Below are 59,940 nucleotides of genomic sequence, written 5' to 3'. Positions count from 1 at the left end.
AACAGTTCGTGGTAACGAACTGCAGTAAGGAGCGACCCTTCTCAATAGTAACCGAAACTCTAAAAAATGGAATTTTGATACCAATAGTTAAATAAAAAGAATCACATTTTAATTCTGATTTTAAATATACAAGTTTCATCAAGATCAGTTATACCCATCAAAAGCTACGAGCCTGAGAAAATTTGCCTCAGTTTAGAAAATAGGGGGAAACACCCCCTAAAAGTCATACAATCTTAACGAAAATCACACCATCAGATTCAGCGTATCAGAGAACCTTATTGTAGAAGTTTCAAGCTCCTATCTACAAAAATATGGAATTTCGCATTTTTTGCCAGAAGACAGATCACGGATGCGTGTTTATTTGTTTTCTTGTTTTTGTTTTGTTTTGTTTTTTTTCCCCCAGGGGTGATCGTATCGACTGAGTGGTCCTAGAATCTTGCAAGAGGGCTCATTCTAACGGAAATTAAAAGTTCTAGTGCCCTTTTTAAGTGACCAAAACAATTGGAGGGCACCTAGGCCCCCTCCCACGTTCATTTTTTCCCCAAAGTCACCAGATCAAAATTCTGAGACAGCCATTTTATTCACCATAATCAAATAACCTATTAACTATGCCTTTAGGGACGACTTACTCCCCCTTGGTCCCCGTGGGAGGGGCTGCAAGTTGAAAACTTTGACCGGTGTTTACATATAGTAATGGTTACTGGGAAGTGTACAGACGTTTTCAGGGGGATTTTTTTGGTTTAGGGGGGGAGTTGAGGGGGGTGGGGTTACGTGGGAGGATATTTCCATGGAGAGACTTCTCGTGGTAAAAGAGAATTTTAATGAAGGGGGCGCAGGATTTTCTAGCTTTATTTGAGAAAAAAACAATTAAAAAAATAAATATGAAAAGTTTTTTCTACTGAAATTAAGTAGCAGCGTTAAAATTTAAAACGAACAAAAATTATTACGCATATGAGGGGTTTACCTCCTCGTTATACCTCGCTCTTTCCGCTAAAGCATTTTTAGTAATTTCAACTATTTATTCTACGGCCTTTGTGATTCAGAGGTTATTCTTAAGGAATTGGGACACAATCTAAGCTTTAGTGTAAAGAGCGAGGTATCGACGAGGGTTGAACTCCCTCATATACGTAATAAAAACATACGAATATAGGAGTTCGTTACGTAAGACGTAAGTTAATTCGTAAGTTACGTATATTTTTTACCAATGAAAGCGTTTGTAAAAAATTAAAAGTTCTAGTTGCTTTTTTAAGTAATCAAAAACTTGGAGGGCAACTAGGCCTCCTCCTTTGCTTCTTTTTTCTCAAAATCTTCCGATTAATTGCAATTAATTAATATGCAAATTCTGTTTTAATTATTTATGTGCGGAGAGCCAAGATCATAACCATGTATTAATTCAAAAACGTCCAGAAATTGAATTAAAAAACAAGTTTTTTTTTAGCTGAAAGTAAGGAGCGACATTAAAACTTAAAACGAACAGAAATTACTTCGTATATGAAAGGGGCTGCTTCCTCATCAACGCCCCGCTCTTTACGCTAAAGTTTTTTTTACTGTTTAAAAAAGCAGAGTTAAGAGAAAGAGTCAAACTTTAGCATAAAGAGCGATGAATTGATGAGGAAGCAGCCCCTTTCATATACGAAGTAATTTCTGTTCGTTTTAAGTTTTAATATCGCTCCTTACTTTCAGCTAAAAAAAACTTTAATCACAATAAGAATCAAGAACCAAATTTGAAGGGAGAAACACATTATCAATAAGAGTAGCAGAATGTTCAGTTATTCTAGGAGGAAGGCGAATCGTTGGAAAATAACCATGTGATAACATCAAGTTAAAAAACTCAAAACTATTGCTATTCAAACATAGCAAATCAAAATTAAAATCACCCTTGATTATGCATTCATTTTTTAAAGACAGAAGTTTACATAAATAATCATCAAATAAATAAAGGAGCTCAACCGAGGGAGGGCTAGGTGGTTTATAAACCAAACAAATTACTATCTTTTCATTCTCATAAAATACAATTTCCACAGAAAAAAATTCCACCTTACCTTCAATCCAAAGCATAAATCATCCCTTTCTTCAATTTTTTCTCCCTTTTCAAACATTTCGTGGTAACGAAGCGACCCGTAAGGAGCGACCCGGCTCAATAGTAACCGAAACTCTAAAAAATGGAATTTTGATACCAATAGCTACATCAAAAGAATCGCTAAATGCTGATTTTAAATATATATATTGTCATCAAGATCAGTTATACCCATCAAAAGTTACAAGCCTGAGAAAATTTGCCTCATTCTAGAAAATAGGGAGAAACACCCCCTAAAAGTCATACAATCATAACAAAAATCACACCATCAGATTCAGCGTATCAGAAAACCACATTGAAGAAGTTTCAAGCTCTTATCTACAAAAATGTAGAATTTCCCATTTTTGCCAGAAGACAGATCACGGATGCGTGTTTATTTTTGTTGTTGTTGTTGGGTTTTTTTTCCAGGGGTGATCGTACCGCCTGAGTTGTCCTAGAATGTCACAAGATGGCTCATTCTAACGGAAATTATAAGTTCTAGTGCTCTTTTCAAATTACCAAAAAATTGGAGGGCATCTAGGCCCCCTCCCACGCTCATTTTTTCCAAAAAGTCACCGAATCAAAATTCTGAGATAGCCATTTGATTCACCATAGTCGAAAAACCTAATAACTATGTCTTTAGGAACGACTTACTCCCCCGCAATCCCTGTGGGAGGGGCTACAAGTTACAAACTTTGACCCGTGTTTACATATAGTAAGGGTTACTCTGAAGTGTGCAGACGTTTTCAGGAGGATTTTTTTTTGGTTTAGGGGGGAGAGTTGGGGGGGGGGAGAGTTACGTGGGAGGATATTACCATGGGGAAACTTCTCATTTAGGAAGAGACTTTCAATAAAGGTGGCGCAGGATTTTCCAGCATTATTTGAAAAAACAATGCAAAATAAATATAAAAAGTTTTTTCTACTGAAATTAAGGAGCAGCATTAAAACTTAAAACGAACAAAAATTATTACGCATATGAGGAGTTTACCTCCTGGTTATACCCCACTCTTTACGCTAAAGTATTTTTAGCAATTTAGTTATTTTTTTAAGTAATCAAAAACTTGGAGGGCAACTAGGCCTCCTCCCTCGCTCCTTTTTTTCTCAAAATCTTCCGATTAATTGCAATTAATTAATATGCAAATTTCGTTTTAATTATTTATGTGCGGAGAGCCAAGATCAAAACATGCATTAATTCAAAAACGTCCAGAAATTAAATAAAAAAAACAAGTTTTTTTGAATGAAAGTTAGGAGCAGCATTAAAACTTAAAACGAACAGAAATTACTCCGTATATGAAAGGGGCTTTTCCTCTTAAACGCACCGCTCTTTATGCTAAAGTTTCTTACTGTTTTAAAAATAGAGTTAAGAGAAAGAGTCAATCGGAGAGCCAGATCATGAATATTAAATTTAGCCATTATCTGTAGCTCAAATTTATCAAAAGTAATTTACAAATCGCCGAAAAACTCGTAGCTGTTAGTGGGGCAGGCCCACGTCAGCAGTGACAATCACGTTTGACAGGTGGCCCAGTGAAACGCACCGCCTAATGGATTTCGTACTCTTAAAAAATATCCAAATATCCGAGCATCCAAAATACTCGAGCCAATAATCACGCGTCACTAATTATCAGAGCTAGCGAAATGCGCCTTCATTGAATGAATGCTAGATACGAACTACGTAGTCATTTAGTCATCATCTACGTAGCATCTAGCTAGATTCTAGATGCTAGCATACGTAGTGTATGCTATTGAGAAAGGTATGCATGCTTGAACTTTAACTTCCTAGAACACGAAAGGTACTCAGGCAAGCCTCTCAGAGGATATTTAGGGAAGTGATGAACTAAATCAAAACACTTTATGTGCATGCAGATTGTCAAAATGGTGTAAAACAGCAATAACTGAGTATTTTAATTCGGAAAATCCAGGAAATGATAAGGGAGATGATCAAAAAGGAAAAAGTGCATGCTGACTACCACCACTACTACTAGCACACATTATTGAAGTGAAATTTGAACTAAATCAAAAGACGCTACGTGCATGCATATTGTCAAAATAGTATACATCAAGAACTGTTGTGGGTATTAAGTTGGAACTTTTAGAGAATGCTTGAAGAGGAAGATCATCTGACCAAAGGCAATATGTACACGCTACTGCTAACACTAGTGTTACTGCTACATTTACTACTGCTACTTCTGCTACTACTTCTATTGCATATACTTGTAAGGCTAAGAGTTATTGAGATGAAAATTGCAGCAAGAATATGAACATAGAGGTTATCAAAAGGATATAAGTGATGTCACAGCAATGGCTATTTGCATTAAGCTGAAACTTCCAGGACTTGATGAGAGGGATGTCCTACTGACCAAAAGGCAATAGGTTAATGCTACTGCTGCTAGCAGTACTACAGCTATTCAATAACATTCCTAGTAATATCAATACTACCACTGTGACTACTATTACATCTATGCCTAAGGGTATGAAGGTGAAATTTTCAAGGAATTTTGAGGGGGGAAGGTGAACTGAATCACAACACACCGTCTGTACGCAAGTTTTCAAAAGGGTGTAAAAACAATATCTTAGGAACAGCTTGGAGTGTGTTGAAAAGAATAGGGCTTGTTGTGAGGGATGCTGAACTAACCGGAAAAAAATTCCATCCTAAAGCTACTGCTTCTGCTCATATTACTACCCCTGTTACTATTATCACTACTTCTATTACTACTGCTGTCACTAAAGCTTTTATTTCATCCCTGTGAAAAGCACAGCTTATGAATATATGAATATTAATGGCATAATCAAAAACATGTACAAAGTTAGATTAGTTATATGCTTCTTTGTTAGGACTCAAATCTCCAGTGAAGCCAAAAACAAATCTAGAACAATGCCGGATTTCTTTCCAAATGCATTTTTTCCAAAGCGAAGGCTTTCGATGCCTATAGAGTATTGCATTTCTAAAGGTCAAAAGTAGTACTCGGACGAACCAATTTGTTCAATGGTCATTTTTGATGAATTTTAAACTCGAGTCACCCTTTTGTCAACAAAAAAGAAAAGAATAATAAATACCATATGTCTCATATGAAAATAAAAGTCTTTTTGAGGGATAGGATAAGATGGCTAATGAACCTTCATGGGCTCAAAATTTCAACCGTGAATATCAGCTAAATTTCAATTTGTTTTTATTCTTCGACTTCTATATGACAATCAGTCAAATTTCTTTTTTTATAGTTTGGAACTCATGATTTTGGGCATTTTGAGCAGTAACATGCACATAGTGCTTTTTGGTTATTAATCAATCAACCTCAAGTTGTCCTGAAATATCTCTGGTACATGGCCGCAATATCTCAACATTGTATTTTAGGCCTATATGCAAGCTGGTATGGTATTTATCTTCTATCAAAGTGATACTCTCCTCAAGTAGATGGCAATTAGCATTCTTTATTGTTAGTTTAGTATTTATGTGCCAAGCTGTTCAAATATGGAGAAAAGAGCCTATTATAGAAAATAAAATAATAAAAACTTTCCAAAAAAGAAGGTTTTCAGAGAAAAGTAAAGGCTGAGGCAGCACAACAGCTCTATCTAAGTAAAGAACAATGTTAGCACGTTGCAATATTTATTCAAATTTTTCTTCTGACCAAAGTCCTTCGCACACAAGGAATTGTCGTAGAAAACTCAAAAAGGGCTCATTTGATTAGAAATCGACAATGCCATTGCCCTTTTAGAGTAAAAAATGATTGAAGGGCAACCAGTTCTCACCACACACCCAATACTACAACTACTATTAACATAGTACTGCTCCTAAACTACTACTTCAAATCTTCTCAAGTTTTTCTAAACCTTATGTTACAATCCTTAGTTTCGAAGTAGATAAGCTTATTTTTTTTTTATAGATATTCCTAATATTAACCAATAATACTACGATATCATTAAAAACAGACATTAATCAATACTAAAAGAGCATTAGAAAAAGTTGAAACTCCGTGTCCTCCCCAAACATCCCCTCAAAGCTTTAACTCGATTTCTCAAGCTGTTTTCAAGACACACAGGAGCGCAATTCTTATGGGCTGTCTGATTTGGATTATCTCTTTTGATTTACCTTACTGCTTGAGTTGTGAATTTTCTTCTTTAATATATCCTAAGTGTGAAATGAATTTCTATTATAGCTGAAAAATGAGCTCCTCTAAGAGATTAGGCAAAAATATCAAATCTCGTTTGAAGAATCTCTAGGAAAACTTAATAAGATACCTTAAAAGAACTCAGAAAGAAGAATGATGCTTAGAGAGAAGTCAAAAGTATGTAGTGATAGAAAATGGGAGAATGAGGAAAGAAATGGTGGAAGAAATCCATGTAACTATGAACATTCAAAAGAACTGACGATTATGCTGACGGTTACCTGTACAAGTAGACTCAGACCATTTTGAGGCAAGAGCTCATAGCCTCCATCCGTAGTTTATTTTATATTTTGAATGTTTTTCATATTCCTTTTCAAGTTTCAATCAGTTAACAAATTCACCAATTCGTTTAGTATCCTGTTTTATTGACATCCAGCCACATTTCACTCAACTGAAATGTTCGGCTTCCATTCTGAAAATATTAAATAAAAAAAAACTTTTAAAAAATATATCTTTTTTCAATATCACTTTAACCAACTCAAAGCAGTTTGAAAAATCTGAACAGAAAACAAGTAGTAGTTTTTTAGAGCTAGTAAACAACTAGAGTTAGTACATTTTTTACAAACTACTAATACTACAACAATAAATAGATTCACAGCAACAAATAGATTCATAGGACTAATAGTGACACTTTAATGTGGATCTGATACTCTCAATATTGCCCTCCCTCCATCCTTACCTCCAAATGCGAAATATGAAGTCCCCTAGACTCACATCAAACATTTCGTGGTAACAAACTGTAGTAAGGAGGGACCAGGCTCAATAGTAACCGAAACTCTAAAAAACGGAATTTTGTTACCAATAGTTACATCAAAAGGATCGCAATTTAATGTTGGTTTTAAATATATAAGTTTCATCAAGTTTAGTCTTACCCATCAAAATTTACAAGCGTGAGAAAATTTGCCTTATTTTAGAAAATAGGATGAAACACCCTCTAAAAGTCATAGAATCTTAACAAAAATCACACTATAAGATTCAGCGTATCAGGTAACCCTACTATATAAGTTCCAAGCTGCTATCTATAACAATGTGAAATTTTGTATTTTTTGCCAGAAGACAAATCACGGGTGCGTGTTAATTTTTTTTTCAGGGGTTATCGATCCATTGGTCCTAGAATGTTGCGAGAGGGCTCATTCTAACGGAAATTAAAATTTATAGTGCCCTTTTTAAGTAACAAAAAAAGTGGAAGGCACCTTGACCCCCTCCCATGCAAATTTTCCCCCAAAGTTATTGGATCAAAATTCAGAGATAGCCATTCTGTCCACCTTAGTCAAAAACCCATTAACTATGTCTTTGGGGACGACTTAATCCCGCACAGTCCCCACGGGAGGGGCTGCAAGTTACAAACTTTGACCGTTGTCAAACAGTTCGTGGTAACGAGCTGTAGTAAGGAGCGACCTGGCTCAATAGCAACGAAAACTCTAAAAAATGGGGTTCTGATATCAATAGCTACATCAAAAGAATTGCATTTTAATGCTGATTACAAATATATAAGTTTAATCAAGTTTAGTCTTACCCATCAAAAGTTACGAGCCTGAGAATTAAAAAATAATTAAAAATTAAAAAAAATTCCTTATTTTAAAAAATAGGGGAAAACAACCCCTAAAAGTCATGGAATCTTAACGAAAATCACATCTTCAGATTCAGCGTATCAGAGAACTCTATTGTAGAAGTTTCAAGCTCCTATCTACAAAAATGTGAAATTTCGTATTTTTTGCCAGAAGACAAATCACGGGTGCGTGTTTATTTGTTTGTTTGTTTTTTCCCCCTGGGGTCATTGTATCGACCAAGTGGTCCTAAAATGTCACAAGAGGGCTCGTTCTAACGGAAATAAAAAGTTCTAGTGCCCTTTTTTAGTGACCAACAAATTGGAGGGCACCTAGGCCCCCTCCCACGCTCATTTTTTCTCCAAAGTCAATGGATCAAAATTTTGAGATAGCCATTTTGTTCCGCATAGTCAAAAACCATAATAACTATGTCTTTAGGAATGAATTACTCCCCCACAGTCCCTGGGGGAGGGGCTACAAGTTACAAACTTCGGCCAGTGTTTACATAAATAATGGTTACTGGGAAGTGGACAGCGTTTTTGAGGGATTTTTTTTGGTTTTGGGGTGGGGTTGAGGGGAGGGAGCTATGTGGGAGGATCTTTCCTTGGAGAAGTATGTCACGGGGGAACAGAAATGCAATGAAGAGGGCGCAGTATTTTCTAAAATTACTATAAAAAAAAAAATGAAAAAATAAACATGGAAAAGTTTTTTCAATTGAAAGTAAGGAGTAGCATTGAAACTTAAAACAAACAGAGATTATTACGCATATGAGGGGTTCTAAAAATACTTTAGCATAAAGAGCGAGGTATTTAGGAGGAGATAAATACCTCGCTCTTTATACTATAGTATTTTTAGTAATTTCAACTATTCATTCTACGGCCTTTCGGATTCAGGGGTCATTCTTAAAGAATTGGGACAAAACTTACGATTTAGTGTAAAGAGCGAGATATTAACGAGGGTAAAAACCCCCTCACATACATAATAAAAATTTAAGAATATAAAAGTATGTTAAGTAAGCTAATTCTTAAGTTACGTATATTTTTTACTAATAAAAACATTCGTTAAAAATTAAAATTTGTAGTTGCCTTTTTATGTAACCGAAAAATTGCAGGGCAACTAGGCTTTCCCCACCCCTTATTTATCAAAATCGTCTAATCAAAACTAAGAGAAAGCTATTTAGCCAAAAAAGGAATTAATATGCAAATTTCATTTTAATAATTTATGTGTTGAGAGCCAAAATAAAACATGCATTAATTCAAAAACGTTCAGAAATTACATAAAAAAACTAGTTTTTTAACAGAAAGTAAGGAGTGACATTAAAACTTAAAACGATCAGAAATTACTCCGTATATGAAATGGGTTGTCCCCTCCGCAATCCCTCGCTCTTCACGCTAAAGTTTGACTCTTTGACACAATTCTGCTTTTTAGAACAATTAAAAACTTTAGCGTAAAGATTGAGGGATTGTGGAGGGGACAACCGATTTCATATACGGAGTAATTTCTGTTCGTTTTAAGTTTTAATGTCGCTCCTTACTTTCAGTTAAAAAAACTAGTTTTTTTAATGTAATTTTTACATATAGTAATGGTTATTATGAAGTGTACAGACGATTTCGGGGGGACTTTCTCGCGTTTGGGTGAGGGTGAGTCGGGAGGAGGGGGTTACGTGGGAGGATCTTTCCATTGAGAAATTTTTGATGAGGAAAGAGAACTTTCATGAAGGGGGCGAAGGATTTTCTAGCATTGTTTAAAAAAATGAGAAAATAAATATTTTTTTTCAACTGAAAGTAATGTGCAGCATTAAAACTTAAAACAAATAAAGAAGTATTACTTACGTAAGGGGTTTCGTCTCCTCCACAATAGCTTACTCTTTACGCTAAAGGATTTTGAGTAATTTCAACAGTTTATTCTATGGCCTTTGTGATTAAGGGGCCATCCTTAAAGATTTGGGACAAAATTCAAGCTTTAGTGTAAAGAGCGAAGTATTGACGAGGGGGCTAGCCCCCTCATATACTTAATAAAAATACACAAATATAGAAGTTATGTAAGTTAATTCGTAAGATACGTATGTTTATTACTAACAAAAATGGTCGTAAAAAATAAAACAAAATCTAGATGCATTTTTAAGTAACCGGAAATCGGGGGACAGCTAGGCTTCCACCCCTGCCCCTTTTTTTTATAAAAATCGTCCGATCAAAACTATGAGAAAATCATTTAGCAAAACAAAATTAATATGCAAATTTCGTTTTATTTATTCATGTGCGGTGAGTCAAAATACAAAAAATGCATTAATTCAGAAACATTCAGGAATTAAAGTAAAAAAAACAAGTTTTTTTTAACTGCAAGTAAGGAGCGACATTAAAGCTTAAAACAAACAGAAGTTATTCCTTATTTGAAAGGGGTTGTATCCTCCTCAGCGACTCGCTCTTAACGCTAAAGTTTTTTAATTGTTTTAATAAGTAGAGCTGTAACAAAAAGTCAAACTTTAGCGTAAAGAGTAGGGCGTTGAGGAGGGGACACCCCCTTTCATATACGGAATAATTTTTGTTCGTTTTAAGTTTCAATGTCACTCCTTACTTGCAGTTGAAAAAAAGACTTGTCTTTTGTTCGATTCCTAGATAGTAAGGGAGTTTCTGCTCAATCGCATTAGTCATTTCTGAGAAAGCTATTGCAGTCTAAGAAATTATGTGAGATATTTTCAAAACAAGAAATAAACAAAAATATACCCTTACAGACTTTCCAAAGATTAAACAAAAATACTACGATATCATTGAAAACAAACATAAATCAATTAAAAAAACAATACAAGAGCATCAACTTATCTTATCCACATTTTCAGTTTGAGTATCAATTCAGGTATATTTCCTAGTAGATAGAAAATTGCCCGAGTAATTCCGTTGAATAAACAAGGCGATAAATCTGATGGAAGTAATTATCGTCCAATTGCAATTTTATCGCCATTATCTAAAGTGTTTGAAAAAATTTTTAAAGAAAGGATTTCTAGCTATTTAGATAAAATAAATTTCTTTACCAAATATCAATTTGGATTTAAGGCAAACCGTTCGACAGAACAAGCAGTTGCAGCTCCTTTATTAGAAATAAATGATTGTTTAGATGATGATTTCCATGTGGCTACTGTTTTCTATGATATAAAAAAAGCATTTGACACTTTAAATCATGAAATTCTTCTTGATAAAATGGTAAATTCCGGCATAAGAGGGAAAGGATTGCAAATTATTAAATCATACCTATGCGGACGCAAAATCACAGTAAATGTCGATGAAAAAATGACTAATTTAAAAAGTCTTATTGATATTGGTGTCCACCAAGGCTCAGTATTAGGTCCACTTTTATTTTTTATCTGTATGAATGATCTTCCCCGAGGTTTGCATGAGAATATTAGCCATGCAGTTCTATTTGCAGATGATACAGCTATAACAGTTAAAGCTAGGGATTCATTGACATTGATCGAAAATCTGACTATAAGTGTTACCTCAGTTAATCGATGGTTTGTTTCTAATAAACTAGTACCGAATTTTAAGAAAACTAATTTTATGGTTTTTGGTCGTTCAGAACGTTCCACTCGAGAGATTTCTTGTGAGGAGCTACAGGTTGGTGATCAAAAAATTTGTAGGGTCCAATCATATCGTTATTTGGGAGTTTTTCTTGATCCCCTTTTGTCATTTCATAATCATATTGAGTATTTAAGATTAAAACTTGCTCAAAATATTGGGTCGATGTACCGTGTGAAGAATATTTTTCCTTTTACCGTTTTAAAAATAATTTATCACTCTCTAATTACTTCTTATTTGAATTATTGCTCAGTTGTATATCTTAATACATTTTGGAAGCATATAAAACCCTTACAGGTACTACAAAATAGGGCAATAAGAATACTTGGATATTTCTTACATCGACCTTCAAAACTTGAAAATGTTTCGGAAACTAAAACATTATTCCTCTTATTAAATTTGTTGGATTTAAATGATATACGAATATTAAATACTTCCATATGGCATTTTCAAATCCAAAATTCTAAAAATTATTTCTATGACAAATCTCTGTTAATCTTACTTCCTCGTTCGGATTCTCGGAGGTCTAGGATGTATCAAATTCCTTTTGTAAACTCTGAAAGGTCAAGGTTTTCGATTAGATACCAAATACCCTTCATTGCTAACAATCACAAGCTGAACGATAAAATTCTGTTTGATCCATCCCAAAAATCTCAGCAAAAATCTCGGCTAAATTTAAAAAGGCAAATATTAAAGATTGTTTGCTAAAATTTTGATTATTCACCATTGATGATGGAAATTTAAATTATTTGATCTTCTTATTTGTGTGTTTGTTTTTGTGTCCCTGTGTCTGGGAGGCCTCCCACGCCCCTCCTGCCCGATATTTATATATTTACTTATCTTCTGTGAGTTTTTTTTTTCTATTTTGTGTGTCTTCTACCGTATTATATTTTGAAATCATTATTACGATGAGATGTTGATGTTTTTTCTTATGTTTTTGCACTGTCCCAGCCTTACGAGCTCTGCTCTCTGTTGGGGCATAATAATGTTTGTGTACTTTTTGAGTTGAATAAAATAAAAAAAAGTTGAAATTTTAGACAACAAATAATTGTATATATGCTTATTTTTCTGTCTTTAAAAAAGTTTTTATTCGCAATTTTTTTTTCTAAGTATGAGCTACTAACATTTTTCCGATATGAGAAAAATGTATAAAATTGGACAAATCTAGTTCCCCTCCAAACACCATAAAATATTTTTATAAATTGTGTGGCACGACTGAAATTAGAGACCCAATCACCAGAATCGAACTGATTCTAGGCTTTACAAGAGCGAACAACATTCACGTCATTACTATTCTTATTTGTTCTGAGCTGGGTAAATTTTGTATAAATTTGTATGCAAGAGGATTCAAATCTAGAGATCGTTTTGAAGACCATTGTAACTTCAGAAAAGTTTATTTTCCAATGTGATAATGGGGTCTAGATAGATGATGACTGAGAAATATTGTTCAGAGCCTAATTCTAAAAAAAAAGCTTCGTACAAACAACAAAAATGCTTCAAATTGTAGGGCTAAAACGAAAACTCATTTACATCGTTTCTTTGATATTCAGCTTTCCTAACGAGGCTCATTTCTTTTGAAGAATGCTGCTAGAAAAAGAAACTTGCCCCCTTCATAGTAACGTCCCTTCCCCCATGAAAAATTCCTCCATGGAAAGATCCTCCCACGTAGCTCCCTACTTCAGCCCTCTCCCCCACTAACAGAAAAATCCCCCTGAAAACGTCTGTATAATTCCCAATAGCCATACTATGTGTAAACAGTGGGCAAAGCTCATAAATTGTAGCCCTTCTCCCGGGGACTGTAGGGGATTAAGACATAGGTATTATATTTTTGACAGTGCTGAACAAAATGGCTATCTCAAAATTCTTATCGGGTGACTTCGGGGAAAAATGAGTGTATGGGGGGGCCTAGTTGCTCTCCACTTTTTAGTCACTTAAAAAGGGCCCTTACTACCTACCACGCTTGGCTGGCCTCGAAAACCCTCTTCTGTTATATATGCTGGTTAAAGAATTTATGGACCCCATATCCCTGACCCCCCAACAGAGGTTTTAAAAGATATGGACTCCCTCTCTCTCTCTAAAAAAAATAGAAGACAAGTTCTTACTCCTCACTTGGGTTAAAATCTGAGAACCTATTTTGAAAATTTTCCTGACACCAAGAAATTAGTATTGCCTTTCATTTTTCCTAACAGAGGTTGAATGGCTCCGCAACTTCAGAAAGATAAAACTAGTGGATCAAATGATATTTCTGACTAATTGTGGTTGCCAAGTAACAAACCTTCTAGCTGTTGCTCTTATGAGTGAATTTAGGGACCCTCCTCCTTTCTTCTTGTATAGTGTGGGTCGAGTCCTGATCTCCGGAAGTTATAATAAGGACATTAGTTTCTGACTGAAGTTTGGTTGAGATCTGCCAACTTATTTTGGTAGGTGTTGCGATAACAATAATTCAGCTCTCCTCCACTAGTCAAACATTAACGAATCAATAATTGATTATCAAATAAAAATGAATAGAAGAAAATAAATTAAGAAAACTAAATCAATCAATCCTACATGCAAAAAAGAAAAAAAATCAGCTAAGAAGTGCGACATTTTTTTTTTTTTTTTTTTTTTTTTTTTTTTTTTTTTTTTTTTTTTTTTTTTTTTTTTTTTTAGTTCAACGAGTGGCACGTTTGATCGGATTCGGTTATCATTTTCCATATTATACAACTAGCCATTTCAGGACTGAAGTCAGAAGACCTTACAGAAGGAGTGAAGGAATTTGAATATGATTTTGTTTTGCGAAGATAACAATTAATTTGATCAGAGGTAAAAGACTATTGAATATTAAGGGGCTGAGGGGGTCATCATTAAGCCAAGAAAATGTGAAAAATCCACTCAAAAGAATGTACAGTCACTCAAAATCCCGTAAAATGATACCTCTTGGACGATTAGTTTCGTGGAGGAGGTGGCTAGCTTTATTGCAATACTTAGTAAGTGGTTTTAAAAAGAAGGGAAATTTTACATCTGTATTGTTGAACACTAAGAAGCATGTTATTGGATCCGTCCTGGTTAAGGGGTTGGCGTTCTGGTTTGAGAATTCTTTGTCGGTGGGGCACGGGTTCGATCCCAGGCGTAGCCGGTTATTTGGCTTAGGACGGAGGTCAGTGGCGTGAAACTGTGAGCTCAGCCAGAGTCGAACCAGCTCTAAATGGGGACCTGAAGAAATCTGGGGAAGGTAAGCAGGAAGGGTGAGTGATTGCACAAATTAATTCCCGGGGATGCCTGCACATGGAGAATTGGGATGTACCCAACCATTGACACCAGCACAGAGACAAGAGGCACTACTATCCTTCGGGGGAATAAGAATACATGGAAAATTATATTTGTAAGAAAGTGAGACATATTCTACCCCAAAATACCACCCCTTTTTCTGTATTTATCTTACATCCAAATAAATGGACGCCCAAATGAATACTTCCTACAATATTTTCTGGCTCGTCGTTGCTTGTTGAAGAAAAGTTTCGAGCTATAATGCTCAGTTTTCTGAAATGGTGTTTGTGGAATGGTAATATGAAGTGTTTGATTCTAACACTTTCCTGATTATTTATGCTGAAAACTTTTCTAGTTCCATATTCAAAGGAGCCACAATGCAGCAGCCTAAATTAAAGAAGAAAAGAGCTCCTGGTCTCATTCGTTGAATTCCTATCTTTATGTACCGTATCTATGACTCATATTGTTCACAGTTCGATTTTCTAAATTAAAACTTTTTATTAAAACTCAACTAGTTTTATTTTATCATGGTAGACATAGTACACTATTAGAATAGCCTTTTTGCATGAAAAGAGTTGAATTTATTTCAACTACTGCTTACTGCTTTTTCACTTTTATTTAATAGACATTTTACTATTTTCATATACCGGTGTAAACTAAATTTTCGGGTGCACGGATCTGGCATAAAATTTATCAATGAAACTTAATTCAGACTCTATAAACTACTGAATTCAATTCTGACTCGTCTATAATTAAGATCATTTCTGAATCCAAAGCTCTTATTTTAATTACCATTTTTTTACATTAAAAACTATGTTCTTCTTCTTCTATATTTTGGTTAACGGTATCAAATCTCTCCATGTAAAGACTTTGCCCAAGTGCTGGTTTGCGACCATATTTTGTAAACTAAAATTCTTCCTGTTTCGATGATGGCGTCAAGAGGCTCTGCAGTGTTGCCTAGAAAAGAAAAATCAGTTACTAACGAAATCTTTCTTTTTTTGTGTGTATCCTGTTTCCGGGTAATTATTAATTTCTCAAAAACTGCGGAGAAACAATGAAATCGGCGTCTTTTCGAGGTGCTCCTTTTTTAAATTTAACTTTAGACAAGATTTTCAGTGTCTTAATTTACTGTTTAGTACTCTTGGCCTCTTCAGAAAATAAATGACAAGAATGATCTAAAGCTTGCACCAAAGAATAACTCTTTCAGATGCGTAGCTAAAGTGGGAGCAAAGGTGAGCTTATTTCCTCAAAAAATTCAGCGTCTCCTCGGTAAAATTCTCCAAAACGAGTGAAAAGTTTAAGTTCTAACTGCACTCATTGAATTCGCTTTCTCTCCCTTTTAGGCCAATTTCCTTTCTCTCATAAGAAAAATTCCTAGTAGATACACAATACCAGGGGATTACTATTACATTTCTCTTAACATGTATTTATGCTCAAGATTATATTCGTCACGCCACTCTGGTACAAATTTTTATTCTAAAATTAATAAGAACTTAATTAATAAATATTAATGATTAATTAATTTAAATATTATTAATTAAATTAAATATTAATTAATATTAATTAATATTAAAATATTAATTAATATTAATTAATAAACATTAATTACATAAATTAATTAAATATTATTAATTAATTTAATTAATAAATATATAATTAATTAATATTAAATTAATTAATAAGAAAAAATGTATAGATTAATTGTCATCCAGGACAACGATGGGATTATTTAAGAATATAAAGGCCAAGTTTAGTCGGGGCTTGTTTTAGTTCCAATATTCAATTCAGCTTTACAATTGAATATTTGAAATCTTCACAGACTAAATTGGCCAATTTCATAAAGGTAGTTTAAAAAGAAGCTTAAAATGGGATTATTTGTTCGGAGAAATTGTCCAGAATTGTCTAGCACTTGCTTGTATACTCAAGTGTCAAGGCTGTTCTTAATTGCTTTCTACGATAGATATAGGTAAATTGGCTACAATTTAAATCATTTAGCATTCGGGGACATGAAAATATTTTTTTCCAAAGGTTTTTTTCTATCAATTACTATGCTAGAGAGCATCTTCGTATTGCTATTACAATTACTATTTTAGACAGCGTAAAGTTAAGAGGCATTTAAGTACTTTGATGTTTATCAAACAGTTCGTGGTAACGAACTGTAGTAAGGAGCGACCCGGCTCAATAGTAACCGAAACTCTTTAAAAAATGGAATTTTGATACCAATAGTTACTTCAAAAGAATCGCATTTTAATGCTAATTTTAAATATATAAGTTTCATCAAATTTAGTTATACCCATCGAAAGTTACGAGCCTGAGAAAATTTGCTTCATTTTAGAAAATAGGGGGATACACCCCCTAAAAGTCATAATCTTAACGAAAATCACACCATCAGATTCAGCGTACCAGAGAACCAGATTGTAGAAGTTTCAAGCTCCTATCTACAAAATGTGGAATTTTGCATTTTTTGCCAGAAGACAGATCACGGATGCGTGTTTATTTGTTTGTTTTTCAGGGGTGATCGTATCGACTGAGTGGTCCTAGAATGTCACGAGAGGGCTCATTCTAACGGAAATAAAAAGTTCTAGTGCCCTTTTCAAGTGACCGAAAAAATTGTAGGGCACCTAGGCCCCCTCTTTACTAGGCCCCCAGCTTTAGCGTAAAGAGTGGGGTGTTGAGGAGGAAAAGCCTCTTTCATATACGGAGTAATTTCTGTTCGTTTTAAGTTTTAATGTTGCTCCTTACTTTCATTTAAAAAAACTTGTTTTTTCTATTTAATCAAAATATAAAGTGAGGACTAAGCCGGAGTGTCTTGTCACATTCTAAATTCTCAGTTCTTTGTTTTAGAAGTATTAACTCTGTCTTCAGATTTTAGGAACAGAACCTTTAATATTTCATTGCTCTTCCGATTTTTTCCTTGCGTTTTTGCGTAGCTTTGTTTCAAGTAATTGATCATTGAGATCAAACAATTTGTGCTAACGAACTGTTAGTAAGGAGTGACTCGGTTCAATAGTAACCGAAACTCTAAAAAATGGAATTTTGATTTAAATAGACACATCAAAAGCTGACTTGATTTGACACATCAAAATCTTCATTATGCTGGCTTCAAATATTTAACACTCACCAAGTTTAGTATAACCCAACAAAACAACAAAAGCAAAAAAAAAAACACCCAAAAAGTGAAGAAATATCAATAAAAATCACACCATCATATTCAGAATACCAGAGAACCATACAATTTTAGGTCTCAAGCTCCCATCTGCAGAAATATATATTTTTTTTACCAGAAGGAAAATCAAAGATTCGTGTTATTTTATTTGTTATTATTTTTTTCCCGCGTATGATTGTATCGAACTGATGGTTCTGGAATATCGGGAGGAGGCTCGCTCAAATGGAAGATAAAGGTACTTGTGTCCTATTTAAGTGACCATAAAGGTTGAAGGGCAGCTAACCCCCATCTCACGCCCACCCACCCAAATTCGTCTGATATAACTGAATGGTCTAATAGCCATGCCTTTGGGTATAACATGACCCCCACAGCCCAGCTCCAGTATTTGCTATTGGGAAGTGTGCAGACATTTTGTATGAGGAGGGGGATGGTGGTTGAATTTTCTGCTGGGCAAAATTTCACGGGGAGAATTCTCCCTGGTGAGAGAGGTTTCGGGGGAGGGAACTTTCCAGTGGAAACTTTACTCTGAGGAATTTGCCAGAATTCCTATACGTACTTCTGTTTATTTCTCATAATTTCTCTTTGCTGACCCAATTTTAGATGTGAAGATGCTATGTGTGATTGTCTGGGATTTTTTATACGGGAGAAATTTTCCACAGGAAAATTTTTTGCGAGAGCAAAATTTTCCAAAATTCCGTTATTTGAAAAACAGGGGAGGAAATTTTCAACTGAGAGGGAGCCGGATATCCTGGAATTATATAAAAAACGAATAGAAAAAAAAACAACAAGTTTTTCTACTGAAAGTAAGGAGTAGCATTAACACTTGAAATGAACAAAAATTGTGACGAAAATGATTGGATTTGACCCCTCCTTAATAAATTGTTCTTCAAACTAAAGTTTGACTTCTTGTCCCAATCCCTTAAGAACAACTCCTGAAACACAAGAGCTCTTTAATTAGAACAATAAAAAACTCCTTTAAAAGTACCAAAAACTTTAACTTGAAGAGTGAGGTACTGAGGAAGGGTTGTTGCTCCTTACTTTCAGTTGAAAAAACTTTTTTACCATATTTAATAAAGTAAAAGCTTCAAAGCTGTTTGAAATGAAGCAAGGGATAACGATGCCATATGTTCTGTTCAAAATACCTCCAATACCTTCTATATTGGTTTGTAACGTTGGTGAAATTTCTATTTCACTCCTTTTTATTTATTCTTCTAGGAAATGCGATATTTGTCATCACTAGGTTACTTCACTAGTAATTACTTCACTAGGTTACTTCACTAGGTTACCCACTAGGTTACTTCACTAGGTTAAATCACTAGGTTACTAGTTACTAGCTTCAAAGTGTAGTTTCTGAAAATTTAGTATTTGCAAGGAATCTGTTTGAGTCTGGAGAGCCAGTATAAAAAAAAGTTCAATTTCAAAGACTTTTAGATAGGTCTTTGCAAACCTTCGCCACGCTTTGTGGAGCTCGTATGCTTTGACATTGGTTTACGAATACAGTGAAATTTCCCACGAAAAAAAAAAACGGTATAAAGGGTTGGTGCTTTTAAAATGTGGAAAGTTTAGTTTGTTGTCAGAAAAAAGTAATGAACAAATCAACATTTGAACAAACTTGCAAAAGTATTCAAGGCCGACCTGAAGTCTTATAACCCCCCCCCCTTTATTGAAAGGCCGTAACATAGAAAAGCGTCATGATTTTCTTATTATTACAAATGACATAGCACCTTTTCTAGCTAACAGTTCTTTGCAATACTTTGCCTCCCTTCCAGTACATTCGGGTAGCCCTATGCCTCCCACGGGAATACCTCCCACTGGTGTCATTGCTTAGGAATATATATCTGTAAGTAAAGTTCTCATGACCGCTGATGGTTCAGTTGAAAATAAAGATTGACCTTTAAACCATTGACATGTGTTTTTTTTTTGTCCCCAGTCAGACTACTTTCTATATTAAAAAGTTGTGAAAAATGAATAAACTTTTCATTTACCTTAATAGTTTTGTTCGTGTTTTCTAGTGATTCAATTTGGGATAAAAGCTCTCCTTCTTTAAGTTTAAACTTTTCTTCCATTTCTTCCTTCTCTCGTTCGAATTGAATGTGAAGAGATTTCAACTCAGTTTCCAGTCCTTGAATTTTGTTTTTTAAATCGTCTATATTATTCTTTACACCTTCCTCATCTTTTTGAAACTGAAATAATAATCTTGTTAAAATTTTTTTAAAATATGAATTTAGGAGCTGAAACGATTGCATTCAAAGCAGCCAGGCAAGGCTAGTTTTTTACCAATTCTGAATATGTTTTAGAATAATTGGCCCAATGAGTAAAACCTTATATGAAAATTTACTCAATTTAAAAAGTATTGGTTAAACTTTTTGGGATGTTACGTATAATTGAAGAAAAGCTGGGTGCAGTCGTTACATTGACTATATTATAAGCTTGCTGTTCCGTAAAAATTATTTACTAGACGTTCATAAGGTTTAAAGAGACGATTTTTTCGACGTTCAAAGGAAATATTTACACAATTCGTAAAAATACGACTAAAATGTGTCCAATATTTAGAGGCCATAATTTCGTGCAGCAGCGCATTTATTTCTATGAAAATATAAAAGTGCATTCAAAATAAATGGTTGCGTCATTTATTTATCAAATTCTGAGACTTTATTTATTTGATTATTTATTTGATACTTTATCAAATTCTGTACAGTAGTAAATAGCTACGCATCACACCAGAGAAGTACGCGGAGCGGAGAGCTTTGGGCCCCTGCCCCTCTAAATTCTAAATTTTTGTGAGATTCTGAGCATTTCTTATTCAAATTATAGAATTGAATTTTATTTCATTATTGTTCTCCCACTCCCTCCTAAGATTCATTACTGCTGGCCCTACCCCCCTCAAACAAATCCTGTGTTTCAAAAAAATAGACTATTGAGAAGAGGATTGATGGATTATTCTACCGGAAAGGGATGGCTGAAGCCTCAAAACAAGCCCTTCTAGGCCCAAATGTCCTAAGTGATATCCTGTCAGTGATATTTCATACAAATATGAAAGGAAAGAGGAAAGGGTTTGAGGATTCCCCCTTCTTCTAATTTCCCTTTATTTTGTGGAGTATTTTTTAGACTAAGCCTTTAGAATGGGTGGTGCAGGGTGACAGCTCCTCCCTTATTGAAAAAAATTCAAATGTTTTATAAAGGACTGTATCAATATGCATAGCTCCATAGAATGAGGAGAGTTGGGGAGGGGTATAGGGTTACCTTTCCATTTGATAACTTCGTATCACGAATTGAGGTTTGCGACAAGAGGCAAAGAAAAACAAATCAATAAATAGACAAACCCGAACAAGGGTGATTCTTAGCCAGTGAATAAAATGAAGAGACAACACAGACATTTTGACAAAGTTTTCCCCTACGTGTGTCCTTGATGTTAGTTTTCCACTATGTTTGTCCTTGAAGTTAGTTGTCCTTGATGTTGATGTCAAAGCTTGTCCTTGATGCTATTAAACAAGATAAGGAAAAAAGATCTACAATTTTGTCTTGTAAAATATCTTTTGTATATATTTAAAAGACATATAAGTATAACTGTGTTGTCCTTCCATCTAAAAAAATGAGGACGGTTTAGCGTAAGTCTTTGCAAAAATATCTGCTTTATCTTCTCATTTTCTTTTTTTTTCTCGTTAGAGCCACTGCAGTCTCAGAACTTCTGAGAATGAAGTTATCCTATTCCATTAGAAAACAAAATTTTAGAGATGTTATGTCATTTGGCACAATTTTTTGTGTCAGATGGTCTGCGCGGGGACTATGTAGAACCCTCTGTTTCCTAGCAATAGAAACTTCAGTTCTCTTCTAATTGTCACGTTAGCATTTCTCTTGACAGCCAAATTACCTTACGAGTGAAGCTTATTCTATCCTACTCTGTTTTCAATATTATTTACGGTCTATGACAGACTTAAGCTGATACAATTTTATTGACTGGAATATGTATGTTTCGAAAAGGAGCGCTCAAAACATTTAATCGCTTTTTTTCTCAGAATGAAATTCCGAGCAGTAGGACAGTTTTGCTCTCAGATCTTGGCTCATTTTAACAAAACCGTTTTTGTGTCGGGGCAGAATTGCTCAAAATTTAAAAACCCTACTTAATGGCATTATTCCACTCACGTTAAAGCAAAACTATCTTCTGCTTCTCATCTTAATTTTAGTCTCAATGTAAGAATCTCATAATATAAGGTAACTGGGGAGACCTGAAGAAAAACTAATAAAAGTTCTAAATGTACCTCAGCTTCATAACCTTGCATACCTTTAGATCTTTCGATACTGTGTAAGCCACGGCGCTTTCGTAAAGCTGGATTAGAGCGTTCATGCTTGTGCTTATTTCGTCACGTACTTCCACCAATAAAAGTCCAGATTCTGAACAGTTTATGCTTGTTTGTCGTATTAACTCATCTGCAAGGAAAAAGGGGAAACAGGCCATTCAAAAATAGCTTAGAAAGAATGCCTATATATCCAATGTAAAAAATAAAACAATAAAGATTTATGTTTTTTAGCTTCTTTATGGAAAAAAGTAAACTCTTTGAAACCAAAAATGAGAGCATGGAAAATCCTAATTGACTCTGCTATAGCAGCCTCACACTTTCTTTTTTAGTTTGTCATATTACAAATCTCACTTGTAGTAGGGTAGAAAACCAGTATTCAATTGAGCAAAATTATGCAAAACAAAAACCCTCACATCTTGTTGCCAAATAGGCATTGAGAAGAATTGTACATATCAACGAATAGCTAAAAACCTAAGCTATGCAACAATATGGTTATTGTTAAAATTATTCAAGATTAAACAAATGAAATCATTAGTTTATTGGCTTACCTATAAGGACCTTGTTTTGGAAATACCAGTTATCCTTTTTTGATGTATGTATCCTTTCAGTGTTTCAGTTTTATTCAAATACTAGCTGTTGGGGGCGCTTCATACCCCTCCAAGCCCCCCGCGTGTGTAAGTCGTTACGCGCCATATTAGTTACGCGCCATTGTAGTTGTGTCCCTGTGTCCCACCTGTGAATATATATATATATATATATATATATATATATATATATATATATATATATATATATATATATATATATATATATATATATATATATATATATATATATATATATATATATATATATATATATATATATATATATATATATATATATATATATATATATATATATATATATATATATATATATATATATGTTTTTAACTGCGTAAAACTTGCGAATATACAACATTCTTCGCTGTCCCATTGTCTGTACATATAAATAGATTGTCAGGTTCACCGACTCTTGAAAATGCAACATATAATTGTCCATGGGAAAAACAATCCGTATTCAGATCTATACCTCATTATTCTAATGATTGCCCTTGAACTTTGTTGATGGTGATTGCTAATCAAACATTACCTGTGTCCACATCGTCATTTATATATCCCCCTGTGCCCCCCGGCATCCCTGTTTTAGTTATGTCCCTGTGCCCCAGTCGTCATTTATAGTCAACAAACATGACGTCATTCAACACACACGTCCCAGTTGTCATTTGGGTCCCGGTGTCCCAGTCTGTAATTTCTCTTTGAGTTTCCCGGTCGTCATTTATATTCCCTGTGTCCCGGTCTGTATATACATTCGTTTTTGAATTGGTATATGATGAAATAAATTTTTTCTTTTTTTTTTTTTTTTCTTTTTAGTTTCTTTTTTGGTTATTTTTCAGTTTTTTTCCTTTTTTTTAGTTTTTTTCTTTTTCAGTTTTTAGTTTTATTAGTTTTTAGTTTTATTTCTTTTTAGTTTTTATTTCTTTTTTAGTTTTTAGTTTTTTACCTTTTTTTTAGTTTTTTTTAGTCTTTTAGCTTTTTTAGTTTTTTAGTATTATCTTTTCAGTTTTTTTTGTAGTTTTTACCTTTTTTAGCTTTTTTCATCTTTTGTATTAATGCTAAAGCCAAGGTTCGAACCTGGAACCTCTCGGACCTAGAACCTGGAACATAACGCTTTACCAACTCAGCTACTTCGGCTTGAATACATTCGTTTTTGAATTGGTATATGATGAAATAATTCAGACGTCATATGCAGACAGACGGACAGACACACAAACAAAATCTGATTTTTATATATATATTCAAATATTAACAGAAGCTTGATTTTCTTCTGATTCTAAAATGCAACTTTTATAACTTGATATTTATTCCATAAATCATAAATCACAAATTTTAAATATGATTTTTCTTTTCAATGGCTTGTCAAAAGAGAGACCGCATTTTCAATTTATGCTGACCGCCTATTTGTGAAAATTTCACCAAAAAGGAAGGGTGCTTGTTTCTACCCTCACATTGCATCACGCTGTAAACAGGAGTGGTCGAAAAACCCATTTCTATTTTTCCGAAATGCCAAAGAATAGTGGTCTTTCCCTAAAATAGGTCATTTACCCTATTTCATGCTGAGACCACAGATACTTTTATTGCAAACAACCATCAGCTAAAGTATTATTCATATATATTGAATATTTTAGTTTTCAACGTGTATGTGATTGATATTTCAAGATCTGGTCTTCTAAAAATAATGAATTAAATAAAAGCGTTTAAAATGAAGAAGTTGTAGTTGAACACAAAAGCCAAACAAAGTAGCAGGAATTGATTGAACAATAGATGATGTATGCTCAAATGTGCAAGTATGGAGTCAATGCTTGTTTCGAGTATTGACTCATCTTCAATTAAAATAAAGCAAAAAGATACAAATGTAAATTAAAGATACAAGTCAGATGTAACTATGGACTTCAGTGTAGGCCATAACTAGACTACATAAAACAAGACACACTGGCAAATCAAAGATACAAGTCAGACATGGTATAGCAACTGTGTATTCAACAACAAATAGTGCTTAGCGTACCAAATTGTACAAGTTCCAGCAATGAAATCAGCGCAGGGTAAAACTATACTACACTAAATCGATTTAAAAACCAGGGGAAAATAAGTCTATAAAATTAATTCCGATTGCGTCAGACCTAATATCAACTCGTTCTGCTCTTGTTGAGCATTTTTCAGCAAAAGCCTGTGGTAGCCACGGTGCCTTTGTTGTCAGGAAATTGCTGTTTCACTGTTCCCTAAAGTGACTTACGTCACTTTATAGAGGGGGAATTGCGTGTTTGATTTCTAAGTCGTTGACATGGCAAGTAAGAAACTAGACCTACGTTGCCCGGGCAACGTGAAGTGTTGCGGCAACCTTTGTCCGGCTTCGCCGGCTAAAGTGTTACGAGAGCAGCACTTTGGTTTTGTTTCTTCGCTATTGATCAATAATCATATGATCAAAGGCTATTCCTCAGCGTTGAAAGAACAACAACAAAGTAGTATCGAAAGAAGGGACTAAATTGACTTTGCAGCCAGTTGAACTTTATCCTGTTCAATTGTAGACATCGTGACGGATGAAAACTCGGAACATTATCTTATATAATCTAGTTTGTATTATAAAGCTATCCCTAACTTTTAAGGATCAAAATACCATATATGACATCCTATTAATTATTACGAAACTATCTCATTGTTTTACATTCTCGTTTGTGCTTGTTTCTTCAGTATCGGTTAAATGATGAAGTTGTCAACCTATTGAAGTTTTTAAAACGGTATGTTCTAACAAGAACACAATCAGTTATCACATGACCAAAGGCTATTCCACAGCATTGAAAAAACAACAACTACAAAATAATATCGAAAGAAGGGGCTAAATTGACTTTGCAGCCAGTTGAACTTTATCCTTTTCAATCGTAGACATCGTGACGGATGAAAAATTAGAACAATATCTTATATAATCTAGTTGGTAGTATAAAACTATCCGTAACTTTTCAGGATTAAAATACCATAGGTGACACTAATTAATACGAAGCTACCTTATTGTTTTACGTTATCGTTTGTACCCGTTGCGTAAACACTTAATTCTATCAGATTTAAAGAGATCGAGTATAATGTGCACAAATTAGCACAAATTTCTTGCCCAAAGTGAACAGATTCTTAGTTACAAGTCCCTCCCCCCGTGATAGACATCAAGTTCACCGGAAACAAATTAATGGGAACACCGATTAGCAAAAGTTACAAACCCCTCATCGCTGAAGATGATTGTAGCCCAACAGCCAATTATTACTTACAAGTCCCCTACATGTCTTACCACTGGAACCAAATTGGTTTAACCATCAAATACACCGAAAACAAATAATAGCTACACCAACTAGCAAAAGTGACAAACCCCTCATTGCCGAAGATGATTATGAGCTAACAGCCGTTTCTCGCCCAAAGTGAACCGATTCTTACTTATAAGTCCCTCTCCTGTGACATGCATCAAGTTCACTGGAAACAAATAAATCGGTACACCAACTAGTATAGTTGCAAACGCCTTATCGCTGAAGATGACTGTAGCCTAACAGCAGATTATTACTTACAAGTCCCCTACATGTCTTACCGCTGGAACCAAATTGGTTTTACCATCAAATACACTGGAAACAAATAATAGATACACCAACTAGAAAAAGTTACTAACCCCTCATTGCCTCAGCCTCAGGTGATTATTACCTAACAGCCAACAGTTGCTTACAAGTCCTCCATATGTCTCACAATTTGTATCGGCACAGATTTCGTTTCACCGTGTACCTTACTACTGAAGTTGTCAACCCCTTGAAACTTTCAAACTGGTTCACATCATGAAGGAATTTTTGTACCAAAAAATAGATGTCATATAATTTGATTAGCTCATCAAAAGCTATCGATTGCCGTCGAAAAAAAATTCTATCTGTCTTAGTTCAAAAGTGGATTTTTTTTGCCGTAGGCCAACTTTTCAACGTCGCCACTTAGAAAGGAGCAAAGGATAAGCTCCAATTTCCTTAGCAATGAGAGAACTTTTAAAGTTTATTAGACACAGCTGATACCATTTCTCTACCGCAATCCCAAGTCCGAAAAACCGAATGATAAACTCAGCTGAAATCACGAACAGAAATTGATAGAAACAATAGATGGCAGCACTTCCGGAACCGTGAGAAAATACCACATTTTTGCTTCTGTAAATTTTTCTATTTATCACTAAAAAAAGATATATTGGCTGTGCGGCCGGGTAACTGCCACGCATATTTAACACTTATAGATCTTAGTCCATCTTCAACTTGAAAGTGGTGCCTGCCTGCTTGCCTGCTAGAACGGAGCTTTCCACTCGAAAGCAGAAACATGCTTTGATGAAACGAAAGCTTGGCTGCAAAACTTCAGATGCTCCTCTCTGACATAGGCTATATAACTCCACTTCACTTTGCACGCCATAGGCTCTTGCTCGTGGACAAGCAAAAACCATCCTTTTGGGCCCCAGCCAAAAGTACTGTGGGCTTTTACTAGACCCTTACCAGTTTTCAGGAATAAGTTGAGATCGGTGACATAGGAAAAAAAAAACGAGACAAAACCAAAGTGTTGCTCTCGCAACACAATGATATTGATGTTTGGATAGAGGGTAAGTTTGAAAGTTTTAGTCGGGAATTAGATATGGGAAGTAGTAAATTTTTGATTAGTGTTGTGTATAGACCACCGAGTGCTAGCTTGGAAGAATTTGAACGTGGGCTGATCAACTTGCGTGTGTGGTGTCTCGGACAGGTTTAAATTTTATTTGTATGGGTGGATTTCAATTTTGATCTGCTTACATTGAATGGAGTGAATTTAGATTTTTTTAATTTGATGGTTGCTCGTGATCTTTTCCTCCAAGTGAATATTCCAACACGTGATACGGGTCATTCAGCCACTCTCATTGATAATATTTTGTTGGTTCTAAGTATCTGGACCGTAGTTATGCCGATGTGGTTTTATACCTTTGAACAGACCATTTCGAAATTGTTGAAGCGGTACCTTGTGGCCCAATAAAAAGAAATAAAATAAAAAAAGTGAAGACTAGGTCATTAAAAAAGGTGAATTTACAGAGGTTTGGCGAAGAGTTGAGTACCATTGATTTTCGTGAGATTATGGATATAAAAGATGACACTTCTGATGTATTTGATCGTATGATGGGGGTCGTACAACCAATTTATGATAAGACTTGCCCAGTGAAATTCACAAAACCACGTAAGCGTGAGCCCAGGAAACCCTGGATAACTATTGAAATTCTTAAAGCGTCAGATTTAAGAAATCAAGCGTACGTGGAATATTTAAATAGTGAATGTGCCAAGAAACTGGAAGAATTCAAAATAATACGCAATAAAGTAAACTCGATGAGAAGAAAAGCTAAAAAAGAATACCTTAAAAAAAGAAACTCAATTCAATTGAGTTTGAATAAGGATAATACTAATGGAATTTGGAAAGTTATTAATGACCAATTGGGAAAGAAGAAAGAAGCTCCGCCCAATTCACTACTGATTCAAGGAGAACTTGTTAATGATGAAATGAGTATCAAAAATAAATTGGCTGAGTTTTTTCAAGTGTTGGGCAAATTGTACAGGCGCAAGGGTTAGTGAATTTTAATAACGATTTATTGAAAGATGAATTTATGCATGATAGAGGAATTGGAAATGAAAATGACTTTCAGCCTTGTACTGGAGATGAAGTTCTGAAGGTTGTGAAAACAATCAAATCGAATTCAGGAGGGACAGATGGCATTAATCTGAAAACTTTTAAGTCAGTGATGTGTTACTTAATACCATGTCTAGTCCATGTAATCAATCTTTCCCTCCAAACCAGTGTATTCCCTGATGCGCTTAAAAGGGCAAAAGTAATCCTCTTTCACAGAGGTTCTAAGCTAGAAATTGAAAATTATAGACCCATATCAATCCTACCCTTACTTTCAAAAATATTTGAAAAAATTGTGCATAAGAGGCTTTGTGATCACCTTATGAAAACGGGGATGTTAAGTCAAAACCAGCTCAGCTTTAGGAAAGGTTACTCGACGTCGGACGTCGTGTATTTTCTTTACGATACTGTAAATCCCTTTGACTATTTTTATCGATTTTAGAAAAGCCTTCGATACAGTGGATTTTAATATTCTACTCAAACGTCTACAATCCCTTGGAGTTTGCGGTAACTATTTGAAATGGTTACAGGCACGGAGAGAGAGGCAAAAGGACACAGAGGGAAAAACACACACACACACATCCATACTGTCAGACAGACAGGGACACAAACAGTCAGACACACAGGCACGGAGAAAGAGAGAGAAAAACAAATAGAGGGAAACACACACACACACAGTCACAGAAATAGGCACGGAGAGAGACAAAAACACACAGAGGGATAACACACACACACGTAGGCACAGAAAGCCAGACACACAGGCACAGAGAGAGAAACAAAAACACACAGAGGAAGAAACACCCACACAAATACACACACACACAACCATACAAAGTAAGACACACAGTCACACACATTTAGACACACAGGCACGGAGAGAGAGACGAAAACACAGAGAGGAAGAAACAAACACACACACCTACTCACACACACACACAACCACATAATGATGACCTGTGCCGCAGGGTGTTATCATGCAATCAATTTTCATAAAACTATTGGAAATAAGAAGAAGGTTCGTTCAAGAAATGTCTTTAATTCTAAGTTGCGTGAATTGCCTTGGACTATTGCATTCTAACAATGAAACGCTAAGTCCCGCTGTTCTAATAAAAATATTGTTCAATTTTAGATTTATAAGCTTATTTTTGTAGAAAAGCTTGAAAATACCTCAGATATGATGACAAATACAACGGGGGGGGGGGGGGGTGTGAAGTATTTTAGGGGCATTGCGAAAGGGTTTGCTTAAGAAACCACGAATTAATGGACTCTAAGCATAATTTTCATCAAAAATTGCCACAGTGGTGTGAATTTCTTGGACTGACATGTTCTAGAAGTTAAGGTGAATGTTTTAAATGAATATTTCACCGGTGGGAGGGGACTGAGATCTAACATTTAGTTAAAAGAAATGAGGGACTTTCATGAGGACCTCTCAGAAACACCTTTTAATATTGCTTAAACATCTCTAACAGCAACCCTCTCTCTTATCTCTAACAGCAAGAAAAGAAATCTTGAAGAAAAGGGAATCTCGTAAAGTATTGTGTAAGATCCCACGTTTGTGATGTCATTACATACCATCTCATTGCCCTCCTCGGTTACAAGCGGGGATTTTCTGACGGGCCCCAAGTCTAGCATTTCACATGTGAATGCAGCATCTTTAACACGTGTAGACGTTCCCCTATTACATAAAAACTAAAGAGATCATAAAAAAAAAATGCAAAAAAACGTTTTAAAAAACGTCTTGAAATGTCTTGAAAAGCCTTGAAAAATTATTGAAGAAAATGTCTTAAAACCTCTAGAAATGTCTTGAAAAATGTCTTGAAGAAAAATGTCTTAAAAAACGTCTTGGAATGTCTTGAAACATCTTGAAAACCTCTTGGAGAAAAATGTTTTAAAATACCTTGAAGTGTCTCGAAATGTCTTGAAAATCTTATTCCCAAGTGTTTAAGATTCAGATTATGCTTAAATACCAGGAAGGAAGAGCAACTTACTCATATATTACACTTAAAAAAATTAATGCATATTATTAAAGACCAAAAAACAAAACAGATACACTATTTTCTCTAAAAGAAGATGTTTAGAAAAATTCCTATTGAAAAATCTATTTACTGTTCATTTTTGCCAGGTACCTAGATTGGAAAGAAATTTGTTTTATCATGGTTTTCACTTGTAAAGGGAATGATTTATTAAAAAATTGGAAAACCTAAAATATGAATCTTCGACGAATAACCCTTTTTATACTCCAAGATTCACTCCCGGATCGGCTGTTGTTAATCTTTCATCTAGAACACTTGAGCCAGAGGAAATTCAAACTTTCGAAAAAGGACAAATTCTCTTTTTTTCCAAAACAAACTTCCTGTGGTAATTTTAATTTACTCTCAAGAGTCTTCTTTGCACAGATTTTATACGTTTATTTCCAGCCCAGAGGAAGTTAGGGTTAGTCTTATTGGTACCCTTTTCAACAAAAAAGGTTAATTTTCCTGCCAATATAAAACCTGATAATTTGTATGACCTAAAATTTTTATCTAATCTCCAGGAATATCCATCCATTATTATAACTAAACAAATGTTTTGATGGAGATACGACAGACTTATTTATTTATGAGTTTGCTTGCAAACTTTAAATGAAATAAAAAATCTAAAACAAAATGTTAAATTTACCCCACAATTATATAAGAAAATTTTCCTCTGTGGTGGCTTTTGTCCAAAATTTTATGGTCTACCAGAATTAAAGAAGCAATGCATACCCTTAAGGCCAATCGTAGCTTGTACGAAAGCCCCCACCTCCAATATTGGAGAATAACTATGCACAGCCTTCAAACCTCTTGCTTTATTCTAAAGATTATACATATGTAATTTGATAGATTAAGTCGAAAAACTCAAAAACGCAAGTATCTCACAAAATACAATTATAAGCAGAATCCACATTGTTTCTTTGTATGCAAATGCTAATATAACAGTAACTGAGCAATCATTAGAAATTAAAATAAATTAAAATTATCAGTTAATAGAAGTTTCAGCAACAGCAATAGATGGTGAGTTCCTAATGACCCTGGTTAAACTCCGTAACAGGTATTCAATGCACTTCCAACTCTTTAATTCTTTTTACCTGGAAATAAAGGGCTTCTCCATGGGAACAGCCCTATCCGGGCTATTTGCTAATATATATGTAAAACTTATTGAAAATTGGGTGTTAAATTCACATACCTTGAAACCTATCTTTTGGGGACGTTAAATGGATGAAGGAATTTCACGGTGAAATTATGGAGAAAATGAAATTGAAATTATTGGTAAATACTACATAGATATTATTTTGTGTCAAAACTTTTTAAGATCCGTAGTGACTTTTGGGATGTGTGGGACGTGTTTATCAGGATTCTCACATGGTAAACAACCACTGATTTTACGGGAGTGTCTTTTCCCGTTTCCAAAAAGTATGTCCCTGATAAAGTTTAGTTCTCCTGTGATGTGGGAATCAGAATAAATGTTTAGGGCACGATCGACGAGGGATACTGCGATAGCTCCTTTAACTTGTGGGGGCTGGTTTTATTTACAATGCAAATATCTATTGTTTTGTGTTGGTTTTCTGTAAATAGTAAAATTAAGTTTATCTGTGCTAAAATAATTAACACATCTAGGAATGAGATTTTATTTGAAATTTCAATTTCCAAGGTAAATTATAATTTCCGTCGTATATATTAAGGTGACCCAAGAAACCTCTCAGTTCATTATTCCATAATTCCATCGTGAAATTCCAATTTTCAATAAGTTCTATATGTATATTAGCAAGTAACCCGGAGAGGGCTGTTCCCATCGAGAAGCCCTATATTTGCTGGCAAAAAGAATTACGGAGTTGGAAGTGGATTGAATACTTGTTACAGAGTTTAACTAAGGAAATTAAGAACTCGCAATCTATTTCTGTTGCTGAAACTTCTATTAACTAATAATTTTCACTTATATTAATTTCTAATAAATGCTCGATACTGTCACATCAATATTTGTAAACATAGAAATAATGTCAAAACTGCATATAATTGTATTTTCTGAGATACTTACGTTTTTGAGTTTTTTGACTAGATCTATCGAATTACGTACGTATGATTTTTTAAATAAAGGGAATGGCTTGCTTATTTAATTTTGGTAGACCAAAAAATTTCTGACAAAGGCTATCACGGGGGAAATTTTATTACATTATTGAGGGGTAATTTTTCTATTTTGTTTTAGATTTTTTAATTCATTTATAATTTTTTTAGCAAACTGATCAGTATGATAGGGGGCTATAGCTGTATATGTAGTTTTGTCATTTAGATGTGAATAAATTTTTTTGTCGTAATTTGTCATATTCATTACCACGAGAAAATTACTTTTATTTGCTTCAGTTATAATAATGTAATGGTATTCACGGCGATTATATAGAATTTTTAGGTCATACAAATTATCTGGTTTTATATTGGCAGGAGAATTAACCTTTTTTTGGTTGTTGTAAAGGGTATCAATAAGACTAGCCCCAACTTCGTCTGGGTTTGAAATAGATGTGTAAAATTTCTGCAAAAAGGACTTAAGATTAATAATAATATTTAAATAGGGACTTGGGGGAATCTTCACTAAATATTCTATACACAATTTTAATTAAAAAAAATCTTACAAAATATTAAAAAAAAACAGCAGACATTAACAAAGAGTCAGTTACAAAAAGGCCTTTGAGGTTGGCTGCCAAAAAGGTAAGATTAGCAATAAGAAAGTCTTTTTGATCATTTTTCTGTCATTCCAATGAATTGCCATGTTTCACCTCATTTTATTTATCAGTCCTTTTGAACTTCACTGATGTAAGAGGATGCTGGGAGTGTTTAAAAAAAATCATTTTAGTTTTATTGGGTGCATGTTGCTGTAAACCTTTTTTTATATATATTTATGTTTTGCTGAGGACGGCCCTTGGACGTAGGACCGAAACATTCAGTTAAATTAAAATTCCAGTGTTTTCCAGAAAGAATACCCTGTTGTTCATCTGGTTTTTGATCTTTGTAAACTACATTTTGAAAGAAAGTAGCTGTCTTAAAATTTTATCAAATATATTGGGTCTTATTGAGGACTGGGTAGCTGAAAAGGGATTGATTGCCCTCCAATCACTTTTGAACCCTCAAGACCAGCTCTAGATCTTCCATTTTCTAATCATATGAACACCTTCCCAAGCTTCTACGACCCCACTTTCCATAAGAATCTGTCCCTTACCGATATGACCTTAGCTCAAATATTAATAATATATTTGTAAATTAAAAGATAATATTGTAAAATATAAATAATATACAACCCTTGTCTCAGAGTTTGTGGGGGCCATGCTATCTCTAGAAGTATATTAAGTTGACAATTCTAAACAAAATGGCAATCTCAAAATTTTGATCAGATTTTTTGGGGGAGTAACGAGTGCTGAATAGCAAAAATAAAATAGAAGGAGACTGCTTGTTCTCTAATCACTTTTGGTTCTTAAAAAGGGGACTAGAACCGTCGATTTCCAACCGAACAAGCCCTCTACCAAGTTCCTACGACCGCCGTTTTAACACGAAGTGGTTGGAGGAAAAATAAATATACGGCAAATAGCCCTTTACTTAGGCAGCTCTACACCGGTGCCTCTGATATATTCAGGCTCAGTTTGTTAATTGCTATTTTTTTAATTCGGAAATAAGTACTCATTTACTCGTTCATTTAAACTTGGATAGTAAAGACTGAAAGCTTCCAGAAAATACAATTCTTCACAATTTGTGGAAAATACCAAATGAGGTCTGGCTTTTGCACATTTACTACTTATATAGACCACTTACATAGACACACTTATATAGACTATAATGCTTACTCATAACGATGACAGATAAAAGCATTTCTGGAAAAGTTTGACTGCTGTTAGTAAATTTGAATATAAACTTAGAGCCTTTTGAGATAAATTCCTCCACAACTTACCAAAGCATTGACTATATAATTCCCTTCTTATAGGACAAAATCCGACTGGCCTAGATTGTCTTTGTCTTAGCTTGTAATTCAATCTCTCACGGAGGGCTATAACATCTGTCCTTGACCCAGGAGTGCTTGATACCTGTAAAGGAAAATATTGAGGTAGGGTATAAAACGAGTTGCCGGACTTGAAGACAGGTGGACTCTATCCTCAATGACAAAACCAGGAAATATGGAAACCAGGAAACTATCTTTGGGTTTTAGCAGTTTACAGAATCAGGTTTTGAATCAAATGCATATTACATTTGCTATATAAATCGTGGCCAAAATTAAAAAATGTATCATGTATATGATATTCTCACACTTTACTCAAGAGAGAAATAAGCATCTGATTCCATAGGTGGAAATACTATTTCATCTCCAGTCCGGTAGAAAAGGCCAAAAAATAGTGTTAGACCTTAAAAAACTGCAAATTAACTTGGGTTTTTCACCGTTTTGTAGAGAAAAATTCAGTATAACGTATCCCCAAGGATCTCTTTCAATGAAAGGATTAATGTAAAGTGAAGATAGGGCCATTAGCTCTGAGGAGTGCGTAAATGAAGATGGGGGCGCACAAATTCTAAAAATGGCAAATTTAAATGAAAAATGTTATAAATCACACAAACCATTGCACAAACCTAAGGATTCAGACAGGGGTGGGCCTTCAGACCCCACCCTATTTATTTCCCTGGTTCTCCTATACGTTATTTTGAGAAAGAGAAAACGTACCTCTTGCATCCATGCTGCTCCTTCGTCATCAATCCACGTCCGCGGTCGCAAAATTGAATTCAAAGTTTCTTGACATATTAGCCCAGATTCATCTGTTTTTCCAGTTGAAGTGCTTCCTTCACAGAAATTATTTGTTACTAATACTGGCTTTTTATAGCTCAACAAAGAAAATGACAAACTTTTGCATGACATTTTGGTTTACTGTTTGACTTCAAGAATAAACATTCTCCGTATCTATAGCAACTTGTATTATGCAAGACTTTTGAAGACGTTTTTGAAGCTTTTCTGCCTTGCTTTGACTTGCTTTGACTATCTGATGGGGAAAGATTAATGTCATGTTTTGACGTATTAAATAAAAAAACGTAGTTTTTCAACTGAAAATAAGGAGCAACATTAAAACTGAAACGAACAGAAATCATTTTGTATATGAAGGGGGCTACCCCTCCCTCATCCCTTGTATTTTACGCTAAAATTATAAAGTCCTTCAAAAATACTTCTCATTCAAGTTCGACGACGGCCCTTGTGTTTGAGCAGCTTAAAGAATTGGGTCAAAAAGTCAAACTTTAGCGTAAAAAGTGAAGGCTGAGGAAAAAAGTAGCCCCCTTTATAAGTAGAATAATTCCAGTTCTTTTTAAGTTTAAATGTTCCTCTTTACTTTCAGTTGAGAAAACTTCTTTTTTTTTATTTAATTTCTCATTGTTTTTTAATAATACCAGGAAATCCCCTATTCTCCCTCTCACGTGACATGTCTAATGAAAAATTCCCCCTTGGAATTTTCCTCTTTGTGGAAAGTTCTCCTATTGACTCCCCCCTCTTACCGGTAGAAAACTCCTTCCCAAAATTTCCGCATATTTTCCATAGCGTATAATGTGTGCGAACAGTGGGGAAATTGAATATCTTACACCTCTACCCCCTGTGAATACGAGGATTGTGTCATGCTGAAAGACATAGGTTTTAGACTTTTCAACTATGCTGAATCAAATGGCTATCTAAAAATATTAATCACATGTCGTTGGAGAAATAGGGGGCTTGGGAGGTAGAATAGTTGCCCTTCAATCATTTTGGTCACTTAAAGAGGGCACTAGAACTTTTGATTCCGAAATCATAATTTATTTACGTTTTTGCGTCATTAATTCCCAATATTGCATTAACTAATAAAAAGTTAAGACTAGAGCGCAAAAGGGATTTCAAAGAAGGACTTTAATTAGAATTGACTACTTGGTGAGTAGAAAATTATCATACTGTCACGATTTACTTAAGGACTTATATTTGCTATTGTAAAGATTTCTTCAATCCTCTTCAAATAATGCCATAGTTGCCCGTGTTTCGCTAAAGCGTCATTCTTGGTAATAACGTTTATTTAGATTAATTTTTGAAAGTGTTCCTACTATTTCTCTGTGTTGCAGTTCAGGCACTTCAGCTCAGGAAGCTTATTATCTATGTGAGAGGCAGGGGCTTTTATGTCGGAAAATAGTTAAATTTTTGGTACGATCAATTTTTCGAAGACCATGTAGCCTTTTCATCGAACAGGAAAGACTCTGATATTTGGTCTTTCGATTATATAAATAATAGCCGTCCTTTGCAATAAAAAAAAAAATAGGAAATAGAAAAAAATTGTCTATTCAGTAAAAATAGAAAAAATGGAAAAAAAAGAAATGCCGTGTCACAAGTGTTGGAACGTCATCACTTCAAGAAAGCTCATCTAAGGGTACTAAGATTGTTAAAACGACATACAGAGAGAGAAAATTACTAGGCTTCGGATTCAATCCACCGCGTACTAAAATATTCTTTCCTTTCGTCAAACATGTAATTAGCTACCTACAGAAACCAGGGTAATACCTTTATAATTACGACCCTCGCTCTTTTCACCTTTCTTATACTGGGGTTTAATTAGAGTTTTCCTAAAATAGCTAGGTACTTCCCCTACTTCAAAAATCATGTTCATAATCTTCAGTAACTTATTTCTAATATCATAACTGCCATATTCAAGAAACTCATTTACCACATTATCATTGACTCGGGCCTTATTAATTTTTAATCCTTTAAGTACTATCACTAATTCTTCCTCACCATACATATTTTCCTTCACATCCAAAGTGTCACAAACTTTTTCATCCTACTCTATATTTTTTCCCGTAACTCTATCACGGTATGGCATATTCTCAAGAAGTTCTGCCCGTCTCTCTTTAATTCTTTCCTTATTACTGTGAATTGTGCCTCTGTTTTCATCTTTAACTAGGACAAGTTCAAATCGACTACTCCCTCTAAATTTATTAACAACCAGTACAATATTTACTATTATGCCCCCTGGCTGGATCTTCCAAATCTTCAGCAATTTTATTCAGGGCCTCTACTTAACACCTCATTAGTCCATATTTTAATACTTTATCCTCTTTCCTTACATTCCTCTTATTTTGGTATGAACTATAACTTAGATAATGCCCGTATAAGCTCCTCCTCCTCTCTATTAAATACAAAGCATTATCGCTAATATTCCTAGCTGCAAAATCTAGTGCGAAAATAGATTTATACAGTTTCAGAAAGTAATCCGAAATCTCACAAATATGATGTAAATTAAAAACTGTTCCATTGGAGACTCGATAGCCAAAAATCTTGTAGAATAGAATTACAGTCACCCATCGTGAGGAAGAAGGAAAATCAATTTTTTGCTTGGGAAGCAATGATATGTCTGCTTTTTCTTCTTCTATTTTACTGAAACTAGTGAGACACTGCAATATAGTAGATCGACACTTCAGGGCTCATTTACAAGAAAAGTGCTATATCTAGTGGCTTTTGTAAGGAATTAAATAAAAAAAAGTTTTTTTTAACGGAAAGTAAGGAGCGACATTAAAACTTAAAACAAACAGAAATTACTTCGTATATGAAAGGGGATACTTCCTCATCAACGCCCCACTCTTTACGCTAAAGTTTGAATCTTTCTCTTAACTTCACTTTTTAAAACAGTAAAAATCTTATTTAATTTCTGAACATTTTTGAATCAATGCCATGTTTTGATTTTGGCTCTCCGCAGATGAATAATTAAAACGAAATTTGTATATTTACTTTTTTTTTGCTAAATGACTTTCTCATAGTTTTGATCGAATGATTTGAGAAAAAAGGAGTGGGGAGGAGGTCTAGTTGCCCTCTGATGTTTTTGTTACTTAAAAAGGCAACTAGGACTTTTAATTTTTTACGAAAGTTTTTATTAGTAAAAGATATACGTAACTTACAAATTAGCTTACGTAATGAACTTCTGTATTCTCATGTTTTTATTACGTATATGAAGGGTTTGACCCCCTCGTCAGTACCTCGCTTTTTACACTAAAGCTTAAATTTTGTCCCAATTTCTTAAGAATGACCCCTGAATCACAAAAGCCGTAGAATATAAAGTTGAAATTACTAAAAATGCTTTAACGTAAAGAGCGAGGTATTAGGAGGAGGTGAGCCCATCATGTGTGTAATAATTGATTTTCGTCATGTGCGTAATAAATAAGGCCCCAGGCACTGATAATCTGCCAAATGAGTATTTTGATTTTGGTAGTTTCGAACCTAGTGATAAATAACTGAAGGTAGTAAATGGCATTTTTGGAAAGGAAGAGGCACTGGGCAATTTTGTGAGAACCAACTATACTCTTATATAAGAAAGATGATATGAACAAATATGCTAATAACAGAGGATCTAACTTGGTTTCTCTAGCAATTAAATTACTTAGAATGATGGTACTGTTTGGACTTAAAGATACTGTCCTAATTCCTAATTTAAAGGATTGGTTAGGGTCAATCCAGGGTCCGTCCCTTCGAAAATTTCTACGTACAGAAGTGGTGATTTTATTTTTGTCTATATTGAGTCTCCGCTTAGGGCGTTTATGTTCAGAGTCTTCGTTGAGGGTTTAGTTTAAAAGTGATAGATACATGTTTTCTTGAAGACCTCAGGAGAATACAAGTGGTTTATTTTAAAGAGATAGCTGGAGGTACTAGTGGCACCTGTGGCCGAGAGTTTGGCCCTGTTGATTGTTTGATCAAATTACCATTCCCTTGAACAGGGTATACTTTATTAGGGCATCACCATACCCTATATATGTACATTGCAATAGTGGTCGTCGCGAGGTAATACCACTACAATAAGCGTGTCAGCACCATTCCATTACAATATTTGGTGCCAGTGTTGGCACCACAGCAATACTACAACTACTACTACAACAACTACTACTATTAGTGCTGCCACCACTACTACTACTAATACTACTACCACTAGTGCTAATACTACTGCTACTTCTATTACTACTGCTAATACTATTATTGCTACTCTAAATTAATTCTACTGCTATTATCACTAATATTATTACTATTACTACTCGCAATGCTACTTTTGCTACTAAAGCTAATGGTATTACAGCAAAGCTTGAGGTATATTGAAACACTACTAAATCAATCGAAACACACTATGCAAATCACAGCTTAGATTCAATGCAGTTCTGAAAACTCCTATTTTGCCGTACAGAGCTCTGAACTTGGCGCCTCCTCCAAGCCTGCGCTTCGATGCGTAGATCGTACTGCAACATCATAGGCGGGAGCGCAATTTATACAACATAGGCGAGTAGCTTAGCGTAATTTAAGTTACGACACTAGCGTAACTAGCTGTTGGTGTGGCGCGAAGTGCCACACCAACACCTAGTTGGTGGGGGCGCTTCGCGTCCCTCCCTAGCTCCCCCGCGCGCGTAAGTCGTTACGCGCCATGTTAGTTACGTGCCATTGTAGTTGTGTCCCTGTGTCCCACTATATATATATATATATATATATATATATATATATATATATATATATATATATATATATATATCTTCTATATATATAAAAATAAGTTGTCTGTGGATCTGTGGATGGATCAGGTGACGTCATGTTTCGGCTGACGTCATGAAATTAGTTGCCATCATTTTTGCTTTGAAGGTGACGTCACTCAAGTTATATAAGACATATGTTCGCCGTCATGTTTCGGCTGACGTCATGAAATTAGCTGCCATCATTTTTGCTTTGAAGGCGTGACGTCATTCAAGTTATATAAGACGTATGTTCGCGTAGAATTCTATTAATGCTTAAGTTTATAATGACTGATGAAGATGCTCAAAGAGTCTATGCCAAAAAACTTGCTGCTGATAGAGAAAGTCAGAAAAGAAAGCGTGCCGAGGAACTACCAGAGCAACGCGAAAGCAGACTTGCTGCTAAAAGAGAAAGTGAAAAAAGAAGGCGTGCCGAGGAACTACTAGAGCAACGCAGAAGCAGACTTGCTGCTAAAAGAGAAAGTGAAAAAAGAAGGCGTGCCGAGGAATCAAAAGACCAGCAGGGAAACAGGCTTGAGGCTGATAGAGAAAGAAAGAACAGAAAGCATGCCGAGGAACTACCAGAGCAACGCAGAAGCAGACTTGCTGCTAAAAGAGAAAGTGAAAAAAGAAGGCGTGCCGAGGAATCAAAAGACCAGCAGGGAAACAGGCTTGCTGCTGATAGAGAAAGTAAGAAAAGAAAGCGTGCCGAGGAATCAGAGCAATCTGAAAGTTATCGCCTGGCATTCAGGTACAACCCAGTTGATGATTATAGCTTGAGTAGATGTGTTCAAATCGGGACAATGTCTAAAATTTGTCCCTATTGCAAGGCCTTGAAATTCAATGGTGAAACAATGGGAATGTGTTGCGCCTCAGGAAAAGTTAAACTTCCTCTATTGGCTGCACCACCAGAGCCATTGAAGACTTTCCTTACTGGAACTACGTCAGAATCTAAGCGTTTTTTGTCAAAAATCAGACAATACAACTCATGTTTCCAAATGACGTCGTTTGGAGCCCAAATCGAAAATCCAGATCAATTTATGTCTACTTTCAAAGTAAAAGGGCAAATTTATCATAAAGCAGGGTCCCTTCTACCATTCTTAGGCGAGAATCATAAATTTTTACCATTTTACTTCATCAGTGATAGAAATTCTGAATTGAATGCACGTTGCGAAATTTCTCCCAACGTTGAAAGGACAATCGTTTCCCAATTGCAACATCTTTTCCACGAAAATAATAAGTTAGTGCGTCTGTTCAAAACAGCCATCGATTTGATGCCTACTGATACTCATAAAATTGTTATTTCCGCTGACAAAACGCCTCCTGGCCAACATGTGCGTAGATACAATGCTCCGACTATCGACGAAGTGGCAATCGTTATGGTCGGTGATCAGTTTTTACCTCGAGATATTATTCTACATAAGCGAAACGCTCAGTTGTTAAGAATTGCTGAAACTCATCGATGCTACGATGCCCTACAATATCCTATCATTTTTTGGGATGGAGCCGACGGCTATCACTTTAATATTAAATTGATGAATCCAGCCACTAACAAAGAAATGAATAAGAAATGCAGTGCAATGCATTATTATTCCTATAGACTAATGATTCGGCAGGATGAAGAAAATTATATTTTAAAATGCCGTGAATTGTTTCACCAATTTGTCGTGGATATGTATGCTAAAATTGAATCAGAACGTTTGCTATATATCCGCCTGAATCAGACCAAGCTCCGCTCTGAACAATACATTCATTTGCGAGATGCAGTTATAAATGACGGTAATACCACAAACGTTGGAAGATTAACAATTTTACCTTCGTCATATGCTGGCAGTCCCCGTCATATGCATGAATATGCTCAAGATGCTATTGCGTATGTTCGTCTCTATGGTCGTCCAGATTTATTTATTACATTTACATGTAATCAATCTTGGGACGAGATACTGCAGCTTTTACTTCAAGGACAATCGGCGGTTCATAGGCATGACATTACGGCACGTGTCTTCCGGCAAAAGTTGAAATCACTGATAAACTACCTTGTAAAACATGAAGTGTTTGGGTCAGTGCGATGCTGGATGTACTCAGTGGAATGGCAAAAACGAGGTTTGCCACACGCACATATACTAATCTGGCTACATAAAAAAATTACTTCAAACGAAATTGATGATGTGATTTCCGCTGAAATACCTGATAAAAATGTCGATAAGGGGTTACATGATATTATTGTAAAAAATATGATACATGGACCTTGCGGTGCACTGAACGAAAATTCACCATGCATGGCCAAAGGAAGGTGCACAAAGCAATATCCTCGACTTTTAGTACCCAAAACAATTACTGGCAATGATGGTTACCCACAATATAGAAGAAGATCTACTGAAGATGGCGGTAAAACAGCAATAATAAAGAAGCGTAACGGTACCACCATCGAAGTAGATAACCAGTGGGTTGTTCCATATTCCCCTTTATTATCAAAAACATTTAATGCACACATAAACGTTGAATACTGTAACTCCGTAAAGGCAATCAAATATATATGTAAATACGTCAACAAAGGCAGTGACATGGCAGTTTTTGGCTTGCAGTCCGAAATCAAAGATTTCGATGAAATCGTAGAATATCAGGCTGGAAGATACATAAGCAGTAATGAAGCTGTTTGGCGAATTCTTTCATTTCCGATACATGAACGTAGTCCAGCTGTTGTTCACTTAGCGGTACATTTACAGAATGGTCAACGTGTTTATTTCACGGAAACCAACGTGCAACAAAGAGTCCTGAATCCACCGGATACAACATTAACAGCTTTTTTTTCGCTTTGCAAAAATGATTCTTTTGCGAAAAAACTGCTGTATCTGAAGTGCCTTCGTATTACACGTGGAATACTAAAAATAAAGTATTTGAACGTCGAAAACAGGGTAAGTCAGTCGACGGCCAACCTACCATCTTCAAAGATACCACGATAGGAAGACTCTACACCGTTCACCCCAATCAACATGAATGCTTCTTTCTACGCCTGCTTTTGGTGAATGTACCCGGTCCGACATCCTTTGAGTATTTGAGGACTGTAAATGGTACTATACATGACACTTACCGTAGTGCATGCCAAGCTCTGAATTTATTGGAGAATGACCAACACTGGGATAACTGCATCAATGACGCGTGCGAAACGTCAACCCCAAGTCAAATTCGTGCATTGTTTGGCATCATTTTAACAACTTGCTCTCCATCAGCTCCTACAGATTTATGGGAAAAATATAAGTCAAAAATGTCCGAAGATATACTTCATCGAAAACAGTTAGAGACGTCAGACATGACTTTTGATTTTACACCAGAAATTTATAACTACACTTTAGTTGTTATAGAAGATATTTGCATAAGTATGGCAAACAAACCTCTTCAGGGTTTGGGAATGCCTTCACCTAACCGTATCGCTGCTGTTTCGACATGTGTAGAATTGGATCGTGAACAAAGTTACAGTACGAGTGATCTATTGTCGTATGTACAAAATAACATTTCCAAGTTAACGTCGGAACAAAAAGACATTTATGATACGATAATGCATTGTGTCGATAACAACGTTGGAGAAATTTTCTTTTTGGATGCGCCAGGAGGTACTGGTAAAACGTTTGTGATAAAACTGATTCTGGCATCAATTCGATCTAAAAATGATATAGCGTTGGCAATTGCGTCGTCCGGAATAGCCGCAACATTGCTGCCTGGTGGAAGAACTGCTCATTCCGCTTTGAAATTGCCTCTGAACTTGCATTCTACAGAAACTCCCACGTGCAATATTTCCAAATCATCTGGGATGGGTAAAGTATTGCAGCACTGCAAACTTATTATTTGGGATGAGTGCACAATGGCACACAAAAAATCGCTCGAGGCTCTGGATCAATGCTTGAAAGATTTAAGAGGGAATTCGAAACCCTTTGGCAGCACATTAATATTGCTTGCAGGAGATTTCAGGCAAACATTACCTATAATACCTAGATCAACTCCTGCAGACGAAATGAATGCTTGCCTGAAAAATTCTAATTTATGGGCACACGTAAAAACATTAAAATTAACTACAAATATGCGTGTCCGATTGCAAAACGATGACTCTGGTCAAACATTTTCAGATCAATTGCTAGCAATGGGAAACGGAAAGCTCCCAGTAGACTCAATTTCAGGACGTATACAACTACCTGCTGATTTCTGTAATTTAGTGACGTCCAAAAATGAATTGATTGAAAATATATTTCCGAATATTCTAAAAAATAATAAAAATAATAAATGGCTAAGTGAAAGAGCGATTCTCGCACCCAAAAATATAGACGTCCACGAAATCAACAATATTGTTTTGACCAAGATTCAAGACCAGGCAGTCCTTTACAAGTCAGTCGACACAGTTTTGGAACCAAATGAAGCGGTTAATTATCCATCTGAATTTTTAAATTCCATAGATCTTTCAGGGTTTCCACCACACGTGCTACAACTAAAAATAGGCGTACCAATAATATTGTTACGTAACATAAACCCACCAAAGCTTTGCAATGGCACTCGACTTGCCGTAAAAAAAACAATGGAAAACCTAATAGAGGCCACAATCCTGACAGGGCCTTTTGAGGGTGAGGCTGTTCTTATTCCTCGCATTCCCATGATTCCAACAGATCTGCCTTTTCAATTTAAAAGATTGCAATTCCCAATTCGATTAGCATTTGCAATCACCATTAACAAAGCTCAAGGTCAATCATTAGAAAAATGTGGTATTGATCTTAATACTGATTGTTTTTCCCATGGACAATTGTACGTTGCATGTTCGAGGGTCGGTAAACCTGACAATCTATTTATATGCAGCGAGAATTGGACAGCGAAGAATGTTGTATATTCGCAAGTTTTACGCAGTTAATTTGTATTTCGGAACCAAATGAAGCGGTTAATTATCCATCTGAATTTTTAAATTCCATAGATCCTTCAGGGTGTCCACCACACCTGCTACAACTAAAAATAGGCGTACCAATAATACTTTTAAGAAATATCAACCCACCAAAGCTTTGCAATGGCACGCGACTTGCCGTAAAAACAAAAAAATGGAAAACCTAATAGATGCCACAATCTTGACAGGGCCTTATGAGGGTGAGGCTGTTCTTATTCCTCGCATTCCCATGATTCCAACGGATCTGCTTTTTCAATTTAAAAGATTGCAATTCCCAATTCGATTAGCATTTGCAACCACCATCAACAAAGCTCAAGGCCAATCACTAGAAAAATGCGGTATAGATCTTAATACAGATTGCTTTACCAATGTACAATTATATGTTGCATCTTTGAGGGTCGGTAAACCTGACAATCTATTTATACGCACAGACAATGGGACAGCGAAGACTGTTGTATATTCACAAGTTTTACGTAGTTAATTTGTATTGTATCTATCTATCTATCTATCTATATAAAAACGAGTTGTGTGTATGCATGTTTGTTTGTTTGTAAAAAGAGCGTTTGCATATGACGTCATTATTAGTACATACGGCTTTGTATATGGACAGACAATGGGAAAGCCAAGAATGTTGTATATTCGCAATTTTTACGTAGTTTGAAACACATATATAAATCTATCTATATTCACAGGTGGGACACAGGGACACAACTACAATGGCGCGTAACTAATATTGCGCGTAACGACTTACGCGCGCGGGGGGGCTTGGGGGCTTGCGAAGCGCCCCACCAACTAGGTGTTGGGGTGGCGCGAAGCGCCACCCCAACAGCTAGTATATATATATATATATATATATATATATATATATATATATATATATATATATATATATATATATATATATATGTGTGTGTTTTTAACGACGTAAAACTTGCGAATATGCAATATTCTTCGCTGTCCCATTGTCTGTGCATATAAATAGATTGTCAGGTTTACCGACTCTTGAACATGCAACATATAATTGTCCATGGGAAAACAATCCGTATTCAGATCTATACCGCATTTTTCTAATGATTGCCCTTGGGTTTGTTGATGGTAATTGCTAATCGAACATTCCGTGTGTCCCCGTCGTCATTTATATATCCCCCATGTGCCCTTCCGGCGTCCCCGTTGTAGTTGTGTCCCCTTGTCCCGGTCGTGATTTATATTCCCTGTGTCCCGGTCGTCATTTGTGTCCCGGTGTCTCGGTCTGTAATTTCTCTTTGAGTGTCCCGGTCGTCATTTATATTCCCTGTGTCCCGTTCGTCATTTGTGTCCCGGTCTGTAATTTCTCTTTGAGTGTCCCGGTTGTCATTTATATTCCTTTTGTCCTGGTGTCCCGGTCTGTAACATACGACAATAGATCAATTGTGTTGTAACTTTGTTCACGATCCCATTCTACACATTTAGAAATAGAAGCAGTACGATTAGGTGAAGGCATTCCCAAATGCTTGAGAAGTTTGTTTGCAATATATAAGCACATATCTTCAATCATAACTAAAGTGCAGTTATAAATTTCTGTTGTACAGTCCAAGGTCATATCTGACCTTTCTAGCCGTATTCGGTGGAGTATATTCTCGGCCATTTGCGATTTGTATTTTTCCCATAACTCTGTAGGAGATGAAGGAGAGCAACTTTTGTCGAAAGACACGGGCCGTAATGTCATGTCTATGAACCGGCGATTGTCAACGATGTAAAATCTGTTGTAACTAATCCCAAGATGGATTATATATAAATTTAATAAATGATGAATCATTAATCTAAAGGCATAATATTTCATTGTGCTGCATTTCTTATCTATTTCTTTGTTAATGGCTGGAATTAGCAATTTAATATTAAAGTGATAGCCTTCGGCTCCATCCCAAAAAATGATAGGATATTTTAGGGCATCGTAGCATCGATGAGTTTAATAAAAACTTTCCTTTGAAACGCCTTCTTATATACTTGTAATGACGTCATATACAAAGCCTTTGACATCATATACAAATCACCGACCATAACGCTTGCCACTTCGTTGATAGTTGCGTATCAGAAGGTTTCAATTCGATTGCTGTTTTGAACAGAAGCACTAAATTATTATTTATGTGGAAAAGATGCTGCAACTAGGAAACGATAGTCCTTTCAACGTCGTTTTTTTTTTTTATCATCGGTATCACTTTCAAGTTATTTGGTTTATTTTACCTTGACTTGTCTTTCGTCACTATGAAATACATATCGCCGTACCTTTGTTTTTTTTAACTAAAATCTGGTAGGCATTGATGACCTTATCCAAGCCAAAATCCCAAACCCAATCATCATCGCTATCATTTTCAGTTTTGATACGTTTTGACTCTCACTGTCCAGGTGGTTTCAGGTTGCTCTTGCGATTCCTCAGCACGCTTTCTTTTGGTGATTTCTCTTTGAGACAGAAGCCTGTTTTCACGCTGTTGTTGTGATTCCTCGGCACGCTTTCTTGTCATTCTTTCTCTATTAGTCGCAAGCCTTTTGGCATTAGCCTTTTCAGCAGCTTCCTCGGCTGTTTCTTCTGCCATTATAGGTTCCTCTGTAATTTTAAGATCTATATTAAAAACTAGCTGTTGGGGGCGCTTCGCGTAACCCCCCAAGCCCCCCCGCGCGCGTAAGTCGTTACGCGCCATATTAGTTACGCGCCATTGAAGTTGTGTCCCTTTGCCCCACCCGTGAATATATGATATATATATATATATATATATATATATATATATATATATATATATATATATATATATATATATATATATATATATATATATATATATATATATATATATATATATATATATATATATATATATATATATATATATATATATATATATATATATATATATATATATATATATATATATACTAGCTGTTGGGGTGGCGCTTCGCGCCACCCCAACACCTAGTTGGTGGGGGCGCTTCGCGCCCCCCCCAAGCCCCCCCGCGCGCGTAAGTCGTTACGCGCCATAATAGTTACGCGCCATTGTAGTTGTGTCCCTATGTCCCACCTGTGAATATAGATAGATATATATATATGGTTTTAACTACGTAAAACTTGCGAATATACAACATTCTTTGCTGTCCCATTGTCTTTGCATATAAATAGATTGTCAGGTTTACCGACTCTTGAACATGCAACATATAATGGTCCATGGGAAAACAATCTGTATTCAGATCTATACCTCATGATTCTAATGATTGCCCTTGAGCTTTGTTGATGGTGATTGCTAATCGACCATTCCCTGTCCCGGTGTCCCGGTCGTCATTTACATTCCCCTGTTTCCCCCGGTGTCCCCGTTGTAGTTGTGTCCCTGTGTCCCGGTCGTCATTTATATTCCCTGTGTCCCGGTCGTCATTTGTATCCCGGTGTACCGGTCTGTATATACATTCGTTTTTTAGTTTTGTTTTTCTCCTTTATTTTTTTCCTTTTTTTTTCTTTTTTAGTTTATTTAGATTTTTAGATTTTTTAGTTTTTTTATTAGTTTTTAGTTTTTTTTTCTTTTTAGTTTTTTTTTGTAGTTTTTACCTTCTTTTTAGTTTTGTTAATTTTTTTTTTTACTTGTGTCCTGGTCGTCATTTATACTCCCTGTGTCCCGGTGCTTTGTTGATTGCTAATCGAACATTCCTTTTGTCCTGGTCGCTTTCTCTTTGAGTGTCGTCATTTATTTTTTTCTTTTTTAGTTCTTTTAGTTTTTACCTTTTTTAGTTTTTTTTAGTTTTTAGTTTTTTTAGTTTTTTACCTTTTTTTAGTTTTTTTAGTTTTTTTAGTTTTTTTAGTTTTTTAGCTTTTTTATTTTTTTTATTAGTTTTTAGTTTTTTTGTAGTTTTTGCCTTTTTTTTAGTTTTTTTAGTTTTTTAGCTTTTTTATTAGTTTTTAGTTTTTTTTTGTAGTTTTTGCCTTTTTTTAGTTTTTTTAGTTTTTTAGCTTTTTTATTTTTTTTATTAGTTTTTAGTTTTTTTTGTAGTTTTTGCCTTTTTTTAGTTTTTTCAGTTTTGACGTCACCTGATCCAGTTTTTCAGGTGACGTCACCTGATCCACGATCCACAGATCCACAGACAACTTATTTTTATATATATAGATAGTTTTTTTTTTTTTTACTTATGTCCTGGTCGTCATTTATACTCCCTGTGTCCCGGTGCTTTGTTGATTGCTAATCGAACATTCCTTTTGTCCTGGTCGCTTTCTCTTTGAGTGTCGTCATTTATTAGTTTTTTCCTTTTTTTTTTTAGTTTTTTATTGGTTTTTACCTTTATTTTAGCTTATTTTTCAGTTTTTTCCTTTTTTTTAGTTTTTTTTTTATTTTTTATTTTTTTTTAGTTTTTTACCTTTTTTTAGTTTTTTTAGTTTTTTTAGTTTTTTAGCTTTTTTACTTTTTTTATTAGTTTTTAGTTTTTTTTTGTAGTTTTTGCCTTTTTTTAGTTTTTTCAGTTTTTTTTTTAGTTTTTTATTGGTTTTTACCTTTATAGTTTTTTTAGTTTTTTAGCTTTTTTATTTTTTTTATTAGTTTTTAGTTTTTTTTGTAGTTTTTGCCTTTTTTTAGTTTTTTCAGTTTTGACGTCACCTGATCCAGTTTTTTCAGGTGACGTCACCTGACACATCCATCCACACATCCACAGACAGACAACTTATTTTTATATATATAGATAGATATCATGAAAAGAGAAATCACCAATGCAACAGCACAAACACACACACACACACAAAAAAAAAAAAAAAAAAAAAAAAAAAAAAAAAAAAAAAAAAAAAGACAGAAGGAGGAAAGGAAGACTGTTTTCCTAAATTAGTGACTAATATAGACCACAAATTGAATGAGGTCTTAACCCTACTCATCCATACAATCACATAGGTCAAACGGCATAGCAACACATAATCAACCATAAAGAATAATCCATGGACAGGCAGTCATGTCGTCAATAAGTACAAGTCGTCATTTACCAAACAATAGAAAAAATAATATAGACAAATAATTCAGAGGCAACACCCAACATAAGGGCTCATCAGGAGAATATATATATATATATATGTATATATATATATATATATATATATATATATATATATATATATATATATATATATATATATATACCGAGTGTCCCAGTCGTCAATTGTGTCCCGGTTTCCCGGTCTGTAATTTCTCTTTGAGTGTCCCGGTCGTCATTTATATTCCCTGTGTCCCAGTCGTCATTTGTGTCCCGGTGTCCCGGTCTGTAGTGTCATCTTATAATGACGTCATATACAGAGCCTCATATACTTATAATGACGTCAAATGCAAACCCACAAACAAACAAACATGCATATATACATCTTATTATATATATATATATATATATATATATATATATATATATATATATATATATATATATATATATATATATATATATATATATATATATATATATATATATATATATATATATATATATTTTATTGATTTGTTTTCTTCAATTTGTCAATGTTCATTTTAACATTGAAACTTGGAAAAAACTTTACGTGCCAAGCATGCTAAGGCTCCAAAAATTTATATTAAACCTCAAATTTGGGGTATCTGTTTTAAGGTTTTCGAATTAGTTTAAACTATTGTCAAAATATATTGAAATATTTGTGCAATTCCCATTTTTTTAGTTTTTTCTTTTTTTTAGTTTTTTAGCTTTTTTCATTTTTTTTCTCTTTAGTTTTTCATCTTTTTTATTTTTTTCCGTTTTTTCTTTTTTTATTTTTTTTTAGTTTTTTCTTTTTAGTTTTTTCTTTTTAGTTTTTTTTTTAGTTTTTCTTACCGTTTTTCTTTTTTCGAATTACTTTAATCTATTGTCAAAATATTTCGAAATATTTATGCAATTCCCAGTTTTTACATTTTAGTTTGTTTTCTTTTATAAATATAGAAGATGTAATCTGGCGTAACAGACAAAGTGTAACAGACATAACAGACAGACAACTATATATATATATATATATATATATATATATATATATATATATATATATATATATATATATATATATATATATATATATATAGCAACAGCGACATTTAAAACATTAAAAAAACATTCTATTACCGTGAAATTTTTTATTCTAATATTTTACCATTATCAAAATATCCCCAAATGTAATCTCTCAGGTCAGGTTCCTTAAAAATATGTTAAGTGCTTTACAATTCTCTAATCTGTTTCATATATTTATAGTTTATATTTCTTGAATTTTTCAATTTGAGTATAGTCTTTTTTAAGGTCTTTCTAGCAACACCACAGAAGACAAGATACTGTAACTTCCTGAAACTTCCCCTAGAAAGGCAAACATATAAAAAAAAGCAAAATACATTCGGTTTAGCACATTCTTAAAATGTTCCACCCATCTCTCTTTAACTTTTTCCTTGTCATTAATTGTGACCCTGTTCCTATCTTTACCTGGGACAAGGACTACTCACTCTCAGTTTATGAACATGCCAGGATAATATTTTACTATTATGCTGTCTAGCTGAATCTTCCAGATCCTTGGCAATTTTATCAATGGCCTCAACTTCAAACCATCTTAGCTCATATTTTAATGATTTCTCCTCCCTCTGTACATTCCTTTTGTTTTCATATGATCTATCACTCAATATAATTCTTGTACAAGCCTCTTCTCTCTATCAAACATAAAGCTTTTTCCATAATATCCCTTGCCGCAGTCTTAACGTTCTTCCCTAAAACACCATCAGCAACTTAACAGATTGTTTTTCTATAATTATTCCATTCATCTTTCACATTGTCAAATTCTAAACTCTCTAGTTTAATATTCTACTGTTCCTGGAAATTTTCTCTCAAATTCCCATCCTGGAATCTACTAACATCAGAACTTCCCGGGAGGTAGTTACCCCTTTGAAGTTTAAGCTTTAAATGAAACCCTAAAAACTACTATATGGTGGTCTTTAGTTTTAACATCGGTAACATCACTTATATATGCCCTAGTATCCTGTATTGATCCTGCCATTCTTTGGTTGACTATTACATAAAAAAAAACTAGTTTTTTTAACTGAAAGTAAGGAGCGACATTAAAACTTAAAACGAACAGAAATTACTCCCTATATGAAATGGGTTGTCCCCTCCGCAATCCCTTGCTCTTTACGCTAAAGTTTTTAATTGTTTTAAAAATCAGAATTGTGGAAAATAGTCAAACTTTAGCGTAAAGAATGAGGGATTGCGGAGGGGACAACCCTTTTCATATACGGAGTAATTTCTGTTTGTTTTAAGATTTAATGTCGCTCCTTACTTTCAGTTAAAAAAAAACTAGTTTTTTTATGTAATTTCTGAACGTTTTTGAATTAATGCATGTTTGATTTTGGCTCCCCACACATAAATTATTAAAATGAAATTTGCATATCAATTGCTTTTTTGGCTAAATAGCTTTCTCTTAGTTTTGATCAGACGATTTTGAGAAATAAGGGATGGGGAAAGCCTAGTTCCCCCGCAATTTTTCGGTTACATAAAAAGGCAACTATAAATTTTAATTTTTAACGAATGTTTTTATTAGTGAAAAATATACGTAACTTAAGAATTAGATTACGTAACAAACTTTTATATTCTTGAATTTTTATTATGTATATGAGGGGGTTTTTACCCTCGTTAATACCTCGCTCTTTACACTAAATCGTATGTTTTGTCCCAATTCTTTAAGAATGGTCCCTGAATCCGAAAGGCCGTAGAATAAATAGTTGAAATTACTAAAAATACTATAGCATAACGAGCGAGGTATTTATCTCCTCCTATATACCTCGCTCTTGATGCTAAAGTAATTTTAGAACCCCTCATATGCGTAATAATCTCTGTTCGTTTTAAGTTTCAATGCTACTCCTTACTTTCAATTGAAAAAACTTTTCATTGTTTATTTTTTCATTGTTTTTTTTTCTATAGTAATTTTAGAAAACCCTGCGCCCTTTTCATTGAATTTCTGTTCCCCATGACATATTTCTCTAAGGAAAGATCCTCCCACATAGCTCCCTCCCCTCAACCCCACCCCCAAAACAAAACAAAAAATCCCTTGAAAACGCTGTACACTTCCCAATAACCTTATATATTATTATATGTAAACACTGGCCGAAGTTTGTGACTTGCAGCCCCTCCCCCAGGGACTGTGGGGGATTAAGTCATTCCCAAGGACATAGTTATTATGGTTTTTGACTATGTGGAACAAAATGACTATATCAAAACTTTGATCCGTTGACTTTGGAGAAAAAATGAGCTTGGGAGGGGGCTTAGGTGCCCTCCAATTTTTTGGTCACTTAAAAAGGGCACTAGAACTTTTCATTTCCGTTAGAACGAGCCCTCTTGTGACATTCTAAGACCACTTGGTCGATACGAAGACCCTTGGGAAAAAAAAATAAATAAACACGCACCCGTGATTTGTCTTCTGGCAAAAAATACGAAATTCCACATTTTTGTAGATAGGAGCTTGAAACTTCTACAATAGGGCTCTCTGATACGCTGAATCTGATGGTGTAATTCTATGACTTTTAGGGTTTGTTCTCCCCTATTTTTTAGAATAAGGCAAATTATCTCAGGCTCGTAACTTTTGATGGGTAAAACTAAACTTGATTAAACTTATATATTTAAAATAAGCATTAAAATGCAATTCTTTTGATGTAGCTATTGATATCAAAGCCCAATTTTTTAGAGTTTTGGTCGCTATTGAACCGGGTCGCTCCTTACTACAGTTCATTACCACGAACTGTTTGATAACATAATCAATAAGGTTTGTCGTCTTACCATCACTTGAATACCATGCCAACTTATGTGCTATTTTGTGGCCAATACATGGGCCATTTTCAAGTATTTGTTGAATCATATTATAGACCAGGCTTAAATTTTAATAGAAATGATGAACTTGACATTGGACTTAACATTATATTAAATAAAAAAAAACAGTTTTTTTAAATGAAAGCAAGGAGCGACATTAAAACTTAAAACGAACAGAAATTACTCCGTATATGAAAGGGGCTTGTCCTCCTCAACGCCCAGCTCTTTACGCTAAAGTTTGACTCTTTCTCTTAACTCTACTTCTTAAAACACAAAAAACTAAAACCAAACATAAAATCCAATAAAAACTAAAACATAAAATCTGTTTCATATATTTTTAAAGTTTTTTTCTTGATTTTGTCTTTTCGAGTATAGTCTTTTTTGTGATCTTTCTGGCTATGCTACAGAAGACAAAAAACTGTAACTTTCTGAAACTCTACCCTGCAAAGGCAAAAGTACGAAAAATCAAAATACTACATCAATTTCACTTGAAGATTTTATGTCTTGAATGGGATATAATCCCATCCAATTTTATTGGTTCTTATTTAGCTCCTATGTGCAAAAACGTGGAATTTTGTATTTTTTTGGCATAAGAAAGATCACGGATGCCTGTTAATATGTTTATTTGTCTTTCTTTTTTTCTTTTTTTCAGGGGTGATTGTATCAACCCAGTGGTCCTTGAATGTCACAAGAGGGCTCATTCAAATGTAAAGTAAAAGTTTTTGTGTCCTTTTTAAATGATGCAATCTTCCATATATATAAAAATAAATTGTTTGTGGTGACTGCCGTCATGTTTGTGTGTCGACTGACGTCATGTTTGTCGACTGAAGTCATTATAAGGATTGAGCATTATGCCGTCATGAAGTTATTTGTCGACTGACGTCATGTTTGTTACGACGTCAAAGGTTTTGTATATGACGTCATTATAAGTATATAAGAAGGCGTTTCCACCCCAACACCTAGTGGGTGGGGGCGCTTCACGCCCCCCAAGCCCCCCGCGCGCGTAAGTCGTTACGCGCCATATTAGTTACGCGCCATTGTAGTTGTATCTCTATGTCCCACCTGTGAATATAGATATATATATATATATATATATATATATATATATATATATATATATATATATATATATATATATATATATATATACTAGCTGTTGGGGTGGCGCTTCGCGCCACCCCAACACCTAGTTGGTGGGGCGCTTCGCGCCCCCCCGCGCGCGTAAGTCGTTACGCGCCATATTAGTTATGCGCCATTGTAGTTGTGTCCCTGTGTCCCACCTGTGAATATAGATAGATTTATATATGTGTTTCAAACTACGCAAAAATTGCGAATAAACAACATTCTTGGCTTTCCCATTGTCTGTGCATATGCAAAGCCGTATGTACTAATAATGACGTAATTGTCAGGTTTACCGACTCTTGAACATGCAACATAAAAAAAAAACTAAAAACTGAAAAACAAAAAAAAACTAAAAAAAGGAAAAAAACTGAAAAATAAAGGAGGATATATATATATATATATATATATATATATATATATATATATATATATATATATATATATATATATATATATATATATATATATATATATATATATATATATATATATATCTATATAAAAATAAGTTGTTTGTCTGTCTGTCCACTGACGTATATATATATATATATATATATATATATATATATATATATATATATATATATATATATATATATATATATATATATGGGGCTTGGAGGGGCGCGAATATATATATATATATATATATATATATATATATATATATATATATATATATATATATATATGGGGCTTGGAGGGGCGCGAATATATATATATATATATATATACTAGCTGTTGGGGTGGCGCTTCGCGCCACCCCAACACCTAGTTGGTGGGGGCGCTTCGCGCCCCCCCCAAGCCCCCCCGCGCGCGTAAGTCGTTACGCGCCATAATAGTTACGCGCCATTGTAGTTGTGTCCCTATGTCCCACCTGTGAATATAGATAGATATATATATATATATATATATATATATATATATATATATATATATATATATATATATATATATATATCAACAGATGTTGATCGCCATCTGTATTATTTCCAGAGTGTATGTGCCTGAGTTTGCTTGTTTGCTGTTAATGGGATAAAGTTATTGCACTACTTTGAGGTTGTTTTCATATTGATTTGTACCCTTTAATAGACAATTTTACAGTTAAGTTAAATTGAGTGATATTCTCCAATCCCTAGAATAGGTCTTTCTTTTCGGACATCCTCACCAGCGCCATCTTTTTTCTTAAGTTGATTGGGCGCCATCTATAAAGACAATTTCTCCCATATCATTAAGGTGCTGATTTCTACTGGGAGCAAGCAGAAGAGGGGAAGGAACCCCCCGCAAGCGCCGTACTGTACCCGCTGGTATTCAGTTACCCGAAAATTGCGGGGAAAAGGTGAGGGGGTACTTACGCTTCCCTTGTTCCTGGGTGATTTCAGTAGGCGTTCATTCAGCGCTCGACGCGTGAAGGTGTATTGTGTGCGAAAGAAAATAAAACGTTCAAGATTCTGGACTACTTTCAGCTCTCGAGCAGTGAAGTTCGTTGGTATGACACAAGAGACTATTTACGAATATATATACGCGCCTGTCCTGAATTTCGCTCAGACAAGTTTGCGATATGCCGATATTTCCCGTGACGCGGTGGTTGCTACGGGAAGTAAATTTTACGGAAAAGACATTCTGTACGCTGCGCATTGCAAACTGAACGATATTTTGCGGCAACTTGGAGATGAATATGTAATGAAGGACCGCCGAGCTGGTTTGCAGAGTGATGTTTTCATGGGTGATTTATACGATGCTATCAAGAATGCAGAAAACTCAGCCAATTTCACCTATAGATTTACTATCTGGAAAATTGGCGAAGTGCCTAGAATACCGCAAGATGTGCTGACTTCTCTTTCAATTAGAGTTAACGAGTGCACAGAGAAAATAGAGGGACTAATCGATCAGTGTAAGATCTACCTTCCGTCAGGCCCTACTGTCTGGCCCCCGCTACCGAAACCAGAAAGACTTGAGAATCCTGTAGTGATAGCGAATGTGCCGGCGGAAAGCCTTGAATCATGTGCCAAACAGAAGGAATTTATCGAAAAGAACGGTGGAAAAGGACATATTCGCCAGATCACTCAACGAAAAGGTGGGTTAGTTGCCTTTCTCGATACGGCGGATTCAGCTCAAATCCTCGCAGACATGTTGAAAGAAAATGTCCGTGATGTCAAGGTTTCTTACCGGAAACCAAAGTTTTTAGCGGTGGCAAGATTCGTTCCTCCGGCAACCACAGAGGAAGAAATTATTGCTGCGAACTCCGAAGTTACGGAAGTCCACCGGTTCGGCACCTCTGGCACAGTGAAACTTGTATTTAAAGACTCGTTCGCGCGAGATCAGACTATTAAACGCGGAATATTTGTAGACTACACCCACTTCCGGGTTGAGGCCTATAAAGAGCTCCCCAAGAGATGTTTTAACTGTCAATCTTTCGAGCACCTCTCTAGTGCCTGCAGCAACGCTCCGAAGTGCTCTAAGTGCGCCGGTGCCCACGTCGCATCACGGACGTCCCCATGCACGTCCACCACAGTTAAATGTGCTCTATGCCCAGAAGGCCACAACACCCACCCCTCATACAGCATGAGATGCCCACTAGTTAGAAATGCTATGAAAAAGCCTACTACAACGAAATGACTTCTCTCTCCATCATTTGCCGAAATATCTATGGGCACAATTCAGTCAAACTAGACTACGTTAAAGAACTATGCCGTCAATTTAATGTTGTGTGCTTACAAGAACATTTACTCACCTCCGAAAATTTTGGTCTTTTCGAACAGTTGAATCAAAAAACTGTGTTCATGCATGAAGCAAAAAGGTCCTCAGTCCGCGGTCGACCTAGTGGGGGCACTGCTATCATAACGGACAGTTCGCTTGAATGTCAAAAGCTGGAATCGTGTGAGTTCTTCCTCGCTGTAGATTTTCCTGGCCCCGGGGGTTTTGTTCTGATCACGGTTTATCTACCAACAAACCTAAACACCCTCTCTTCCGAAAAACGGTTCTCGGAAGCTTGTGGCCGCCTCTCGCGCTTACTTATTAGGCTGGGCAATCGAAGAGTGCTAGTCTGCGGTGACTTTCAGTGCGACTTAACGAACCCATCAAATAAGCTCTCCGAAATCTTCTTCTCAGTAATCCCAGCTGGGTATGATCTCTGTGAAAAGACTGACGCATATACGTACATCCATAATTCCGGTTCAACGACAAACATTGACCATGTGCTATGTAACTTCTCTCTAGGTGCTCCAGTCACCGTGGACTCTGAGCACACAGTAAGTGATCACCTTGGCTTGTGCTTTAAGGCTAACTTCTTCCCGTGTAGGCCGAATAAGCCCCAAATTTATGCTACCAAGACTGAGTGGAATAAAATAAACGCCGACCAGTATAAACAGACATGTGATGAGATTCTCGGAAAGATAAAAGTTCCCTTTCAGCTCTTGATGCATGGCTCGAGTGATTTGGTAGCACTAGACATTTATTGTACTGAGATTATACATGCAATGAAAACGGCTGAGCAGGCTTCTGTACCCACTCGCCGTTTTAAACCTGGAATCAGCAAGCCTGGCTGGAGTCGCTCTCCTAAAGTAAGGCAAGCCAAAGCTCGTGCTAAGTTTTGGCTGAGATTATGGCGCGATTGCGAGAGGCCTAGGTCAGGTGTAGTGTTTGAGCAGTTCCGCAACACGAAAAAAACTTATAATAAGTCTGTAAGTGATCTTAAAGCTGCCGAAGCCGAACTTGCTTCCCAAGAAGCAGCAAATAATCCTGTATCTATGTGGAAGTCTTTTAGACAGTCTAAACCAGTGACAAACCCTGCTAGTAACATACCTGAGGAGCAGTGGGTAAAACACTATAGTGAAGTTTTTGGGATCAAACATGCCCAACTAACAACCGAAAGTGATAGTGAGCTCTCACGAGCTTTTGCGTCCCTCTTGAGCCAACGGAACTATTTTACCGTCTCAATAGGCGAAGTGCTCCAGGTTATTAAGCAGCTGAGAAAGGGCAAGGCTCCCGGGCACGACGGAATTGTGACTGAACACCTCCGCTGTGGCTCACCTCTGCTCATTGAGCACTTGACGCTGCTATATCAAATGTGCCTTGATTCTGGTGCAGTCCCTAAGTCGTTTGCCCTAGGTATTGTGTCTAACGTCTTGAAGAAGGGAAAAAATCGTAACCTCTGCTCTAGCTATAGGCCTATAACCGTTTCTAGTACATTAAGCAAAGTGTTAGAGAGACTTCTGTTACCTGAGCTGTTACGAAAGTGTAAAATTGACAATCGACAATTCGGGTTCCGTCGCCACCTCGGTTGTGCATTTGCACATCGCCTTCTTACGCGTATAGTATCGAAAGCTCAGAATCAATCACGGACTCTTTTAATTTGTGCAGTAGATGTGTCCGCGGCGTTCGATTCGGTAATTCATTCAAAGTTAATTTTGAACCTGCTGCACCAAGGTGTGAACCCACATGTAGCGGCCGTCCTATGGCACTGGTATTCGAGTAGCCTTATCCGTGTTAAGCTGAGTAGTGAACTCCTGTCGAAACCGATTAAGCTTCACCGGGGACTGCGTCAAGGGTCGGTTTTAAGCCCTGTACTCTTCAATTCACTAACCTCGTCGGTAACAAAAAAGATTAACGGTGGTTTTAACACTGAATGTATGGATGTGAGCCTACTGTGCTACGCCGACGACATACTACTGGTGAGCACATCGCTTTGTAACCTTCAAGCTAATATCGATCTCCTAAGTCGAGGTTATACTAATATTGGTCTGGTTATTAACCCTGCTAAAACAGAATTTCTTGTATTTGAACCCCCGCGTGCGCCGTCTGAAGTTGCCCGTCGCGAGGCTACCTGTGTTACCGTTGCAGGGCAAGTAGTACTTCCAAGCCGCAAGTTGAAGTACCTAGGTATCACATATGGAAGCGACCTCAGAAGCTCGCGTGCTCTTTTTGTTGACCAGGTTCTGTCGGGTTTTCGGTCTGGGTATGCTAAACTTGCAGCTCTGAAGTTTAAATTTAATAAGCATATCCTTGCTAGGTTGTATCGTGCCGTCGCTCTTCCCTTTGCTCACTACATCTCACCCGTTTGGCATTGGCTATCGAATTCGGATATGTTGCGAATCCGTTCAGGCTTTTGCAAATATTTAAAGTTTCTGCTTGGTCTGCCACTTTACCTCCGTAACACTGGTCTGCTAGAAAAGTATCATATACCTGATCCTGTTGAGTTCATGCCGAATTTTGAAAAACAAGCTCTCGTGAAACACAGGGCACTATTATTTGATTTCCCAGCGACTTTCTTGC

The 59,940-nt window shown here is 35.4% G+C and overlaps 1 protein-coding gene across 1 annotated transcript; it reads right to left on the bottom strand.

Moving 5' to 3' along the window:
- Nucleotides 1-15,304: 15,304 nt before the first annotated feature.
- Nucleotides 15,305-35,217, bottom strand: LOC136039297 (uncharacterized). The gene is made up of 5 exons (XM_065722906.1): nt 34,990-35,217; nt 34,231-34,363; nt 22,027-22,172; nt 19,730-19,927; nt 15,305-15,535 (listed from the first exon to the last, which is right to left on the bottom strand). Exons 1-5 carry the CDS (start codon nt 35,179-35,181, stop codon nt 15,485-15,487), a joined length of 720 nt encoding a protein of 239 aa, XP_065578978.1. The 5' UTR covers nt 35,182-35,217; the 3' UTR covers nt 15,305-15,484.
- Nucleotides 35,218-59,940: the final 24,723 nt, after the last annotated feature.

This window comes from Artemia franciscana, chromosome 19 (genome assembly GCF_032884065.1).
Source record: "Artemia franciscana chromosome 19, ASM3288406v1, whole genome shotgun sequence".
NCBI lineage: Eukaryota > Metazoa > Arthropoda > Branchiopoda > Anostraca > Artemiidae > Artemia > Artemia franciscana.
Note: the sequence above shows the minus strand (reverse complement) of the source record. Positions and strands in the feature narration are given on the sequence as shown.

Excerpts from the sequence above, each read along its gene's own strand:
- LOC136039297 (XM_065722906.1), bottom strand. The coding sequence starts at position 35,181 with ATGTCATGCAAAAGTTTGTCATTTTCTTTGTTGAGCTATAAAAAGCCA. Across the intron at positions 34,364-34,989 it reads GAGCAGCATGGATGCAAGAG|GTATCAAGCACTCCTGGGTC; the intron begins GTACGTTTTCTC and ends TTTCCTTTACAG. Across the intron at positions 22,173-34,230 it reads ATTATATAGTCAATGCTTTG|ATGAGTTAATACGACAAACA; the intron begins GTAAGTTGTGGA and ends TTTTCCTTGCAG.